We start from the raw sequence: 72089 nt of genomic DNA, 5'->3' as shown, positions 1-72089 counted from the left end.
ATGTGTCACATTCTAAACAGAGAAAAATCTAAAAAATTTTAGGAGCCCATATAATATGTCCCACTAGATATGGTAGTAAGTTGGGATGGTAATAGGGGTGGCAACGGAGCAGGTAGGGGCGGGTTTTTGCTCTACCCGACCCCGCCCCACTCAACAAAAACCCGCATCGAACCCGTCCCACTTCTACCCGCGGGTAGTAAAATGTTAAACCCTAACCCGCCCCTACGGGTACCCACCCCGCCCCTACCCGCCCCAATAATTATTAAATCTAAAAAATAAAATAAAATTTTAAAAATTATATAACCATTATTTACATTCATAACATAAATTAAAGTAAAAATTTAAATATAATACAATCTTATTAATCATTTTACTAATTATTTTATATATATTACATATATTATATATTAAAAATATATATTTATATATCTATTATATATACCGGGACGGGTAGGGGCGGGTTTAACCTAAACCCGACCCCACCCCGCCCCGCACAAGAACCCGCCCCGCTAAAACCTGCCCCCGTGCGGGTGCGGGTAATTACCCGCTCCGAACGAGTAGGGGCGGGGTGGGTACCCGCGGGTTCGGGTAGTGTTGCCACCCCTAGATGGCAATGTGTTCCCATGGAGGCGGAAACATGTCCCCCGCCCCCACCCCTGCCCCTGACTCTATAATCTATCTCTGTCCCCACAAGGGGTAACAGGGACCCCATATCCATCGAGGATAGGGTCTCCGTGGATATCCACGGATTTGAATAGAAACCTCAATCCAATTTTAATCTTGAATAGAAATAATACAATTATGTAGAATAATTAAATAATTTTAACTACATCATAATTAAACTAGATTGATTTTCATCCATTTGAAATCATCTTCCAACAAAATACAATTCATACTATAATAAAATCAAACATATTCATACATTTTATTCATAAAACTACACAAAAGATATATAAATCAAACATTAACAAGATGTATAAATTAGTACTGTGTGTGTGTGTGTGTGTGTCATAGATGATATTGATGATTATTGGGCAAAAAATCAAAACTTTTTGGATGATTATATAATTAAAAGAATGCAAACAACTTGTTGGGCAATGATGTGGCAGATTTGAGGAAGATGGACACAGAGGCATGGCTGGTGATGACAGATCTAAGGAAACTGGTGATAGTAGAGGCATAGATGGAGCAACTTCGTCTTCGTGAAGTAGAGGCAGCGATGCGAATGTAGACGGCGACATGAGTGCAAGCGGCGCCAATGCTATGAGAAGCAGAGCAACACCGTCAACTAAGTGAGAAGAAGAACATGAAAGATGACGAGGGAGGAAGAAAGATGGAGAGGGCGACACCGGAGACTTAGTGAGAGGAAGAACGTGAGTGGCGGCGAGGGAGGAAGGGAGAGGAAGAAAGATGGAGAGGGCGAGGGGGTAGGAGGTGGCAGTCGGCGTTCGGCGGTCGGTAGTGATGAATCCGTGAGAGGAGAGGGTTTGAGAGTGATAGGATCGAAGAGAAGAGAGGACAGAAGAGATGAGTGTGATAGTGAGTGACTGCTAACTAGGGTAAGTGTTTGGTCTCAAATCTTATATATTTAATAGGGGGTATTTTAGTCTTTTTACGTATACAAGGATTAAACGGGTCCCCACAGGGCCGGTACCTCTATTCTTGTCCCGTATAATAAACGGGTCCCCGTCCCCCGTCCCTGCGGGTACAAAAAACCCTCCATATCCGTCCCCCGGCGGGTAAATTCCCGTGGATACCTGCACCGCGGAAGATTTTTGCCATCCCTAGTGGTAAGGTTTACTACCATTTCACAGGCGCTTTTTGGATATTATTTTTTTGCTATCTAGCACTGATTTTAGTCCTATTTACATTTTTTTATAATAGAGTATTGATAAAGCATAACTGTGAATACATTGATAAAAAAATCAAAAAGACCTTCTGTAACACCCTATCACACAGAACTTTACACCTAGAACGTAAAATAGAGGTGGCGAGACGCTACGACCTCTAAAATAAAATATATATGTATAATAATTGGAAGGATATAAAATACGAGGAGTCTTAAAAAAAGGGTAAAGCAAAAATCGCAAAATTAAAAGTGCAATGCTTCGGGATATCGTAACTTGTGTGTGAAGAAAACTAAAACACACATACATATGTATATAAAAAAAAGAGTAGAAGGTCAATGGTACAACTTAAGCAAGCTTCTAACTCAGCCTATGAAGCTAAGGCTAGCTGGACAATATTTATGTACATACATATAGATATCCATAACCCAAAATACATAAAAGTAACCCTAGTTCTCCATAAAACTCTATGAGGTGCAAAAGTAAAACATACATACATAAGGAGAGTTTATGCATATAATTATAACAAAAATAAAACAGAATATAAAATCCCAAAAGCTCACTTTGCTATAGAGAACTCCAGATGCCTAGAGAGGTGCATCTCGACCTGCATCTGAAAAACAACAATATCATATGGGATGAGAACCGGGGGTTCTCAGCATGGTAAAGGTGCCGCATACATAAGATGTAAGGTTCCGGAAAAGCCAGAGGCAATCTTAGAATGCCGACATACAATTATAAATCTTAAAGGTGGTTCTCTAAGGTTCTTAAACTTAACCAAATTCTAACTAAAACCCTAAACTATTCCTCCTTCCTTTACCATCCTCCAAAACACTAGAAGATCCACACAGACAAATGAATAAACAAAGCAAACACAAGTAGAATCCAGATATATCAAACAGAACATATAGCAGTTAAGCATGAAATAACAAGAAGGCAATCCCAAGAAAGCAAACCAAAGCAAACAGACAAATGCATATGATGCATGCCTTTCCTACTGGTCGTGAGCTCACGTGTCGGTTACTTTACCAGAACCCGACACAACCGGTATCTAACCCTGATGTCATCTCTCTGACATGCCTTCACACTCTTGGGATATAGTGCCTGTCACACCCTCGGGATATAGTTCCCATCACACTCATGGGATATAGTGCCCGTTGCATTTCTTGGGACAAATTGTTCCCACACTCTTGGAATATAGCACCTGCCACGCTCTCGGGATATAGCACCTGCCACGCTCTCGGGATATAGTGCCCATCACACTCATAGGATATAGTGCCCGACACACTTTACAATAGAGAGAACTCATACATTCTCATCAAGAACAAAATCTCAATCATCATATTCATTCACAATCATTTGTATTCATTCATTCAATATCATCATGACCAAATATTCATCAATTACACAACACTTTCACATTTTTCAACCATGATTCATCATATTTTCAAGCTTTCTTCCTTCCAAACTACCATCCCTTCCTAACTTATCCTCATCACTAAGCATACAACTAAGGTTTAGGGGCTAAAAGAGTAAAAATAGAGGTCTAGAGGTTCAAAATTACATTTTAAAACACAAAAACCACTTTGCTGATTTCAGGGGTCACGCGTACGCGTGGGAGTGCAGTTTTGTTCATTACGCGTACGCATTGCCTCATCCACGTACGCATGTACACTGGACAGAAATTCTCATCCGCGTATGCATACATTGTAGATTAGTAAAAAATAGCTAAGTCTGTAGAATTACAGGTTTATATACCAAACTTTCGACGCGCATAACTTTCTCGTTTTAAAACATTTTTCATCCATTCTTTGAACGGCGTAAACTTCACGGACCCAATTTTCATATGAAATAAGTTTGAAACAATTTGGGGGTCCGAAATCTAAGTTATGCCTCGTCAAAGTTTTGCCAAAAATGAAATTTATACAAAAATTCTCAAACCTCTATTTTCACTAAATCACCACTCAAAGCCAACTTCTTACACTTATAAACAGCACCAAAACATACCATATCACATCAACACAGCTCCACATCCTACCACAACTAATTATATCTCAATTTCTAAACAATATCATACAAATCCATCAAGCTTAACTTCAATAATCAACAACCTCGTATTCAAGTATTTCATAATCAACACCACCTCATATTCAAACATCAATATATTATCATCATTCATTCAAATCATCATCTCATCAACTATCCACCACTTTCATATCATTAATCAACACAACAACATTTCACATTCAACCAACACCACATAACTCATAATCAATCTTATAATCAATCCTCAACATTCACATACATATATCAATTCTCAAATTCCTTGCACACATATACATATTGGTTCCCTAATCACCTCAACAACCAAACATTCAATCCAAACATATCCTATGGTCATCTAGCCTAAGTTTTCACGATACATTACATATTATATATGAGAAACCAAAATCATACCTTCGCCGATTTTCCATTAATCTCGAAATACCTCGAGCACTCACCACACCACAAGCTCCACCACTCCAGCCCCTCACCAATGAACCCAGCCTCCAAGGTTCAATCTCTAGCTTCCAATTCCTCAAATTGTCTCCAATCCACAACCAATTTCAATCTAACATTATAATATTCACTATAATCAACATAGAGTTCACTAATTCAACATTTCACAAAGAAATTAAGGGTGCTTACCTGACCCATAGCTCCAATGAGCTAAACCTGACAATACCTGTGAGTTAATTCAAACCTAAACACCTAATTCAAGCAAAATTCAACATGATTACACATTGAATTTGAAATTTAGGAAGGAGAGAACTGGAACACAGAAGTGGTTTTCTTACCTAATCAATAACCGGGCTTTGTAGAGCTCATTGCTGCAGTCGTGTGGCCGCAAACGGTGCGGCGCTCAGAGCTCAAAGCAAAAAATTAAGGTGGATTGAAAATCAACCAAGGGTTTGCTCCTTCTTCCTCCACCCTTCAATGTTTCCCAGCGTATTTAGCTTATGGAAAGGGAAGAAGAGACGAGTTCTTTTGGTTTTAATGAAGCTTGGGTTGGGCCTTAGGCCTAATATGGTCCCGATTTGTCCGATTTGGCCCAATCTTGGGCCAATTTTTTTAAAATTAGTGTCAAAATTATCGTTTTAATTAGCTCTATCACATTAAACTGTAAAATTCTATTTTCTAGAATAAATATTAATTTATGAGTTAATTACTTATTAATTAATCGAGTTTTACACCTTCAACATCAATCAATTTCCAGAGTACCTAGCTTTTTTGGATAAGAGAAAGCTAGCATCCCATTTGTTTGTAAGTTTTATTTTTTAAAACTTCTGAAAGAATTTCAGTGTCATGTTAAATAAAATATTGTTTTATGTGCCCCAATTGTAGCTATTTCTCCCAGTTTGTTATGGTCTTATGGAGGCCACTGGTGACTATGGATTGCTGATGTTCGAAAGAAAATATTTTATTTGCTTGACCCAATTCATAAATCATGTCCTGCTAAAGATAGATTAAACCTTAATAAGTTGTAAATTTTTTACTTTATCAATTCTCTAGTCAAGTCTCTAGTCTTATACTTTCTTATATTTTGTTTTCTATGCTTTTTAGAGCTTGATCATTGGTGCACGAAATTGTTATCACCAGGCATGGCTCCAAGAACTTGGTGCACAATACCATGATTCACACGTCTCTTCACAACTTCGCACAGCTGACCAGCAAGTGCACTGGGTCGTCCAAGTAATACCTTACGTGAGTAAGGGGTCGATCCCACGGAGATTGTCGGCTTGAAGCAAGCTTTAGTCATCTTGTAAATCTCAGTCAGGCAGATTCAGATGGTTATAGAGTTTTGATAATTAAAAGATAAATAAACACAAAATAAAGATAGAGATACTTATGTAATTCATTGGTGGGAATTTCAGATAAGCGTATGGAGATGCGTTATTCCTTCTGAATCTCTGCTTTCCTAGTGTCTTCATTCAATCATTCATACTCCTTTCCATGGCAAGCTGTATGTTGGGGATCATCGTTGTCAATGGCTACCTCCCGTCCTCTTAGTGAAAATGGTCCTCTACGGTTTCTGTACGGCTAATCAACTGTCAGATTTCTAGTCTCGGATGAAAAATACCAGGCACAGCTACTGCATGGCTAATCAGCTGTTGGTTCTCGATCGTGTCGGAATAAGATCCAATGATCCTTTTGCGTCTATCACTACGCCCCACCGTCGCGAGTTTGAAGCTCGTCACAGTCATCCCTTCCCAGATCCTACTCGGAATACCACAGACAAGGTTTAGACTTTCTGGATCTCAGGAATGCTGCCAATTGATTCTAGCCTATACCACGAAGGTTCTAATCTCAGATTCAGATGCCCTATTTTCAGAGGGGATTCGATGTGAATCGTTGATTAGAAACCCAAGAGATACACACTCTAGCTTTCGCAGGTAGAACGAAAGTAGTTGTCAGACACACATTTATAAATTGAGAATGGTGATGAGTGTCACGGATCATCACATTCATCATGTTGAAGTGCGAGTGAACATCTTAGAATAAAAATAAGCTTGAATTGAATAGAAGAATAATAGTACTTTGCATTAATACTCGAGGAACAGTAGAGCTCCACACCTTAATCTATGGTGTATAGAAACTCCACCGTTGAAAATACATAAGTGATGAAGGACTAGGCATGGCCGAATGGCCAGCCCCTATAAAAGTCTAAGATAGCATAAAAATGATCAAAGATGATCTAAGGATAATCCAAAGATGTCTAATACAATAGTAAAAGGTCCTATTTATACTAGACTAGTTACTAGGGTTTACAGAAATAAGTAAATGATGTAGAAATTCACTTCCGGGCCCACTTGGTATGTGCTTGGGCTGAGCATTGAAGCTTTCATATGTAGAGACTTTTCTTGGAGTTAAACGCCAGCTTTTATGCCAGTTTGGGCATTTAACTCCAGTTTGTATCCTGTTTCTGGCATTTAACGCCAAAATAGGGCAGGAAGTTGGCGTTTAAACGCCAGTTTGCATCGTCAAAACTCGAGCAAAGTATGGACTATTATATATTTCTGGAAAGCCCTGGATGTCTACTTTCCAACGCAATTGAGAGCGCGCCATTTGGAATTTTTTAGCTCCAAAAAATGCATTTCAAGTGCAGGGAGGTCAGAATCCAACAACATCAGCAGTCCTTTTTCAGCATCTGAATCAGATTTTTGCCCAGGTCCCTCAATTTCAGCCAGAAAATGTCTGAAATCACAGAAAAATACACAAACTCATAGTAAAGCCAGAAATGTGAATTTTGCTTAAAAACTAATAAAAATATTCTAAAAAGTAGTTAGATCATACTAAAAACTATCTAAAAATAATGCCAAAAAGCATATAAATTATTTGCTCATCAATCATAACACAAATGAGGGTGTTTGCTAGAGCATCACCTTTGATGGACAATGAAGAGGGCATTTAAGCATAATAAATCTCAATTGCTAGCCAGCGAACAGAGTATGCATGTTTAATCTCTAAATCGTGTTATTTAATATATTTCACCTTCTTTTATCTCTTATGGTACTATTCAACATATTTTACTAAGTTATTTAATCTTTGCTTATTAGTTACGACTGTAGATTATATGTCATGAAATGGCTGGAGGTCATTGATCCTGCAAAAAAAATATACATGGAAAAATTGGATAAATAATTTTCTTTATAGGATGAGGTTGAAAAAATTAAACAGGAATATGCTTCACTAGTTCTCTTTGATGAAACAAATAAATTAAAACATAAAGCCATTGAAAAATCTAAAGTCATAAGACTCTCCAGGTCATTTGCTGCAATTACAAGTTCTTTCTGTAAATTTTTATCAGGGAATATACAAAGTAAATAAGATGAATATTGTACCTCTCTTTTTGAATTTTATGAATACTATTTTCTTGTAAATATGTTGAAAAATACTTATCTTTTTAAATTTTATGGATACTGTTTATTTGTAAATATGTTGAAAAATAGCAAGTCCATGGATATTAGAAAATTCTACACTTTTTAGATGTACTTTGATGAAAAATGATAGATAGTAAATTGTTTAATATGATGTAACACCGAATTAGTTAATATTAACACATAAAACTCTTTACCACAACACCATTGCAGAAAGTATTTATTAAAAATTGCTGATATCAAAACCCCAAAACTATTTACTACAAGACAATTATAGAAAACTAAAATTCAGTATTCAACAAACACAATGACACCTAAAATTCAGTATTCATTAACACAACACAACTCAAAAAGCTAACATCAATTTTATTATATTAAACGAAAAATACCAAATATCATTCAAATTAAAAACGAAAGTTCTATCTTATTGCTTTGAATCTCTGAATTGATAATTCATAATTTGTCCATGATAAAGACTTGATTTTGGCTACGTCATTGATCCACCATCTAAAAGGTTCAACTGCAAAATTTAAAGTATATATTAGCACAAGTAGTTACATGCAAAAAGCTCAATTTTATCTAATCAAAGCACATCAATTTTACTTCACTAACAGTTTTTTCTTTTTGTTTATGCATTTGCAATTTATTTTTTAGTATTTGATCCCAATTTATTTTTGGGATATCTTGTTCTCACATGTGGCGGGCTTTGAAGGTCGTTAATATGATCTAAGGAAGCATCTTCATGTGAGAAAAAAGTATTTTCCTTTACTTTTGGCTTTATGTTCTTGCATCTCAATCATCATATTATCATAAGTGCATTGCAAAATTGTAGTCAATTCCATCGATTCTGATGCAAATTCACATATATTGTGTGATTGAAACATCAAATCATCAAATCTCCTACTTCTTGACTCTAATAAAGGCTCATCATGACTGCTCTTGATATGTGTGTGCATCCTCTTTACATTCTTAGTCCAACGTTCCAATATATATCTTGATGCCAATTTATTTACTCGCTCAAAACTTAATGTACTCAAACAATGATGGCACTAAATGCCTTTTGACTCGAATAATAAGTATTGGCATTTTACTTTACATGATATTGCATCGTATGTGTTGCGGTCCAGCCCAGCCCAGCTGGCCTGTTGGTCGACCCAACCTGTGCGGTCGGATTGGCGGGCATAACCCGTCTAGTTTACAACCCGGACACAGGCACCCCTGCTGCCAACTACATGACAGCTGTGGGAGAGGAAGCTTTCTGGAAGGAGACCTTCCCTGTGGGACCCGCCCTATTGACAGGGTATATATGGGGAGGGTCCTACCCTTCCCCCAAGGTACGTCACTATCACCTCACTCTCAAACCACCTGGATATTTTCTAACTTGGGCGTCGGAATGTCATTGCAGGTGGCACCCCCTCCGCACCTCACCAGACCCAGGCCGATTCCTACGCTCTCATCCAGAACACGTCTTTGACCCGTCCGAAACCCGAGCAACCGAACATTGGCGCCGTCTGTGGGGAATTGGCCTGAATGGATTTTCTGTTGGGTCCTGTGGAGGCAGGTGATGGAGTCAAACCACGCAGGGAAGAAATGGCACCCCGGAGCAGTAGGGTAGCCTCTGTGGCTTCCTCCCGCTAGCATACGATGTCCTCTCTCCAACAACCCGAGTAGGCCTCGTGCTCCCAGGAGAGGCGCCCATTTGGAGGAACAGATAGCGACAATGCTAGAATAATACAGGAACTGTGCCACAGGGTGCAAAACCTAGAGCGGAACCTGGAGCGGGAGGTGGCTGCCGTTAGGATTTTTTGCTAGTAAATAATTTTATAAAAATATAGTCGCGTTGTAAGTATAGATTCTAAACCAACAGAAAATTCCTTCGTACAAACATTTGGTTGTCACAAGTAACAAACCCCTAAATAAATTGATAACCGAAGTATTCAAACCTCGGGTCGTCTTCTCAAGGAATTGCAGGGAGGTATGTTCTTATTATTGGTTATGAGTCTTGTAAATTGGGGGTTTTGAAAGTAAGGAAGAAGTATGTTAATTGACAGGTAAAATAAATAAATAACTGTAAAATAAACTCTTGGCAAGATATGAGAAATTGGAAGTCATATCCTAGTTATCCTTATCGATGGTGATGAGAATTGAGTTTTAATCCCACTTAGTTAACCTTTACTAAAGCAAAGGAAAGTCAAGTGGACTAATTAGTTTGATCATCAAGTCCTAGTCAATCCCTGTGGGAGGACTAGCTTTAGAGCAATCTAGATCAATTAGAATCTGCCAATTTCAACCACGGCTGAGTTTGACAACTCAAGAGTCACCAATTAATCAACCAGAACAAGAATATAGAAAACTAAATTAAAATCATAAATATCTGAAATACCTCAAATTATATTGAATAAAGATGTCAATTCTAACATGGACAATATTCATAAGCCAATTGGGCAACATAAATCAAACACAAATAAAGGCTTCAGAGTAAACAAAAATAAAAGAGAAACATAAGTTATTGAACCTGGTACGAAGAAACAATCCTAATGACTAAAAGGAATCCTAATCCTAAAACCTAAGAGAGAGGAGAGAACCTCTTTCTCTAAAAACTACATCTAAAACTATGAAAAGTGAATTATGAATGAATGATCTGATTCTGCTCCACTTCCAGCCTCTAATCTGTGTTTTCTGGGCCGAGAACTGGGTCAAAAACCGCCCAGAAGTCACTCTCAGCGCTTTCTGGTCCGTACAGGTCACGGCAAAGTGACGCGGAGGCGTCGTCCACACGTTTGCGTGGATTGAAGTTTGCAGATGCAATGCGTACGCGTCATCCACGCGTTCGCGTCACTTAACTTCGGGGCAGCTATGGCAAATTATATATTGTTGCGAAGCCCCGAATGTTAGCTTTCCAACGCAACTAGAACCGCGTCATTTGGATCTCTATAGCTCAAGTTATGACCATTTGAGTGCGAAGAGGTCAGGCTGGACAACTTAGCAATTTCTTCAACTTCTTGTATTCCTTCCACTTTTGCATGCTTCCTTTCCATCCTCTAAGCCATTCTTGCCCTGTAATTCCTGAAATCACTTAACACACATATCAAGACATTGAATGATAATAAGATAGGATTCAAATAAAAGAAAATAAAAGCCAAAGAAGCATGTTTTCAATCATAGCACAAAATCAGGAAGGAGAATGTAAAATCATGCAAATCATATGAATAAGTGGGCAAAGGCTTGATAAAAACCACTCAATTGAGCACAAGATAAACCATAAAATAGTGGTTTATCAACCTCTCCACACTTAAACATTAGCATGTCCTCATGCTAAGCTTAAGAGAAGCTATAAAGGAGTGAAGACAGAATGGTAGGATGAATGAAATGCAACCTATCTATGTGAATGCAACTAAATGCAAAATATTTCTACCTACTTGGTCAAGGTAAATAAATCTTCCAAGAACAGACATGAACTGGATTTCACTAATTCAAATCATAAAAATAAAGTACAATTAACTTGCAAGAAGAAGATAGCTCATGAAAGTAGGGAACATAGAATTAAGCACTGAACCCTTAATGGTAGTGTAAATCATTCTAACTCTCAAGTGTCTAGTGTCAATTCTCTCAATTCTCTACTAATCTTGCTTTCTATAGCTTGGTTTTCATCTAACAATCAACAAAAATTTAATGCACCAATACACAAATCAAGAGGTCTTTTAAGGGTTGTAATGGGGTTAGGGTCAAGGTAGGATTGTATTTGGCCAAGTGGACTAAAATCTAAATCCTTAATTAACATAAACTTTTCACCTAACTTAGGACAATCCATGTAATCATAATATAAAATCAATAACTACCCATTAACTGCGTTTACTACATATTTATGCATTCCAAGTTTTGAGTACAGTACATATGCATTGCTATTGCCATTTACTTTGGGGCATTTTGTCCCCTTTTTATTTTTCTGCTCTTTCTTTATTTTTCTTTTTTTTTCTTAATATATATTTTTTTCAATGCATATGATTAAGGTTTTGAATGCATAAGCATGTTCTTAACATTTTTCATATTTTCACACTTAGTCTAACATACCCAATTCCCAAACCAAACATTTCCAAACCCACTTTTCCCCACACTTAATTCATGAGCATTCTCACTAGTCTAAACTAATCAAGGATTCAAATTAAGGACATTATTGTTTTTCGCTTAGAGTTAGTGATGAGCTAAAGTAAAGAACAAGGGGTAAAATAGGCTCAACATAGGTTTGCAAAGGATAATAAAAGGTAAGACCATATGGGTATGTAAGCTCAGTGAAACAAGGCCTCAATCATATAAGTGCATGCATACATCAAATAATGGAAATATAGAATTAAGCAAGACAAAGATCATAATTTTAGAGAGAAAAACACACACCAAAAATAAAATATTGGTTGATAGAATGCAATCAATCAAATAGGCTCAAAATCTCACTGGTTTTGTGCGTTCTTAGCTCTAAACCATGTTCCAAAATAATATTTCTTCATGCAAGTTTTTCAAAAAGTTTTATTCAAATTAGTGAAATACTATAAAAAGTTTCTTGAAAAAGAAAATATTACTTCAACCAAGTGGTAAAATATGCACAAAATCAAATAAACATGCGAATGCAACAATGAACAAATAAAGAAAATAAGACATTGGTGTTGAGAAGAGAATAACTAACCCATGGAGATCGGTATCGACCTCCCCACACTTAAAGATTGCACCGTCCTCGGTGCATGCTAAGATGTACAAGTGGACAGGCAGCTCCAACTGATGTCTTTCTCTATAGATTGTGCAGAGTGACTTGTTTGTCTCCCCATATAGAAGTTCTTCCTTTTCTCTCTCTTTGTGGTGGCCATTGGTGCGCGAAATTGTGAACAATACTTTTCACAACTCTCATAATCCCCGGTCATGAACTCCAAAAACTTGGTAGCTCAATCCCATGGCATTACACAACTTCGCACAACTAACCAGCAAGTGCACTGGGTCGTCCAAGTAATACCTTACGTGAGTAAGGGTCGATCCCACGGAGATTGTTAGTATGAAGCAAGCTATGGTCACCTTGTAAATCTCAGTCAGGCAGACTCAAATGTATAATGGTGATGAACGAAAATAACATAAAAGATAAAGATAGAGATACTTATGTAATTCATTGGTAGGAACTTCAGATAAGCGCATGAAGATGCCTTCCCTTCCGTCTCTCTGCTTTCCTACTGTCTTCATCCAATCCTTCTTATTCCTTTCCATGGCAAGCTTATGCAAGGGTTTCACCGTTGTCAGTGGCTACCTCCCATCCTCTCATTGGAAATGTTCAACGCACCCTGTCACGGCACGGCTATCCATCTGTCGGTTCTCAATCAGGCCGGAATAGAATCCAGTGATTCTTTTGCGTCTGTCACTAACGCCCCGCCTTCAGGAGTTTGAAGCACGTCACAGTCACTCAATCATTGAATCCTACTCAGAATACCACAGACAAGGTTAGACCTTCCGGATTCTCTTGAATGCCGCCATCAGTTCTCGCCTATACCACGAAGACTCTGATCTCACGGAATGGCTGGCTCGTTTGTCAGGCGAGCACTCGGTTGTCAGGCGATCAACCATGCATCGTGTTATCAGGAATCCAAGAGATATTCACTAGAGCCTTGGTTGCTTGTAGAACAAGAGTGGTTGTCAGTCACCTTGTTCATGAGTGAGAATGATGATGAGTGTCACGGATCATCACATTCATCAAGTTGAAGAACAAGTGATATCTTGGACAAAGAACAAGCGGAATTGAATAGAAGAACAATAGTAATTGCATTAATACTCGAGGTACAGCAGAGCTCCACACCTTAATCTATGGTGTGTAGAAACTCCACCGTTGAAAATACATAAGAACAAGGTCTAGGCATGGCCGAATGGCCAGCCTCCCAAAGTGAGTTCAATCATAAAACATGATCAAAAGCTCTCCAATACAATAGTAAAAGGTCCTACTTATAGAAAACTAGTAGCCTAGGGTGTACAGAGATGAGTAAATGACATAAAAATCCACTTCCGGGCCCACTTGGTGTGTGCTTGGGCTGAGCAATGAAGCAATTTCGTGTAGAGACCCTTCTTGGAGTTAAACGCCAGCTTTTATGCCAGTTTGGGCGTTTAACTCCCATTTAGGTGCCAGTTCCGGCGTTTAACGCTGGGATTTCTTGAGGTGACTTTGAACGCCGGTTCGGGCCATCAAATCTTGGGCAAAGTATGGACTATCATATATTGCTGGAAAGCCCAGGATGTCTACTTTCCAACGCCGTTGAGAGCGCGCCAATTGGGCTTCTGTAGCTCCAGAAAATCCACTTCGAGTGCAGGGAGGTCAGAATCCAACAGCATCTGCAGTCCTTTTGAGTCTCTGGATCAGATTTTTGCTCAGATCCCTCAATTTCAGCCAGAAAATACCTAAAATCACAGAAAAACACACAAACTCATAGTAAAGTCCAGAAAAGTGATTTTTAACTAAAAACTAATAAAAATATGCTAAAAACTAACTAGATCATACCAAAAACATACTAAAAACAATGCCAAAAAGTGTATAAATTATCCGCTCATCAGCCATCCTGAAAGAAGAGAAAAAGGAAGGAAAGTAACCCAAAAATAAAGATAAGAACATAAATGAAATATGGGTGTTAATGCCAAATAATAAAGGTCTCAATTACATGGTAGCTACAACATGTAAGGGAGAAAATAATGGAAGCAAATGGCATATCAAGAGTGCGAAAATTGCAACAATGGGGAAGAGAGTGGGTAAAGAGAGATAATATAAATTCATGTCAATGCAAAAGTAATACAGGTATAAAAGATAGGCATTGATTTAATTAATATTACCTAACAAGAATAAAATAAGTCACTAAACACTAACATAATACCAGAAAAGATACAACAGTTGAATAAGAAAATTTAACACCAATGGAAAAGAAAAAGAAAGTAAGAAAGGAGGAAGAAAGAAGAAAAGATAGAAAAAAGTAGGATTAGAAAAGAAAAGATAAGATAATTGGCGCTGGTCTGGATAAGCTGTGCGTCGCATATGACGCGGACGCGTGGTGCACGCGATTGCGTGGGGTGTGTTAAATTCAAGTGACGCGGACGCGTGGGGCACGCGGACGCGTGACTCGATTTGTGCTTGTGGCGTGAGTGCAGCCTCGCGTTCGCACAACTCTCTATTTAAATGCATTTTGCCAAAAATCTGGGTGACGCGGTCGCGTGGGGGACGCGATTGCGTGGATGGCCTAAATTTGAAGTTTACCAATTGTTGAAGTTTACCAGCAGATCGCCGAAAAAAGCATCCTGTCGAAGCCCCAAGAACTCAAGGATAGAACAGGAGGGAACAAAAACCTCTATTGCGACTACCATAAGGGCTATGGCCACAAGACCCAAGATTGCTTTGACCTAAAAGATGCTCTGGAGTAGGCGATCCGGGAAGGCAAGCTGGCTGAGTTCTCCCACCTCAGAAGGGAACCTAGGAGACGAGAGCGTGATCGACGGGCGACGACAAGAGCCGCGCCGTGAGGTAGAGACAATAGCCCGAGGAGGATGGTGAGCGTGGTCTCACTATAGTGAACGTCGTGGTCGGGAGAGATGCGGCTCCTAGATCCAAGTCAGCCAGCAGAAAAGATGCCAAGGTCTTAGCCGTGTCCTCATCCAGTCGCATGCCCCTCTCCAAGAGGACCAATGGTTTGATGACCTGCCGGAGAACCCTCCTATGGTAATCACGGCTAGAGTTGGAACTGGCCTAGTTAAGCGAATCCTTGTGGATACGGGGGAGGATTCGAACATAATGTTCCGCAATGTGTTCGATGCTTTGGGCCTCTGAGACACTGACCTAAAGACCCACCAGCACGGCGTGGTCGGCTTAGGAGACAACTTCATCAAACCTGATGGGTTAGTCTCCTTACCGGTATCCATAGGAAGAGGACGGGGGAAGAGGTCGGTAATCGCGGAGTTCGTCGTCTTAAGAGACTCCACGGCCTACAACCTCATCCTGGGAAGAAAAACTATCAATAAGTTTGGAGCAGTGCTCTCTACAAAGCTACTGATGATGAAGTTTGTTGTTGATGATGGATCAGTTGGATCCATAAGGGGAGATCTGAAAATAGTGTTTGCTTGCGACAATGCCAGTCTCTCCTTAAGAAAGAAGTCCAATGAAGCATCTGGGGTCTTTCTAGCCGACCTAGACGCGCGAGTCGACGACAAGCCCAGGCCAGAACCCAAAGGAGACCTCGAGAAGTTTAGGGTTGGCGACTTGGAAGAAAAGTTCACCTTTGTAAATGATGAGCGGATAATTTGTATGCTTTTTGGCATTGTTTTTAGTATGTTTTTAGTATCTTTTAGTTAGTTTTTAGCATATTTTTGTTAGTTTTTAATTAAAATTCACTTTTCTGGACTTTACTATGAGTTTGTGTGTTTTTCTGTGATTTTAGGTATTTTCTGGCTGAAATTGAGGGATCTGAGCAAAAATCTGATCCAGAGACTCAAAAGGACTGCAGATGCTGTTGGATTCTGACCTCCCTGCACTCGAAGTGGATTTTCTGGAGCTACAGAAGCCCAATTGGCGCGCTCTCAACGGCATTGGAAAGTAGACATCCTGGGCTTTCCAGCAATATATAATAGTCCATACTTTGCCCAAGATTTGATGGCCCAAACCGGCGCTCAAAGTCACCTACAGAAATTCCAGCGTTAAACGCCGGAACTGGCATAAAATTTGGAGTTAAACGCCCAAACTGGCATGAAAGCTGGCGTTTAACTCCAGAAAAGGTCTCTACACGAAATTCCTTCATTGCTCAGCCCAAGCACACACCAAGTGGGCCCGGAAGTGGATTTTTCTGTCATTTACTCATTTCTGTAAACCTTAGGACACTAGTTTTACTATTAATAGGATCTTTTGACATTGTATCCGTACCTTATGACCTCATAACATTTCTTACACGTTTCTTTCCACAGTATGAGCCTCTAAACCCCATGGTTGGGGGTGAGGAGCTCTGCTGTGTCTTGATGGATTAATGCAATTACTACTGTTTCTTATTCAATCATGCTTGCTTCCATTCTAAGATATCACTTGCTCTTAACCCGGATGAATGTGATGATCCGTGACACTCATCATATTCTCAACTATGAACGTGTGACTGACAACCACCTCCGTTCTATCTTAGATTAAGTAGATATCTCTTGGGTTCTTTAATCGGAATCTTCGTGGTATAAGCTAGAACTGATGGCGGCATTCAAGAGAATCCGGAAGGTCTAAACCTTGTCTGTGGTATTCTGAGTAGGATTCAATGACTGGATGACTGTGACGTGCTTCAAACTCCTGAAGGCGGGGCGTTAGTGACAGACGCAAAAGAATCACTGGATTCTATTCCGGCCTGATTGAGAACCGACAGATGATTAGCCTATGCTGTGACAGAGCATCAGGGACGTATTTTCACTGAGAGGATGGGAGGTAGCCACTGACAATGGTGAAACCCTACATACAGCTTGCCATGGAAGGAGTCTTGCGTGTTTGATGAAGAAGACAGTAGGAAAGCAGAGATTCGAAAGATGGAGCATCTCCAAAGCCTCAGCCTATTCTCCATTACTGCAAAACAAGTACCTTTTTCATATTCTCTTGCTTTTTACAATCAATCCTGATAATTTCTGATATCCTGACTAAGATTTACAAGATAACCATAGCTTGCTTCAAGCCGACAATCTCCGTGGGATCGACCCTTGCTCACGCAAGGTATTACTTGGACGACCCAGTGCACTTGCTGGTTAGTTGTGCGGGATTGCAAAAGTGTTATTGCAATTTCCTGCACCAAGTTTTTGGCGCCGTTGCCGGGGATTGTTCGAGTTTGGACAACTGACGGTTTATTTTGTTGCTTAGATTAGGACTATTTTATTTTTGTTGGTTTAGAGTCTTTTAGTTGAGTCTAGTTCATATTTTAAGTTTGGTGTCAATTGCATGCTTTTGTTTTTCTTTTAGTTTTTCGAAATTGCATGTCCTTAGTTTCTTTTTGATCTATAAAAGTTCTAAGTTTGGTGTCCTCTTTGTGTTTTTCCTTTAAAATTTTCGAAAAAATTAGTGTTTGATTTTCTAAAATTTTAAGTTTGGTGTCTTTTTGCTGTTTTTCTCTTTCCTCTTTTTAAAAATCAAATCTTTTTCATAAAAGTTTTTCAATCATATCTTTTTAATTGCTGTTTTCAAAATCTTTTTTTTACTAATTGATTCAGTTCTCAATTTGCCTTGATCTCATTTTCCTTTTGATTTTCGAATTCTCTATTTTATTTTCCTTTTGTTTTATTTTATTTTATTTTTTCGGTTATTTCAAAAAAAAAAAAATAAATAAATAAAAATAAACAAAATTCATCTCTTTGAAATCATCATCATTTCCCTTTTGTCCATTATGGACTCAAGTGGAATTAATCAGTCCAAGAGGACTCTGGGGTCTTATGCTAACCCCATTACAGCTGCATATGGGAGTAGCATCTGTATACCTCCCATCAAAGCAAGCAGCTTTGAGCTAAATCCTCAACTCATTATCATAGTGCAGCAAAATTGCCAGTATTCCGGTCTTCCACAGGAAGAACCTACTGAGTTTCTGGCACAGTTCTTACAAATTGCTGACACAGTACATGATAAAGAGGTAGATCAGGATGTCTACAGACTATTACTGTTTCCATTTGCTGTAAAAGATCAAGCAAAAAGGTGGTTGAATAACCAACCTACAGCAAGCATAAAGACATGGAAACAATTATCAGACAAATTCCTGAATCATTTTTACCCTCCAAAGAGGATGACACAGCTAAGGCTGGACATCCAAGGCTTTAAACAAGAGGATAATGAATCCCTTTACAATGCCTGGGAGAGGTATAGAGGTATGCTAAGAAAATATCCCTCTGAAATGTTTTCAGAGTGGGTACAGTTAGACATTTTCTACTATGGGCTTACAGAAAAAGCTCAGATGTCTTTAGACCACTCAGCTGGTGGATCTATACACATGAGGAAGACAATTGAAGAAGCTCAAGAGCTTATAGACACTGTTGCTAGAAACCAATATTTGTACTCTAGCAATGAGTTCTCTTCAGAAGAGGAAGTCATGACAGTAGTCACTGACTCTAATCCTCAAGAACAGATAATGGAGCTTAATCAACAACTACTCCTGATGACTGAACAGTTAGCAGAATTTAAAGAGATGCTCCATGAAACTAAAGTTGCTAATAAGAGCATAGAACTACAGTTGAATCAAGCAAAATAGCAAATATCTAAACAGATAACAGAGGAGTGTCAAGCAGTTCAATTGAGGAGTGGGAAGACCTTGAATAACACTGCCCAAAAGAGCAAAAAACCAAACAAGGAACAATTGACAGAGGATAACCAAACCACTGTTCAAAATCCCTCTGAGGACAGTAAGAGCCCAGAGAGGAATATTGGCGTTCAAACGCCAGAAAGGGAAGGAAAACTGGCGTTAAACGCCCATTCCTTGCCCAATTCTGGCGTTCAAACGCCAGAAAAGGGGGAAAAGTTGGCGTTAAACGCCCATTTTCCACCCATTCCTGGCGTCCAAACGCCAAGGGAGGATCAGACACCTGAGAGTGCTGACAGTAATCCCTCTAAAAAGGCCTCTTCAACCACTTCTGTAAGGAATAAACCTGCAGCATCTAAGGTTGAAGAATATCAAGCCAAGATGCCTTATCCTCAGAAACTCCGCAAGGCGGAACAGGATAAGCAATTTGCCCGCTTTGCAGACTATTTAAGGACTCTTGAAATAAAGATTCCTTTTGCAGAGGCACTTGAGCAAATACCTTCTTATGCTAAGTTCATGAAGGAAATCTTAAGTCATAAGAAGGATTGGAGAGAAACTGAAAAAGTGTTTCTCACTGAAGAATGCAGTGCAGTCATTCTAAAAAGCTTACCAGAAAAGCTTCAAGATCCTGGAAGCTTTCTGATACCATGCACATTAGAAGGCACTTGCACCAAGACAGCTTTATGTGATCTTGGAGCAAGCATCAATCTAATACCTGCATCCACTATCAGAAAGCTTGGGTTGATTGGAGAAGTCAAACCAACCAGGATATGCCTCCAACTTGCTGATGGCTCCATTAAACACCCATCAGGCATAATAGAGGACATGATTGTCAAGGTTGGGCCATTTGCCTTTCCAACTGACTTTGTGGTGCTGGAAATGGAGGAGCACAAGAGTGCAACTCTCATCCTAGGAAGACCTTTCCTAGCAACTAGACGAACTCTCATTGATGTACAAAAAGGGGAAGTAACCCTGAGAGTCAATGAGGATGAGTTTAAGTTGAATGCTGTAAAAGCCATGCAGCATCCAGACACACCAGATGACTGCATGGGCACTGACATTATTGATTCTCTGGTAGAAGAGATCAATATGGCTGAAAGCCTAGAATCAGAGCTTGAGGACATCTTCAAGGATGCTCAACCTGATCAAGAAGAATTAGAGGAAGTAAGGGAATTTTTGAAAATTCCTCAGGAGGAGAATAAACCTCCCAAACCTGAACTCAAACCTCTACCATCATCCCTGAAATACGCATTTCTGGGAGAGGATGGCACTTTTCCAGTGATTATAAGCTCAGCTTTAAATCCACAGGAAGAGGAAGCACTGATTAAAGTGCTAAGGACGCACAAGACAGCTCTTGGGTGGTCCATAAGTGATTTCAAGGGTATTAGCCCAGCTAGATGCATGCACAAGATCCTGTTGGAGGATAATGCCAAACCAGTGGTTCAACCACAGAGGAGGCTAAATCCAGCCATGAAGGAGGTGGTGCAGAAAGAGGTCACTAAATTACTGGAGGCTGGGATTATTTATCCTATTTCTGATAGCCCCTGGGTGAGCCCTGTCCAAGTTGTTCCCAAAAAGGGAGGCATGACAGTGGTTCATAATGAAAAAAATGAACTGGTTCCTACAAGGACAGTCACAGGGTGGCGCATGTGTATTGATTACAGAAGACTCAATACAGCCACCAGAAAGGATCATTTTCCTTTACCATTCATAGACCAAATGCTAGAAAGATTAGCTGGTCATGATTATTACTGCTTTTTGGATGGCTATTCAGGCTACAACCAGATTGCAGTAGATCCCCAGGACCAAGAGAAAACAGCATTCACCTGCCCTTCTGGCGTGTTTGCCTATAGGAGGATGCCTTTTGGTCTGTGCAATGCACCTGCAACCTTTTAGAGGTGTATGCTCTCTATCTTCTCAAATATGGTAGAGAAATTTCTGGAAGTCTTCATGGATGACTTTTCAGTATATGGAGACTCATTCAGCTCCTGTCTTAACCACCTATCACTTGTCCTGAAAAGATGCCAAGAGACTAACCTGGTTTTAAACTGGGAAAAATGTCACTTTATGGTGACTGAAGGAATTGTCCTTGGGCATAAAATTTCAAGCAGGGGAATAGAGGTGGACAAGGCAAAGGTAGAGGTAATTGAAAAATTACCACCACCTGCCAATGTAAAGGCAATCAGAAGCTTTCTTGGGCATGCAGGATTCTACAGAAGGTTCATAAAGGATTTTTCAAAAATTGCTAAACCTCTAAGTAATCTGCTAGCTGCTGACACTCCATTCATCTTTGACAATGAGTGTCTGCAGGCATTTGAGACCCTGAAAGCTAAGCTGATCACAGCACCAGTCATCTCTGCACCAGATTGGACATTGCCATTTGAATTAATGTGTGATGCCAGTGATCATGCCATTGGTGCAGTGTTGGGACAGAGGCATAACAAGCTTTTGCACGTCATTTATTATGCCAGCCGTGTTCTAAATGACGCACAGAAGAACTACACAACCACAGAGAAAGAGTTACTTGCAGTGGTTTATGCCATTGACAAGTTTAGATCCTACCTAGTGGGATCAAAGGTGATTGTGTACACTGACCATGCTACTCTTAAATACTTACTCACAAAGCAGGATTCAAAACCCAGGCTTATCAGATGGGTGTTGCTTCTGCAAGAGTTTGATATAGAAATAAGAGACAGAAAAGGGACAGAGAATCAAGTAGCTGATCATCTGTCCAGAATAGAACCAGTAGCTGGGGCGTCCCTCCCTTCTACTGAGATCTCTGAGACTTTCCCAGATGAGCAACTCTTTGCCATCCAGGAAGCTCCATGGTTTGCAGACATTGCAAATTATAAAGCTGTAAGGTTCATACCCAAGGAGTACAGCAGTGTGCAAAGAAAGAAATTAATTTCAGATGCCAAGTACTACCTTTGGGATGAACCATATCTCTTTAAGAGATGTGCTGACGGAGCGATCCGCAGGTGTGTACCCAGAGAAGAAGCACAAAGGATCCTATGGCACTGCCATGGATCACAGTATGGGGGACATTTTGGAAGTGAGCGGACAGCCACTAAAGTTCTCCAGTGCGGCTTCTACTGGCCTACTCTCTACAAAGATTCCCGAGAGTTTGTGCGTAACTGTGACAGTTGCCAAAGAGCTGGTAACCTGCCTCATGGATATGCCATGCCTCAACAAGGGATATTAGAGATAGAATTGTTTGATGTATGGGGAATTGATTTCATGGGACCATTCCCACCATCATACTCAAACACTTATATTCTGGTGGCAGTGGATTATGTATCTAAGTGGGTAGAAGCAATTGCTACACCCACTAATGATACCAAAACCGTACTGAAATTCCTCCAGAAAAACATTTTCAGCAGGTTTGGCGTCCCCAGAGTGCTAATCAGTGATGGGGGCACTCATTTCTGCAATAAACAGCTATACTCTGCTATGGTTAGATATGGAATCAGCCATAAAGTGGCAACTCCGTATCATCCACAGACAAATGGGCAAGCTGAAGTCTCTAACAGAGAGCTAAAAAGAATCCTAGAACGGACGGTGATAGCCCGAAGAAAGGATTGGGCAAAGAGCTTGGATGATGCTCTGTGGGCATACAGAACAGCATTCAAGACTCCTATAGGAACCTCTCCATACCAATTGGTGTATGGGAAGGCCTGTCATTTGCCTGTGGAACTGGAACACAAAGCCTACTGGGCGACCAGATTCCTAAACATGGATGCACAGTTAGCTGGTGAGAAAAGACTGCTCCAGCTAAATGAGCTAGAGGAGTTCAGACTCAATGCCTTTGAAAATGCCAAAATCTATAAGGAGAAGGCAAAGAAGTGGCATGACAAGAGATTGTCAACCAGAGTCTTTGAGCCAGGACAAAAAGTTCTGCTCTTCAACTCTAGGCTCAAACTGTTTCCAGGAAAACTCAAATCCCGGTGGAGGGGTCCGTATGTGATTACAGGAGTATCACCATATGGATATGTTGAGCTTCAGGATATTGATTCTGACAAGAAGTTCATTGTTAATGGACAGAGAATCAAGCACTATCTCGAAGGAAATTTTGAGCAGGAATGCTCAAGACTGAGACTTGAGTGATTCTTAGCAGAAGTCCAGCTAAAGACAGTAAAGAAGCGCTTGCTGGGAGGCAACCCAGTCATTAGGAAGGCATATGATTAGTTCTTACAGAGGCAAGTATCAAAAATGAAGGAATTCACAGAGTTACAGAAGGATTCAGCTCAAAAAGCAGAGAAAATGAGCTTACTGGCGAAAAAACGCCAGTAAGGGGCATTTTGGGCGTTAAACGCCAGAATGGGTACCATTCTGGGCGTTTAACGCCAGGAATGGTGCCATTTTGGGCGTTAAACGCCAGAATGGGCACCATTCTGGGCGTTTAACGCCAGGTGTGCAGCATCCTGGGCGTTTTGGAAAAACGCCCAGTGACAAAGGATTTCTGGCGTTTAACGCCAGCCAGGGCACCTGGCTGGGCGTTAAACGCCCAAAAGGGGTAGCAAATGGGCGTTAAACGCCAGAATGGGTGCCATTCTGGGCGTTTAACGCCAGAAAGGTGGGGGGACCACATTTTTGTTTTCAACTCAATTTTTTTCAAACTTTCCTCTTTTTAACCATACTCTTCTACATAAATGCACTTCAACCTTTCATCATTCACTTTCAAATCTTCACAAATCAAAACCATTCCTCAAATCTATTTCAAATTAATCCCAAATCTTCTTCAAAAACTCACCCTTTTCTCAATTTCTTTTCATATCTTCTCAAATCCCCTTTCAAATTTTTATTTTTTTTTCGAAATCTCTTCTCCCCTCCCTTATAAAGTCACGTTTGGAACCCCCTTTGCCCACACCATTCGAATTTCCTCTTTCTCTCTCTTTCTTCTTTCTTTTCTTTTGCTTGAGGACAAGCAAACCTCTAAGTTTGGTGTGCTTTTCCGTGATCACTAAGCCAAGATTCATCAATATCATGGCTCCTAAGGGAAAACAAACCAATTTAAGAGGCAAGAAAGAGAATAATCCAAAGAATCTTTGGAACCAAGAGAAGTTCTTAACTAAAGAACATGAAGACCATTATCACAAAATAATGGGTCTGAGGTCAGTGATCCCGGAAGTGAAATTTGATCTGAAAGAAGATGAATATCTGGGGATCCAAGAGCAAATTCGAAACAGAGGATGGGAAGTTCTAACCAATCCTGAGACAAAGGTTGGGAGGAACATGGTTCAGGAATTCTACTCAAATCTGTGGCTAACAGATAAGCAGAGAATGACTGGAACTGCTTACCATACCTACAGAACTATGGTCAGAGGGAAAGTTATGTACTTTCATCTGGACAAAATAAGAGAAATCTTCAAGTTGCCTCAACTGCAAGATGATCCTGACTCCTTCAATAGGAGGATGGTGAGAGTAGATAAAGGGTTGGATCAAGTTCTAGAGGACATATGCCTCCCTGGAACTAAATGGATAACCAATTCAAAGGGTGTCCCAAACCAACTCAAGAGGGGAGACCTCAAACCAATTGCAAGAGGTTGGCTAGACTTCATTGGGCGTTCCATATTGCCCACTAGCAACCGTTCTGAGGTCACCATCAAGAGAGCAGTGATGATTCATTGCATTATGCTTGGAAAAGAAGTGGAGGTGCATCATGTGATTGCTTGTGAGATCTACACAATTGCAAATAAGAATTCCACTGAAGCCAAATTGGCCTATCCAAGCTTGATTTCCTTGCTCTGTAAAGAGGCTGGGGTGAAGATGGGAGTAGATGAGTTCATACCCATTGAACACCCAATCACCAAGAAGTCAATGGAAGGACAAGTGCAAGACAACTCCATCAAGAGGAGGGCGCAGGAATTCCTCCCTGAATTCCCAAGAATTGACTACTGGTCCAGCCTAGAAGCATCTATCACCAAGTTGCAAGAGACTATGGAGCAACTGAAGGAAGAACAGCAGAATCAGAACTGCATGCTCTGCAAATTGCTGAAGGAACAAGAGAAGCAGGGGCGTGAAATTCAAGAGATGAAACGCCAAAAGTTCTCCTCTCAAGCTGAGGGAGCATCCACTTCTCAAAATCAAGGTTGTTGAGTCCTAACTCTGTGAAAACCTCTATCATTAGGAGCCTATTTTTTTCGTTTTTCTTGTCTTATTTTCTATTTTTATTTTTAGTCTCATCTTATATCTATATTTGAGTCTTGTTCTTAGTTCATAATTAATAAAATTTATGCCTTAAAGTTATGAATGTCCTATGAATCCATCACCTCTCTTAAAAGAAAAATGCTTTAATCACAAAAGAACAAGAAGTACAGGATTTCGAAATTTATCTCTGAAACTAGTTGAATTAGTTTGATGTGGTGACAATACTTTTTGTTTTCTGAATGAATGCTTGAACAGTGCATATGTCTTTTGAATTTGCTGTTTTTAAGAATGTTAAATTTGTTGGCTCTTGAAAGAATGAGGAGAAAAGAGAACTGTTATTGAGGATCTGAAAAATCATCAATTTGATTCTTGAAGCAAGAAAAAGCAGTGAATACAAAAAAAAAATTTCGAAAAAAAAGAGAAAAAAAGAGAAGAAAAGAAAAAGAAAGAAATAAAGTGGTGATCCAAAGCAATAAGAGTGTGCTTAAGAACCCTGGACACCTCTAATTGGGGACTTTAGCAAAGCTGAGTCACAATCTAAAAAGGTTCACCCAATTATGTGTCTGTGGCATGTATGTATCCGGTGGTAATACTGGAAGACAGAGTGCTTTGGGCCACAGCCAAGACTCATACACTAGCTATGTTCAAGAATCATTATACTTAACTAGGAGAATCAATAACATTATCTGAGTTCTGAGTTCTCATAGATGCCAATCATTCTGAACTTCAAAGGATAGAGTGAGATGCCAAAACTGTTCGGAGGCAAAAAGCTACTAGTCCCGCTCATCTAATTGGAGCTATGTTTCTTTGATATTTTGGAGTCTATAGTATATTCTCTTCTTTTTATCCTATTTTGATTTCCAGTTGCTTGGGGACAAGCAACAATTTAAGTTTGGTGTTGTGATGAGCGGATAATTTGTATGCTTTTTGGCATTGTTTTTAGTATGTTTTTAGTATCTTTTAGTTAGTTTTTAGCATATTTTTGTTAGTTTTTAATTAAAATTCACTTTTCTGGACTTTACTATGAGTTTGTGTGTTTTTCTGTGATTTCAGGTATTTTCTGACTGAAATTGAGGGTCCTGAGCAAAAATCTGATCCAGAGACTGAAAAGGACTGCAGATGCTGTTGGATTCTGACCTCCCTGCACTCGAAGTGGATTTTCTGGAGCTACAGAAGCCCAATTGGCGCGCTCTCAACGGCATTGGAAAGTAGACATCCTGGGCTTTCCAGCAATATATAATAGTCCATACTTTGCCCAAGATTTGATGGCCCAAACCGGCGCTCAAAGTCACCTACAGAAATTCCAGCGTTAAACGCCGGAACTGGCATAAAATTTGGAGTTAAACGCCCAAACTGGCATGAAAGCTGGCGTTTAACTCCAGAAAAGGTCTCTACACGAAATTCCTTCATTGCTCAGCCCAAGCACACACCAAGTGGGCCCGGAAGTGGATTTTTCTGTCATTTACTCATTTCTGTAAACCTTAGGACACTAGTTTTACTATTAATAGGATCTTTTGACATTGTATCCGTACCTTATGACCTCATAACATTTCTTACACGTTTCTTTCCACAGTATGAGCCTCTAAACCCCATGGTTGGGGGTGAGGAGCTCTGCTGTGTCTTGATGGATTAATGCAATTACTACTGTTTCTTATTCAATCATGCTTGCTTCCATTCTAAGATATCACTTGCTCTTAACCCGGATGAATGTGATGATCCGTGACACTCATCATATTCTCAACTATGAACGTGTGACTGACAACCACCTCCGTTCTATCTTAGATTAAGTAGATATCTCTTGGGTTCTTTAATCGGAATCTTCGTGGTATAAGCTAGAACTGATGGCGGCATTCAAGAGAATCCGGAAGGTCTAAACCTTGTCTGTGGTATTCTGAGTAGGATTCAATGACTGGATGACTGTGACGTGCTTCAAACTCCTGAAGGCGGGGCGTTAGTGACAGACGCAAAAGAATCACTGGATTCTATTCCGGCCTGATTGAGAACCGACAGATGATTAGCCTATGCTGTGACAGAGCATCAGGGACGTATTTTCACTGAGAGGATGGGAGGTAGCCACTGACAATGGTGAAACCCTACATACAGCTTGCCATGGAAGGAGTCTTGCGTGTTTGATGAAGAAGACAGTAGGAAAGCAGAGATTCGAAAGATGGAGCATCTCCAAAGCCTCAGCCTATTCTCCATTACTGCAAAACAAGTACCTTTTTCATATTCTCTTGCTTTTTACAATCAATCCTGATAATTTCTGATATCCTGACTAAGATTTACAAGATAACCATAGCTTGCTTCAAGCCGACAATCTCCGTGGGATCGACCCTTGCTCACGCAAGGTATTACTTGGACGACCCAGTGCACTTGCTGGTTAGTTGTGCGGGATTGCAAAAGTGTTATTGCAATTTCCTGCACCAGTAAACAGGAACCTCCCCCATGACTTAAAAGAACCATTAGTGGAGATGCTCCGAGTGAACGGAGACTTATTCGCTTGGACACCCACCGACATGCCGGGTATTGACCCCCAAATCATGTCATACCACTTAGCTGTGAAGGCAGAGGCTAAACCAGTGGCACAAAGGAGGAGAAAAATATCCCAGGAAAGAGTTGACGAGGTGGCTAAACAAACGTCCGGCCTGCTTGAAGCAGGTTTCATCCGGAAACTAGACTACTCGACTTGGCTGTGGAACGTAGTCTTGGTTAAGAAGCCCAATGAGAAATAGAAAATGTGCGTGGACTATTCCGATCTCAATAAGGCATGCCCCAAGGATTCTTTCCCCCTCCCTAATATCGATGCTCTTATTAACGCGGCGGTGGGTTACTGGTATCTGAGTTTTATGGACGCATACTCGGACTATAACCAGATACCGATGCACCGGCCAGATGAAGAGAAGACGGCGTTTATAACGCTTGGGGGAACATACTGTTACAAGGTGATACCATTCGGATTGAAGAACGCAGGAACTACATACCAAAGGTTAATGAATAAGATATTCAATGATCTTATCGTCAAGACGGTGGAAGTCTACGTATATGACATTCTGGTAAAAACCACCAAGGTCGAGAACCTCATCAGTGATCTAGAGGCTGTGTTCACATCCCTTCGGTGGCACAGCATGAGGCTTAACCCTCTGAAGTGCGCCTTTGCCATGGAGGCCGGGAAGTTCTTGGGTTTCATGATAACACAAAGAGGAATGGAGGCCAATCCAGCAAAATGTGAAGCAATCCTTCGAATGAAGAGCCCGATATGCGTAAAAGATGTGCAGAGACTGGAAGAAAGGCTCACTGCGTTATCCCGTTTCCTCGGCGCATCGGCTGCCAAGGCTCTACCATTCTTCAACTTGATGAAAAAAGAGATAGCGTTCGAATGGACTCCGGCTTGCGAAGAAGCCTTCAATCACTTCAAAAGCATCATCTCGGCACCCCCTGTCCTCGGTAAGCCTAGAAATGGAGAAGCTCTATTCTTGTACTTGGCAGTAACGGATGAGGCTTTGGCAACTGTCCTGGTACGGGAGGAAGGAAAGACTCAGCAACCGGTGTATTTCGTGAGCAAGGCGCTACAGGGGGCAGAACTGAGATACAACAAGTTGGAAAAACTAATGTACGCACTCTTGACCTCCTCTCGTAGATTGCGACAATATTTCCAAGGGCACCAGATAATCGTCAGAACGGACCAGTCAATCCATCAAGTACTCCAGAAACCTGATCTGGCGGGCAGGATGATGACCTGGGCAATCGAAATGTCCCAGTTTGACCTGCAGTATGAGACTAGACATGCGATCAAGGCCCAAGCCATGGCTGACTTTCTGGTTGAGTAATGGGAAGTTCTCTCGAGATACAGACCACACGGTGGAAGCTCCACGTAGACGGAGCCTCTAACCAAATGTTTGGGGGAGCAGGGATCATCCTGGAAAGCCTAACCGGAGTCATATATGAGCAATCAGTCAAGTTTGAGTTCCCGGTGTCCAATAACCAAGCGGAATATGAGGCCCTTTTTGGCGGCCTAGTCCTGGCAAGAGAGGTCGGCGTCACTAGAGTAGAAGTGTATAGCGACTCTTAGGTTGTCACATCACAGATTAATGGAACATACCAGGCTAGAGATTCACTATTACAGAAGTATTTGGAGAAGGCCAAGAAGTTAAGCCAGGAGTTTGACGAGGTCACAGTACAGCATGTTCCGAGATAGAGGAACACCCGGGCTGACCTCTTATCAAAGCTGGCAAGCACGAAACCAAGAACGGAGAACCGATCTCTGATACAAGGTTTAGTGAAGGAACCAACGGTGATCCTGTACATAATGCAGGCAACCGATTCTCCCTCCTGGGTGGACCCAATCATAGATTACCTGAAGAGAGGTAAACTCCCTGATGACGACAAGACGGCAAAGGCGCTAAGAAGAGAAGCGGCCAAGTATACAATAATACAAGGTCAGTTGTTTAAGAAAGGGCATAACCAACCCCTATTAAAGTGCCTGTGTCCCGACCAAACGGACTACGTGTTAAGTGAAGTCCATGAGGAGTGTTGCGGCTATCACATTGGAAGGAAGGCCTTAGCACGGAAACTCGTCAGGGTCGGTTACTACTGGCCCTCGATGATGGCGGATTCCAAAGAGTTCGTGAAGAGATGCAGAAGATGCTAAGAGAACGCCAACTTTCACAGAGCGCCAGCAGCCGAACTGAGCCTGCTAATGGCCTTTTAGCCATTTTCACAATGGGGAGTCGACCTGTTGGGGCCTTTCCCGGTGGGACCTGGATAGGTCAAGTACTTAATTGTCACCGTCGATTACTACACCAAGTGGGTGGAGGCCAAACCGTTAGCCAGTATATCCGCGGCTAATTGTCGAAAGTTCATGTGGAGACAAGTAATAACCAGATTCGGGATCCCAGAGATTATCATCTCGGACAACATCACACAGTTCACTGACTAAGAATTTCTAGCCGGCTTGGGCATAAAGCAAAAGTTCTCGTCCGTTGAACACCCCCAAACTAATGGCCAAGTCAAGGTTGCGAATAAGGTCATCTTACAATGCCTCAAAAAGCGACTCGACCAGAAGAAGGGAGCATGGGCAGACGAGTTAGCCTCGGTCCTCTGGTCCTATCACACAACTCAGCAATCGTCTACTGGGGAGACCCCCTTCTGACTCACCTATGGAGTAGATGTGATAATACCCATGGAGATCGGTGAGCCGAGCCCATGACTACTTTTGAGAGGAATCGAAGAGGCCGTAGAGAAAGACTTGGTGGATGAAGCTAGGGAGATGGCCCACTTGTCGAAGACGGTGTTGAAACAAAGAATGGCCCTGCGTTAGAACGCCAAAGTACTCAAGAGAGAATTTAAACAGAGCGACCTGGTCCTACGATGCAACGACGTTGGACCCCCGACACCAGGGGAAGAAAAACTGACGGTGAACTGGGAAGGCCTATACAAGGTGAAAGAGGTGCTCGGCAATGGGGCCTACAAACTGGAACTGCTGGATGGCAAGGAAGTTCCGAGAACTTGGAATGCGAGTAACTTAAGGAAATTCTATTCCTAGCAGCCGAGGCACACTAGGCGAGCAAGCGTTCTACCGGTTCAACCGGTTTCGTAAGACCTGTATTGCTTTATATTGGATTCTTTGCCCTTTGTTTGTCATTACTTCATGATGATATTATTTGTCATTAGTTGTTTTTGATTAGTTGTTTATCGATAATTCGTCATCTCTTGATTTCGTATTCAATATTCAAACTAATCAAAGTATTTTGCCAAGTAATTATCGCTAGAACGACACGGCATCCCGGGAAGCTCTAAGCAACAGACAACACGGTAAACGACTACTAATAGGATAAGAGCCACGACCTGGCTCCACTAATTACCAACAAAACGGTAAACAAATATAAGTGAATAGCTAATTACCAACAAAATGGTAAGAAAATAACAAACGAGTTGGTTGCCGACAAAACGGGAAGCAGTTAATTCATATACCGGCGAAACGACAATCGAGTTTACTAAAGCTAATTGTTCAAAGATCTACATACTACAAAAAGCCAAAATACAAAAGATCGCATCACTTTTTTTGGCATATCTACAATCTTGCCATCCCTGATGGTCTTGAAAATGCTAACTGTCGAGGTGTCAAAGTCGGGAGCCAGCAGCTTTACTTAAGCTTTGAGGGCCTCCTCAGTCATCAAGATGGCATTCTTGTCCTGCTTCACGGTCTCTTTATACCTCTTTTTAAACTCAGCAGTTTCAGCCTGGGCTGTCTTGACCGATGAGAGGGCCTCATCGCGTTCTTTTTTTAAGCTCAGCCACCCGACCTTGAGCAGCGTTAAGCTAACCTTCCAATGTAAGCTCCTGCTCGGTAAGGCGCGCCACAGCCGTATCGAAGGTCTTGACCTTCTCTCCGGCGGTCTTAAGCTTCTCCTCGGCATCAACAAGCTGCGTTCGAAGCGACTTGACCTCATCTTTGTACTTGGCATTAGCCTTGATGGAGGATTCAAGCTTGTTCTCCAACGACCGCGCCCCCACCAAGGCGAATTCCGCCTTTCTTGCTATAGCGGCTCCTCGGAGCAGAGTCCGGTCTGAGAGGAAAGATCCCCACCGTAGAAAAAGTCCTCCATGTCGAGAAGTAGTTGGGTATCAATGAAGTTTCCGGCATCAAAGTTCTTCTCCATTATCGTGAGAACTCCCTCAGGACTAGAAGATGGCTTCCTTTTTCTTGGGTTGTCAAGGACAACCACCTCTGGCCCTTCAACCTCCAACTCTACCTCTGGTCGGGGACCCGAACCGGCGCTGGTCCCTGCCGCTTCCCCCTGAGTAAGTTGGGATTGTGTCTCAACCTCGGCGGCATCCTTGGGAGTCACTTCGTTGGCAGGGGTGGCAGATTCGTCATCGCTGCCATCAGCAAGGAAGGTATTGAACAAAGCGTCAAGTCCAACCTGCTCGCAAGCCATTGATACCGCGACAACAAAAGAGAGCTCATTTGTCGGGAAAACACAGTTAAGCAGCAACACAAATAATAAACGCGAGAAAATGACTAAACGACTACTCACGTATGTAACTCCTAGCCATATCCTCATCACCCATGAGGAAATGTGGGTTAACGTGATTTTTGCCAAAAATCGCCAACAAGATATCGGTGACCTTTTTGTTCTCAGGAGATAATCCTTTATAATTCACCTTTGTAAATGCGTTCGCCCCTGCCCCAAAGCTCCAATAAGTCGGGATGCGGCGTTCCCCCTCCAAGGTCAGCCAGAAAGGATGCCGACCTTCCATAGGATGGACCTTCAAGTACTTGTTCTTGAAACCATGATAAGAATCCTCGAACAAGCCGAAGACCCTTCGACCTTGGGCTACTCGGAAGGACATGAAGCCTTTCTTGGCCCTTCCCTCCATCTCGAAACAGCGGATAGAAGCCCAGCTGTTCGGATGTAACTGAGACGGCGCCACATCACATTGGCTCAACAGCACCGTTTGGAAGGGGGAAAAGGGTAGGTGAACGCCCAAGTTAGTGAACACCGCTTTGTACACCCAAAGCCAATCAGCGACCCGGGGAGTGTTCAGGTTAATATGGAATATCCGCTCGTGGTCGGCAGAAACAAAAACTTCATAGTTCTCCTCCTCGTCGCCTCCTCCGCACAAATATCCGGCTTGTCGGAACTCCGTGAGTTCCTCCAATGTCATCTGGTTGCGGGTAGCTTTCACGTCCGAAGTCACCCAGGCGTACCAATCATAGGATGCTCTCGCAACGAGAACCCGCGCGACGGGACGTTGGGCCATACCTATAGTGGAGGGCACCACTCAGTCAGTCTAAGAGACCGGAAGACCAAGACTAGCTCTAGAAACTACAGTTTCGTATTCAATGGCTATAATCAAGCAGGGGATAAATCTACAGCCAAAATGAGGCCAAAAAAGCAAAATCCTAGAATGGTAACCCCCTAGTGTATCTACCTAACGCTAAAATGCCAGCAAACATGCAATTCAGTCACATGGGCAATGCGCATACAAAACTAGAAAAATAAGCGACGCAGTAGCAAAATAAACTACCCAGATTAAGAAAGGGAAGAAGAAGCTTACCAGGATAATGATGATGGTCGAAAGAGGCTGAAAAATCAGGGAAGATTTGGACAAAGCAGAGGCTCGCAGTAAAGAACTTGGGAAGAGAAAGGAGAAAGCAAAGAAAACGTGATAGCAGTGAAAGGAAAATGAAAGGAAACTAAAGAAAACTGAAAGAGAAACCAACTCTGAGAAGCGCGAAAGGCAGGGATAAAATAGTCATTTCTCGTAGGGTTTGAATCACCCATTAAGAGTATTAAATACTCGACGCAAAGAACGAGGCGAGAAAAGATGCTCCTCTGCAACGAAGAAGCCTGCACGCGTGCAAGAGGCACGTCCTGACCACGAACGATCGACAGGACGACTACACGCGAAGGAGAAAATAGAACGCGCCAACAACGGTGCTCACGTCCATAGCTGGCGTGTTGGGGGCACTGTTACGGCGTAGCCTAGCTGGCTTGTTGGCCGACCCGGCCCATGGACGACCCGACCTGTGCGGTTGGATTGGCGGGCATAACCCGTTCAGTTTACAACCCGGACACAGGCACCCCTACTGCCAGCTACATGACAGCTGTGGGAGAGGAAGCTTCCTGGAAAAAGACCTTCCCTGTGGGGCCCGCCTTACTGACAGGGTATATATGGGGAGGGTCATACCCCTCCCCCAAGGTATATCACTATCACCTTGATGCGTGAGCATCTTTCCTATCTTTTCCTAGTGAATTTGCATCTAATTTATCGAGTTTAATAAAGAATTAATTATCTTTTAGCCAATATGGATACTACTTTGAGTCTTGTGCAATTTTGTTTATTTTAGGTAGCATTTGATAGAATTTGATAGAGTTTTTGCAGCACAAGAATCAAATGAGATGGCAGCGAGGAGCGACGCGTATGTGTGACTGACGCATACGCGTGACTTGGAGCTTTCCATGGCAATGCGTGTTCATGACTGACGCGTACGCGTGATTTGAAGCTTTGCTCAGCGACGCGTGCGCGTGACCAATGCGTCCGCGTGACTTTCGAAAATGACCATCAACGCGTACACGTGACTGACGCGTACGCGTGACATGCGCCACGTGCAGAAAACGCAGAAAAATGCTGGGGGCAATTTCTGGGCTGTTTTGACTCAGTTCTCAGCCCAGAAAACACATATTAGAAGCTACAGAATGGACAAAACGAGTGGTCTCCACCCATCAACTGAAGACTAGTTAGTTAATTCTGATTTAAATTCAAATTTGATTTTTAAAATAGGAAAAGATATTATCTTAATTTTAGATATTAGATTTTAAATTAATTAGGATTAGTTATAAAAAGGGGAGACTTCTCTTCTATTAAGGAGATTCCATTAGGGGGATTCCATTAGGAAATTCTATACAATTTTACATTTCGCATTCCATGAGCAACTAATCCTCCATTGTTAATGTTAGGAGCTCTTTCTATTTGTATAGATTGGTTTTATTACTTTTTTTATTTTAATTTATGCATGGATTTATAATTTAAGAATTATTTTTGCTCTTTATTTTATGAATTTGGGTGGAACGGAAGTATGACCCTCTTTTTATTTGAGTTCTTGTAAAACTTGGAAAAACTCTTTACTTGAACAACAGCTTGAAAACATATTCTCCTAAATTTTATTTATCTGGATTTAACGGGATACGTGACATATAATGCTTTTATTTTTGGGTAATTAGAGTTTTTGTGGCATATGGAATTTGATCATGCAGCTTCTAATTGGAATTAATTGACCAAGGAATTGGCAGTTAATAAATTTTAGAGGAGACTAGAAAGGTCTAAGGAATAGGGTCTAGTCACATATAGTTTGCCATAAATTAAATCCTACATAATTAAAATAGTTAGTAAGAAAAGTAAATCCAGAAAAATAGATAACTCTGAAACCTTAACTATCTTCTCCATATTTTATTCCCAACTTAATTATTTGTCTATCCTTTTGATATTCTGAGTTCGAACTTAAACCTTTTGAACATCCAAACACTCTTTTCTGTTGGCCTAAGTAAGCCAATCAATCAATCATTGTTGCTTGATCCATCAATCCTCGTGGGATCGACCCTTACTCACGTAAGGTATTACTTGGTACGACCCGGTGCACTTGCCAGTTAGTCTCTCAAACCACCTGGATACCTTCTGACTTGGGCGTCGGAGTGTCATTGCAAGTGGCACCCCTCCATACCTCACGAAGAGCTCGGGAGATCGTCAGCCCGCGCATCACATACACCAGACCCAGGCCGATTCCTACGCTCTCATCTAGAACACGTCTTCGACCCGTCCGGAACCCGAGCAACCGAACAGTATGTAACCACAAGCTTGTTAAATTTGGAATTTGAAACCTGTTCTAAAATTCATATACTATGAAATCTAGAGCGAATTCTGTTGATCTTGTGATACAATTCACCTTTCTTTTAAATTGTGCTTAAACTTCTCTGAACTTCGCATGAGTATATACCTGCTGAAATTGAGTTTCTATTAGTTACTTTGTTGCACAGGGTATGATAGTATGAAAATCTGCAGCATCAGATTCTCTCTCTTTTTGCTTTTTGCTTCCTAGGCAATTATTATATTGTTTCACAAATTGAATCAATGAGCTATTGCACATAATAAACTTGTTAAAAAAGTATGCATGCTCTCACTCCTTTGTGTGAGCTTCTATTGGTGACTTTGTTGCACAAAGTATGATAGTATAAAAATTTGGAGTATCATATTCTCTCTCTTTTTGCTCATTGCTTCCTAGGCAATTATTATATTGTTTCACAAATTGGATCAATAAACTATTTCACATAATAAACTTGTTAAAAAAAGTATGCATACTCTCACTCCTTTGTGTGCTTTTCATCTCAACGTAAAAATGGTGATTTAGATATATTGGTATCCATAAATATCGATCTTCAAAAAATTCTGAAAAATAAAATCAAAACAAAAAATAAGACAGAACAACACCAAAAATATCTAATAAATGTCGATCTTCAAAAAATTCTGAAAAATAAAATCAAAACAAAAAATAAGACAGAACAACACCAAAAATATCTAATAAAGCCATTGTTACTTGACAGCCACTTATTATCTATAATACCATACTTTGTAAAAAATCATTCCAATTTCTTTCAAATGCATCTTTGATAAAAGAGTTTCAAACAATATGATTCATATCTTGAATTTCTTCATGTCTTTTATAACCATTTAATTTTTGTAGAATCTTCTTCGTAATATGCCAAATACACCGCCTATAAATTGTGGTTGGCATGTAAATCTCAATAGCCCTTGGTATTGATGCACATTGATCGATAAGAATGTCTTTTGGAGCCCTTCCTCCCATGCAATGAAGCCAACATTTAAATAACCATTTAAATGATTGAATATCCTCATTTTTCATCAAAGCACATCCAAAAAGTGTAGAATGCATAGTGATTCACACCAACAAAAGAATCAAAAACCAAATTATACCTAGACTCAACAACACAATAACAAAAATCAGAAATAAATTTCTAAAAACACAACAACTATTTCTAATTGACACTGAAAATGTTTCACACCAGCATAGCAAAATACCTATTTGTATTATAAGTTGTATCAAATGAACAACATTTTTAAAATACTCAAAAGCAGCCCAACTTTGTGCATCAGCCCAAAAAGCATTTTTAATTAATTCACCAGCTTCAAGTTCAAGCTCATAAAAAAAGTTTTGATTCTTCTCTTTCATTCTAAATAAGTACGTCCCAAATTCTTTGACATCATCTTATTCAGTTACATTACAAACTTTTCTTGTAATGTAATTTCTAACATCTTTTCAATAAATCTTAGTTTATGATGACCTCCTGCTGCTGCAACAAAGGATTGATATGCCTTATTTGGCTTTTTATTGTTATTCTCAATTGTGCGACGATCAAACATACTTATTTACCTATATTGTTTAAGCATCTCTACTTGATTTGGACAACGTGCATATGTATGATTAAAACATCTTTAGAAATAATCCAAACACTAGTTTCCTTTAATATATGTATATAAATTCTTGTATGGCAATTTAATAGCTAATGAATTTATCTTCTCAGTAGGAAATATGTTGGATTTCTATTTTCCTTCTTTATTGCATGTAATTAATTTATTTTTTATTTCATTTACCTTTCTATTTGTGTTTCTTATTTTGGTAGCAAAACCTACAACTTTAGCATATTCTTTGTAAAATTTTTCAACTTCTTCAAGTGTGTTAAAAGTCATTTCAACCTTTGACACAAACTGCTCATCAATATCAAACTGAAATAACACAAAAAACTTGTCAATACAACACGATTACAACAGTAGCAAGATTATTCATATTTGAAATCAAAGAATTTCATCAACTCATTGCTAAATAGAAATTATATAAAACTAAACACACAATCACTAATTTCATTTAGCACAAAAATTTATTGTAGAAAACACCAAATTAGTAACACTGGACAAAAACAAGCATATTAGTATAATGCCATTCTTCATCTCTGGAGAACACCAAAACTCTAAGTAAACGTAACATAAACATATTTTCACAATCAAATTCAAAAAAATTCAAAACTCATAGATTTCAATCAAATTTAAATCCTTAATCATCAACACTAATTTATTCTCTCAATGAAACCTCGTCAACTACATTCAAATGAAAAAAATAATTCAACTCGTCTTGGTTCAATGTATTCGAACTTGCATCATCCAAATCGCCGTGGTTCAACGCACTTGAACTTAAATCATACATTATTTGCTCTCGATATTTGATTTTAGAAAATGAGAACGCAGAGAAGAAGAGCAAAAAATTTGAGAATGCAGAAAAAAATAGCAAAAAATCTGAGAATACTGAGAAGAAAAGCAAAAATCTAGAACACGAAAAAAACGTTAAAATTTCAGTTAGTTAGGATTCCTTTATTGGCGCGTGGATGAAAGATAGGTTAAAATAACTTTGTTGAACTTGGTTATTTAAAACCCTTAGTTGTAGAGCTTTTTTGCTAATATAATTAAGTTTATTTATGTATATATAATTAACTTCTAGTTCATTAATTATCAATCCTACTAAATAATTAATTAGGATACTAATCAATTAAAGCCAACTATTAGTTTAGTTACAAAAAAAAGTCCAAAAAACAATATATAATTATTCATTCTAAAAAGTCAATTTTACTACCACAGTAAAAAACAAAAATAATCTGAAATCCTAATCACTTCGCTTTCCTCTTCCACATCTTCCCTCCCCCCTCCAAAAGCTTCTTTTCACAACGTTTTCCTCCATTGTACATATGCTTCCTTCACCGTGTGTACTTTTTTCCACCGTGCCTTTGTTTTCCTTTGTCATGCATTCGCTTCCCTTCACCACGTGGTTGCCCCTCTTTTGTGTGCCTCTTTCTGATATGATCAGTCTCTCTGTCGTACTCATCTTCCTTCACACATAACCATTGAAGATAGAACCTTGAACATGCTACAAAGGAATACGATGCCATTATATTACTTCATTGCCATTGTGAAGTCCAAGGTCTACGACTTACTATGAATCTCTTTTCTTAGATTTTTTAATTGAGGATTTGGAGGGAAGGAGATTCAAAATTTGTGGAGGTTTTAGATGTTATTTTGTTTATGATTTTAGATGTTTTTATTTCAAAGTTGTTGGATGTTGATGATTGTTATATTTTGATTTTTTGAATGTTTCTTGATTTTAAAAAAAGAAATATCCAAAATTAAATGATCCAAAAAAAAAAGCGTGGAGGAAAAGGTGCGAAGAGAGAGGTGTGGAAGGAAAGAAGAAGAAGATACACTGAGAAAAAGGAGAAGAAAAGTGAAAAAAGATTAAGAGGACATGTAACTTTTAAACATAAAATTATATTTTAAAATTTTAAAATTTGAATTTTTTTTAAATTAATCGCTTGGCTGTATATAGAATTGATTTTTTTTAATTTTTTTATTAATTATTATACATGTTATGACGGACTAGTCAATGACTTTTTAAAAAAAAAAGCCTACCTTTAGCATCTTATTATCTTGCTAAATTCTAAGGATGAATATCAAAATACGAGTTACGTTGCAGCTAAACGAAATAATTTAATTTATAATATGATATATGCAACTATACTCAAGTTTAGGTACACAAAGAAATAGACCAAATAAACCTCTGACTAAGATGTTGCGTGCATAAATATTTTGACAAGGTACATAAACCCTTGAACCTTCCAAATCTTCTAAGCATATTTGCAATAATCATTTGTTGTCATAAGATTTACCAAATATCTGATCTAGAAACTGGTAGATCTGATAAGATATGACTAATAAAGAAAAGGGAAAAAATATGCCAACTTGATGGATTATTTCCCACAAACTGAAGAGCTATGCATATGGAAAATAGGGTTGTAAAGAGAGCATTACTTACTGCAAATAAAGCCTCCCAAAGGGGAGAACAATTTAGGTATTCGACCCGACTTGGAGAACACTCGCATTATTAAAGTTATTATGTGAGAATTTTTTTTATTTGAAAAAAAATAAAGAGAGATGAATAAAAGATATCTAATCATTACAAAAAAGTCATTGGATATCATCAGATTTATTGATAGATTTATCAAAAAAATTCGTTGATAACCTGTTAATTAATGTCGGATTAAGTAGCAAAATAAATCTGACGGTATAAATCTCGTTGGTAATTATTTATCGATGGATATTTTCATCCGCTACTAATTACTAACGAATTTAATGGCAGATATAAACTTTTAATTGGTAAAATTCTGAAGTTTGTTACCGTCGAATTTTTTTCTCAATAAATCCAACAATAAATTTTAATTTTAATTTTTTTAAAAAATTATTTAAAAATTTAATATATAATTTTAAATATTTAAATTTAATAATTTTTAAACTAACAAAATTCAAAATTTTAATGACAGCATACATAAACTAACAAAATTCAATATATATAAAATAAAATTCAAAGCTCTAAACTAACAAAATTTAATATATAACCAATTTCTGGCATCATACATAAATCATGTCTATATATATATATATACACACACTATTAATGTTAAAACATACCTCCACTTTCTTAAACACTGAAAATTTTTCTTGAGCCACCAATAGAATTCCACTTTTATCCTAAAATATCAAATAAAAAAGTTGCAATGAGAATGAAACAAACCATTAAATATAGTAATCATGATATTACAATAGACAGTAAAATATAATATACAATATAATCTATTAAATATAACTATTTTTAATTAAGCTTAGGGATAAGTACAATTTTGATCCCTAAAATTTAGTGCCAGAATCAAAATCGTCCTTTTTGTAATTTTGGATTTAGAATCGTTTTTAACATTTTTTTCGTATTAAAATTGTCCTTTTTATTTTTTTTGGGCAAAAATACCCTCACCACTACCAACACAATTACCTCCTCCACCACCACCACAACCAACACTAACACCACCGCCACAACCTCCACCAACAGCACCACCAGCACCACGACCACCACCAACACCACCACCAAAGCCGCCGCCATCCCCCTTCCCCCTTTCCTCTTCCCCTTCCCCCCACCCCCACCCCGACGTCCCCTCCCCCTCCCCGCCACCCCCACCCCGCGCGTCTTCCCTTCCCCCCACCCCCACCCCCACCCCGACGTCCCCCTCCCCCCTTTCCCCTCCCCCTCCCCGTCTTCCCTTAATATAGTAATCAACAAATCAACACAGCCAAATCAACAAATTAATTCAACAGAGAAGCACAAAGCCAAATCAGAAATTCAAAGCACAAAGAAACAGATGCAGAAGGTCAAGCAGGACCACCGGCAAACTCATCATCAGAACCCATAACCACAAGAAGTTGAAGCGGCGAGGCGGCGAGGTGGCGAGGAGCAGAGGCGACGGTGGCGCTGGCTTCCCTCAGCGGCTAGGCAACAAGAAGCAGCAACGCGAGTCCTTCTCCCTCTTCGCGTCTCTCTCTGTCCGATCTCTCTCCTCTGGCGTGGGTGGCTGGCGCAACAGTGAGGGTTGGGCAAAGAGATGAGGGCTGGGCGGTGAGACGGTGAGGGTTGGGCGCAGCTGGCGATGAGGGGCTGGGCGCGGTGGTGAGGCGCTGGCTTCCCCTTTCCCTCCCCTCCCCCTTACCCTTCCCCCCCCCCCCCTCCTCGACACGTTTCCCCTCCCCCCACAACACGCTTTTCTAATTTTTTTAAAAATTTTATATCTTTTTATTAAAATAGAAGGTAGTTTAGGAATAATATAAAAAATTTATTGAAAATGACGATTTTAATACGAAAATTAAATGAGGGACGGTTTCGATTCTGGCGTTAAACTTTAGGAACCAAAACCATACTTACCCCTTAAGCTTATTTCCCTTCCAATTTTTTGAGATCATTAAAGTCCAATGTAAATTGTTTCAAAGTTGAAAATTCTGCGTTATTAATCAAATACACAATAAGCCACTACAACAATATAGATTATTTTTTAGGGTTATAATGTGTAAAAGAAAATTAAAATTTGTCAAAAAAATAAATTTTGACACTATTTTAACTATGAAAATATGTTAATAAAAGTTTTGTCAAAAATAGTATTTTTAACATATAAGTGATTGTGAAAAAAATTTAAATCTTATTTTGATAAATATTGGCTGTCAAAAATAATTTGTTATAAAATTTTGAAAACATATTTTCTGTGATACTTATTAATTGTCAAAAATACTATTTATTTTGACTTATTGACTATAAAATATTCTCAACAAAAAATTTTAACAAAGAATGAGATGAAATCTTGAAACTAAAGAATAAATTGAGATTTTGAAAATAAAGAATGAGTAGTATAATCCTAAACTGAGAGTAGTGTGATGTTAAAATTAACAGAGTCCAAAGAAGAAAAAAAATAGTGGAGTAAATTGAAAATAAATGAGTGTCAAAATTGAGGAGTAATTTTCTACGGTCAAATTATTCATCAAGAAAACATAAAAAATTTGACATTTGTGATATTTGTCAAAAATATATATTAATTTTGACATTTAATTATAATATTAAAAAATAAAATGTTAAAATAACTCTATTTTCTTGTAGTGAACATTAGACAGCAAAAACTGAAACTTCAAAAGTAAAATAAGTGATAGATCAAATAATTAACTTTTTCAATGACAAAAATATACTTTATTCAAATAATATGCCACCATCAACAAAGCACATGAATTATATTTATTTTTCTTAATCTTTTAGTTAACATACACAATTTGAATTATACCAACCACCAAAGTTACTATACTATTCATTTATTATAACTTTATCTTGGTTTAATAAAGATATTACTCATAGTAACTTAACTAATAGTCATTATTGAATGAGCACGCAAATCATCATATATAGACCTATCTGTAATGTCAACACACTTAATCCAACTGTATGTAGGAACACTCAAATAAGTAAAATAACTCAAATTTCACTCAATTTCTCCTACAATACACAAAATGTAAATTTTAGTCTCTCAAAATATTTCTATTAAAAAAAAGATAAGGTATTTTTTTTCAAGTAATTTAAAATAAAAATAAACTTCACAAAAATAAAAAAAATTAGAAAAAAATATACAAACAAGCACAGAAATTAAAATAATAAACTGAACTATATTTATTTACACGAAACTAACTTTTCTTGATCTCCACAAATAATCAAAAAAACTAAATCTTTATTTGTTTTCACTGTGTATTCCTGCAATACACACACAAATTAAATTAAATTAGAAAAAAACAAACAGAGATATAAACTCAAAAGATTAACAATTTCAAAAAAATTTTAAACAACTAAACAAACCCTAAACTCCAAATGTATGTTAAAAAAAATCAAAAGAAATTAATCAGAGAAAGGAAAAACCGATTGGAGGAGGCTGCGATGGTGATAAACAAGCATGGAGCAGGAGGCGCTGATGCTATTGAACGAGCGCGATGCAGGACGTGACAATGTTGAGGCGACGACAGTGGCTGCTTGACAGTGATCAATGATGAGAGTGAGTGAGGGTGGCGGTGGCGGTGGGGGCTGACAGCGAGAGACAAAAAAAAAGGAGAGAGAAGTGAGGTTGCAATGTTGCACAAATGAATGGGAAGGGTTCGCAAATTCGAATTTAGGATTAATTTTACTGGTGGATTTACCATAAAAAAAATCTACCAATAATGCATAGCCTGTGACCAAAACGGCACAATTTATTTAATTGCCTTACCAGTGACTTTATTTATAGTTGCGCCAATTTTCCTTTATTTTTCCCTCCAATTATTTTCAGTGACTTAACCGTCAGAAAATCGAATCTGACGATAACTTTTTAGCCCGGCGAATTTTTTGCCAAATCCGTCGCTAACCTCCGACACTAAATTCGACAATATTCAGCAATTTTTTGTAGTAAATTATTCAACTATATTACTCGTACACTAAAATTTAGCCACAAGTATAAAATATATGTTAAAATATAAATATATATTAAAAATAAATTAAATCACATATGTATTTATACATAAATACATTTGTATCTTATTTTAATAACTAATTTTAGTGTATAAATAACATTTTTTTAATCATTAGATAATAAACAAGCATAGTTCGAATAAAAATTTGTATCTCAAAATGAAAATGAAACAAATAATTAAGAGTAGATATTGACTGAACCGATTAATGGAAATTATATTTATAATGTGATTCTTTTAAAACATATTTCCATTATAACGAAACATAATACAGAAATCTAGATTAAATTTTATGTTTATATCCTTATTGTTTTGGGAAAAAAAGAGAAGGAATCTAAGTGATAGATTCTTTATTAGTATAGATATGGCAGGAGTTAAATTATTGTAACCTTATCTTGTGTTTTCAATTACTGCACAAGAGGTGTAGGAACAGGATACAGTTTTTTCTATTTTCTAACTCATGAACTCTAGAATTTGAGTACTCTTTATTGGTGCGGTCTACATACATTCTAGGACACACAATGTATCTTCATTTCTTCACATATAATATAATATAATATAATGTTACAATTCTTATTACTAGAGAGCCAACAAACTAATAACTGAGAGATGGAAGGAATAATTGAATATTTAACATATTGATCAACCAGTCAGCTTGCATCATCAAATCTCCAGTCAACTAATTAAAAAAGATGAACTTATTAGCACATTTGGTGGAACATGGAGTAGGAAGAGATGGATCGATCTCTTTGAATTGGACCAGCTCCATATGGGTACCCACCATGAGATTTTGTGCCATTTTACATTCAGACACGTGGGGCCCTCCCTTAATGCCTTACTCCATCCATTAGAATTTCCAATCTTATTAGAATAATCATACATTTGCTATGCTAATCTTAATTTTTTAACACAATGGACGATATGGTGAGAGAAGAGAGAGTAAAAGAATAGTAGACTACTTCATACATATTGTATTAGTAATATGTATATGTATATAAACATATTCATTAAACAAGTTTGATTAATTATGTACTTAAACTACTATATATATATATATATATATATATAGGCTTCACTGATATGGCATTATTATTCAGATCCGCTTCAACAGTACCTTTCCAAGTATATGCCAAAACAGTTAAGCAATATGTGTCATTCTCATGGAATACTATGGATTCACCCATTTCAATTTGTTGGAACATCTTAGATTTAATTTGTTTTGTACGTACTTGGCTGTCTGTGATGTATATGAAAATGATGTTTTAAATTTTAACAAATGCATAAGATTTATTAGAAAAAAACAGGAAATTTTGTTAGAATCTATATATATGTATGTATACGTTACACTAGGATTTTATTCTTTTCCCCCCTTTTTTTTTCCTATTGAAACCTCATATTATAAGAAGCAAGAAGTATAAAGAATTAATTTTTAATTAGTCAATATTAATTAAATTTTTATTATAAAATTATTTGATAACTTTCTTTGAAAATTTAAAATAAAAAAATAATTTTTAAAAGTTGACAGATATTAATTAAAAGAATAATTGACTTCCTAGTTAAACTTGATAAGAAACAATATTATTCAAGTATTAAAAATTTAAAATTAATTTCATAAAAAAATTAAATATAATTCTTTCTAACACTAATTTTTTATACCTAAAATTATTAATTAAAAATTACAAAATTGATCACTCCAAATCACCAATTATGGATCCAAATATTAGTACTGTCCCATGACATCCTGTATACCATCCAAGAAGCACAACCAACTTGACATTCTATGGGCTTAATTAGCCTCTTATATATAATATATAGTTATTATTAGCTCATAGAATCTGTGTGCTATATATACATACATACATTATGTAAAGGAACTGGAAACCTTGTGCCAGGTATTTGGGAGATTATTGACCAGAAAATCTGTTACATTTCATCCAATTGCTCTTTGATTTTATTTATCTAGTCTGGAATTCTGCATAGGAAAAGGAACTATCCAACACCCTAATGAAATTAAATTAATGGTATTAAAGTTAAAAGGCAAGAAGAATTTTGTGGAACATAATACACACACACAGTGACCTACCTATATCATGGTAATTGATGCAAAATTTGGTCAAGTCCGTGGCTCAATGGGTTGATGGGACGGTGCTCAATTAGTCTCTCTTTTGACCTAGCTAGATTTCTAGAATCAGCATTAGAATTACTGTTAATTTTGTCTCCAAAAATGAATACAAGGGTCACGTAGTATAGTTTGTTGGATGCAATTCTAGCTACAACGAACCCTCCAATCGGAATCAAGACATACTTCAATGTATGAATGGATGGATATGGCTGCCTTGAGATTTAAGCTAAGGCATCATCATTCATGACATACATGGCGATTTATGCTGGCTTGAGGAATTGATTCACAGAATAAATTAATTAGATGTTTAAATGCAACCATAAACACCCAAAAAACATATTTAATATAACGAAATTCAAATAAAATCGTATATGTAAATATTGTCATCGATTAATAATTTATACAACATATATATATAATACTGAGTATTATATAGATTAATAATTCGTATATAGGTAAAGATAAATAATATATAGTACTATAGGCGACGACAATTATTTATGTCAATAGTAATTTGTATCAATATTCATATACTGGATGGGTAAATATAGAGCTTGTTTAGAAACTATTTAGACGTGAGAAAAGAATTTTATTTTTTTAAAAATAGAATTTGTTTTTATTTAAGATTCAATTCCATAATTTAAAATAATTTTATTATATTAATAAAATAAAATTTAATTCTTTAATTTAGAATAACTCTTATATGAGTTAATTTTTTTTTTATAATTTTGTCAAGAACAAAATTATTTTATTAAACATTCACTTATTATTAAAATATATAAATAAAGAGAGATATTTTTGACATTTAATATATTAAATTTGTTTGGTGTAAGAATTAATTCAAAATCAGACTCCTTTTGATCTTATTTGTAAATGAAAAAAAATTAAAATTTTCAAAAGAATTTAAGTAATTTATTTTTGTTTGTTTCAAAAAAAATTAATTTTTAAATGAATTCTAATTTATAAATTTCCAAACAAACTCATAGTGTTTCCAAAATTCATTTCCTATTCAAATACCACAATTTTCATAAAATTGTAGTATGTAGTATTAAGGTTGTGCATAGACCGAATCACACTAGGTTTAATTAGATTTAGATTATTCGACATAATATTTTATCAGGTATATTTTAAAAACGTAAATTAGGTCCTAAATTAATAAAAAAATAAAACGGGTTAAATCAGTTGATTTTATACATAATCATCAGTGTATACAATTTAAAAATTTTTATATAACTAATTAACAAAATCTTACTTTTAAATATTAAATTTAATAAATAATATATACCATTTACGCTAAAATAAATTATTTTAAAATAAAAATAACATTATATAACATAAAAATATTAATTGAAGTATAAAACATAATACCTTATTACTAATTTTACGATAAAATATATATTAGCATGCATTTTTTAAATGCACATTAATTTTTTCTTTAAAATATAAAAAAGCTACATGTTCAAATATTGTTCAGTAATTTTGACTATGCATAATTTTTGTAAGTTTCTTTTTCTTTACCCGGTGTTTTTTTTTTTCAAGAAAAAAAAATTTGCAACCACCATAACTCGAATTTTGTGTACACAATCCGCTGAAGCACAGAATTTAGTTAGGACCTATGATGAGATTATTATTATTATCTATCTATCTATAGAAAGATTATTGATTGGTATTTGCTATATTAGCATGTGTGGCATGCATCAAGATGAGAGAGACTGAGAATTTAGCATAGATATTGCAAGATTTTGAATGAAGTTGGTTAAGGCATTCATTAGTAGACACACACAAGTTTAAGGACTTTTTGAAGCATTAAATGATCCTTTGGAAGATTTACTTTCAGATTCTATGAACCTCATTACTACTCTCTCTTTAGCTTCAACTCTCTCATCAAATCTAGGGAATACCCACAATATCTCCTAAAAAAACTGCCACAATTCTGCCTCGTGCTTCTTCAGTTTCGTGTTATATGCACTCTTTATTTGCTGCAATCACAATCAGGATAATAGGAAACTAAAACAAATAAATAAATAAATAAGACGTGGGAGAGAGGAAGCATCAAGTAAGATTCATATCATCATATGTTTGCAAATTAATCTCTTCAATAACACACATCATATATGTTGATGCCGTTGACAAAGCAAATAAAGTGGTCTAAATATATAGACAGATATAACTCCAATTATTCTATTCTATCTCCAACTACTTGTACAGCTTTTTGAACAACCAACTTCACGAAATACTATAAGGGGAAGCCAAAATAAATACATTATTTTATTAATAATATTAGTATCACCACTATTATTATTATTGTTATTATTATCTTCTTCAACAGGCTCTGTTATGAAGTGACCTCTCCCTATATAAAAGGATCTTGTAACATGCTGATATGTATGCAAATCCAACACTATCTTCTCAACTCTCAAGCCTCTTTTTCTTCTTAGTTCTTGCTGTTACTCACTCTGAACCTGTCCACTCCTTTTTTAGTTTTCTTATCTTCTCTTCTCTTCTCTCTAGCTATACTTTTCATTCATTCTTTTCTTCTCTAAGGAAGAAAAATGTGGCCTCTGTATCTTGTAGCATTGATCATTATTTTGCCAACATTTTTGGCTTATAGATGGAAGAGTCCCACATGCAATGGAAGGCTTCCACCAGGTTCAATGGGGTTGCCACTTGTTGGTGAGACCCTTCAGTTCTTCTCTCCTAACACTTCTGATGACATTTCTCCCTTTATCAAGCACAGGATCAAAAGGTATATATAACTATTTCAGTTGTTGACCAATGGAACCTTACAAGTTAGTTACAAACATTGATTGGTTTTGAATCTCTTTTTTTCAGGTATGGATCAATATTCAAGACTAACTTGGTGGGAAGACCAGTGGTGGTATCAACAGACCCTGATCTGAATTACTTCATATTCCAGCAAGAGGGACAAGTGTTCCAGAGTTGGTACCCTGATACATTCACAGAGATCTTTGGGAGACAGAATGTAGGATCATTACATGGATTCATGTACAAGTACCTCAAGAACATGGTGCTGAGTCTTTTTGGTCCTGAAAGCCTTAAGAAGATGCTCTCTGAGGTTGAACATGCAGCATGCACTTCCTTACAAAACTGGTCATGTCAGGACACTGTTGAACTCAAAGAAGCAACAGCCACTGTATGAAATTCATTCACTCATTCATTAATACACAATCCAAATATATCATAATCTTCTTATTCTTCTTCTAAACATGGTTTGATTTGTGTCTGTATCTCCATGCAGATGATATTTGATTTAACTGCCAAAAAACTCATCAGTTATGACTCCAAGAATTCATCAGAGAATCTAAGGGAGAACTTTGTTGCATTTATACAAGGACTTATCTCCTTCCCTCTTGACCTCCCAGGAACAGCATATCATAAATGTCTTCAGGTAATTTCTTCAATCAAAAGCAATAGTTATTAGTATATAAATCATAATAAGCTTTTTTGAGTTCTTTCTTTGAAAGTTGTGGCATTATTTGGCACAACTGTGCATCACAACCTAGAATGTCTGAATGAAGCAGCATGTGTTGTTTGTTTGATTTGTTCATAGGGTAGGAAAAGGGCAATGAAGATGCTGAAGAAGATGCTTGAGGAAAGAAGAGCAAAGCCAAGGAAAGAGCAGAGTGATTTCTTTGACTATGTAGTTGAAGAACTCAAGAAAGAGGGAACAATCCTCACAGAAGCCATAGCCTTGGACCTCATGTTTGTCCTCCTCTTTGCAAGCTTTGAAACCACTTCTCTCGCAATCACTTACGCCATCAAAGTCCTTTCTCACAATCCCTTGGTCCTCAAGCAACTACAAGTATGTTGTTAATTAAAAACTACTCATCATCCTTTGAACTATTTTTGTGGCTTTTGACATTCTCAGTTTCTTCACCTTGACCCTTCAAATTTTTCTGCCTTTTAGGAAGAACATGAATCCATACTCAAAAGGCGCGAAGATCCTAACTCCGGAGTCGCATGGAAAGAATACAAATCAATGACATATACATTTCAGGTAATACAGAATATTACAAGGTTTCTTGTATACTACTCTTATATACTATATTTTTTTCTTCATTATTTCCATGTGTATATAATCTCATTTTTTCAAGTCCATGATGATTTGCAGTTCATTAATGAAACTGTGAGACTTGCAAATATAGTTCCAGGAATCTTCAGAAAGGCACTAAGGGAAATTAATTTCAAAGGTATGTGATTAAGTGTATTAATTGTCTCCTTAGAATCCCTCAAAAGAAAACTCAATTGGGATAATAATTAAACTATTAAAGACAATTTTATTTGATAGTTATGAAATCAACCAATTATTGGACTAATAGGGACACTGAATGTATTTAACAATTTTATTTGATTGGGGGGGGGGGGGGGGGGGGGGGGGATGGACTAGCAATTAAAATAATAGGAACTAATTATTAGTTAAGAAATGATTGGTCCAGTTCACACATCACACATACACATACATGGCTTTTTATATAAGTAATGTATCTGACATGAACACCACCTCATGCAATGCAGGATATACCATACCAGCAGGTTGGGCAGTAATGGTGTGTCCCCCAGCTGTTCACTTAAATCCAGCCAAATATCAAGATCCTCTCTCCTTCAACCCTTCCAGATGGGAGGTATGTGATCTGTCTTCTATATATTTTGTCCCAGTTATGCTATTTTCATATAATATGGTACAACTTGGATGTTACAAAATATCAGTTACCACATCAGTCACTCATATAGAATACATATTAAAATTAAAAATACACAACGAAAAATTTTTGGTAATTGGTTTTTGTTCAACCTATATGTCCAGTTATTCTAGTCTTAAAATATTAATGGTTTACAGGGAATAGAATTGAATGGTGCAACCAGACAATTCATGGCTTTCGGCGGCGGCATGAGATTTTGTGTTGGAACAGACTTCACTAAGGTTCAGATGGCTGTCTTTATTCATTGCTTGGTGACCAAGTACAGGTAACATCATCATGAAAATGTCGCTACCATGCATATTTCTTTTGAGATTAAATTTAAATTCAGATGAAGAGTATCTTCTTAATAGTAATATGAATAATATTTCAGGTGGAACCCTATCAAAGGAGGGAATATTACTAGAACGCCTGGATTACAATTTCCAGATGGATTTCATGTTCAGATGATTAAAAGAGATCAAAGTAATCAAGAATGAGAATGTACCATCACAAATTAGAAATCAAATCTCTCACACATTATATATAGTAGGAAATTACATTGAACACCTTCTCAATCTTTGGTATTTTCAAAGCACACAAGGCAAGAAGACATGTTTTGGAAGCCAAAGAACTATGTGGGGTTCATAGTTTTGTTTTGTTAGGTCACTTAGACATTGTAACTTTACTTAGATTTTCCTCTGCATATGCTATAAAAGGAACAAAAATCATGTTGTATTATTCCTCATGACATGAGTTACCTTAATTATAGAGAGTGAGGGAAATGGATAAGTTTTACTTTGTGACAAGTGATGTAAATGTAGACTATAAAATATAAATCCAGCTTATAAAAGAAAGAAAAATCATCTTTCAAATGATAGCATTAAATTACGTTCAAGGTCCATCTTTCAATAACTTTCTTCTTTAATTTCTGTTCCCCATTCTATTAGAAAATATAATAGGAGACTTATGATGTCTAACTAGGAAGGGTGTTAAAAAGTTGCACTAAGCATTGCAGTGTCTAATACTGAAAACAATAACAACTTTCTTTACATAGACTCTAGTTCATCTACAACTCTTGTTTGTGTTTGTCACGATTCAGCTTCATCTCCTTGACTAATCCGATTGAAGTGTCTCGATTTCTCTTACGCTTATGATGAGCACGATTGTCAACATTATGCAACATGATATCTTTATTCTTCTTGTGTCCATGCTTGTGATTTTCTTTCTGAACATGATGCAAATGATCAAAACTACCAGACTCTCCTTCAGAATGCTTATGCCTTTGCTTATGCTTGGGCTCATAACTAGTCCTTTGCCTGTGTTGGGAACCATGCTTAGGGTGCTTAGCTTCTTGTCTATGGTGGTGTCTTTTGTCATATTTGTAGTTCTGTTTATCCATGATTTGATCGTCGACAAAGGTGTCGTCGCACCAGTAATAAATAGGGTCAAATAGGCCTTCCTCATGCAAAAGCCATAATACCACAATCCCTGCAATCCAATGAACATTATTATTTACCCTTCATGAATGTGAGTACTGAAATCAATAGCTTCATTTATAGTAATAATCACATTAAATGGAAAACATACCTGCTGGAAATATTGCTAGAAATAAACCAAACATCAATATCCAACTCAAGCATACATATTGTATGTGGCACTTGAAGTCAAAGAAACCAGAGCATTTTTGCCTGTTGAATAAAAATCTCTACTTAAAAATTTATAGCAAAAATCCATATTTCAACATATAGATTCTATTGAATTATGTAAAATATGTACATCTCGGAAGAAAAATAATAATACCTGCAAGATTTTCCAGTAACAAAGTCTACAAAGCTTGTCCATAGTTTGGTCCACATGTGCTCAATAGAATCAAAGAAACCAATGTCAGTCTCTGGTGGTTGAAAAGGCATTCCCTGCAGTAATTTCCTAAAATTTCATGTTTTGTTCCATTTCAACTATTGAGAATATCAGAGCATATTATGTTGATTTGAGTTTGTTTCATCTCAAGGGAAAATAAAGACGAAAAATTTCTAGAACCAGAAAAAAACATACTTGGGTTCCATTATCAAGAACAGTTGCCATAGTAGTAAACTGACATTCAGCTCTATCAACTTCGCTATAATCAGAATCTTTTAGTATAGCTTCATCCAAAAAAAAAAAGAGTTAAGGTCTTCACCATATTATACATAAAAAAAAAAAATGTGAATTACTTAAGTATAACCTGTTGTTACCTGCACATAAATATTTTGAGGCTTGATCCGTGTTCGGGTATATTTTAAATGATCTGTTTGTAATCTCATTTGGCTTCATTATTAAAAATTGTTCCTATAATTGATTTTGAAAAAAAAAAAAAAAGAAGCAGCAGCATATATTAGAGTATCAATCATTTGTTGAAAATGAACACATCATATATGTTTTAAATAATACCTCCATTAAGGTGACATCCTTGGAGCAATTAAACTGCAAGATAGAGCAATATGTTAAAGCTAAATGTTGAACCCCTTGAAAAATTACTGCTATGCAAGCATATTTTATTCTAGTTTTGTAGACTTTATAAAACTTAAGCATCTGAGTTTAGGAGCATTAGCATCAATTCAATCAAGCAGAATTCCACTAACACATCCAAGTCATAATAAAGAAAAATGATCAAATGATCATTCCATGTTCCAAGTAAAGAGAGCAAAGGATAACAAAATTAGATGCCAGGAAGCTTAACATAGACCTTAAGAAGGTGAGAAACTATAATGGAAATGTAGAACAACAAAGTACCGTCAAACTATATGATGCTTCCACATCACCAGTATTCTTAGTAGTGATTGTAGCAACTCCAAATTGAGTTAAAGCTTCAAATGTAGGGATACTAACACTGAGAATCTTTCCAGGGCTCCTAGAAAAAAGTGAAATATATCAAACAAATTTTAAAAAGTTGTATGTAAAATTGGGTTAAAGTGCTTAAAAAATAAGTTAAAGCATAATCATCATGGCTATAACTAACTATGAAGCAACCACCACTCTTTTGATAATTATTCTATGTACCTACTAAATAATCTTACCTTTGATAAACGTACTCTACATCATTGGCACTTAATTCTATCACAAGGTTTGTATTAAGAACCTCTGTAATACCTATGGAGAAAGAATAACCCCCTGCATTCTGCAAAGAAGAAAATAAGTTAGAAATAATATATACTGGAGTATATTAACTTATCAATTTATAAATATAAATTAAATAAAAAAATATACAACTATTGCAACATAACTGGATGCTGATTTATCCTTTCAAATTGTCCTTCCAAACCATAGAGTGGCGTCTGGTTCCTACTTAGGCGGTTCAAATCAGCCTGACAATAATAATACTAAAATCTCAGATTTTCAATAACTATTAAGAAAATTGTACTTTAAAGTATAATGTTGAAGTTACTGACCTCCCAATAATTCCAGAGTTGATTGTGCAAACAACTCCAATAGGGTGAAGAGCAAAAGTTTGGTTGTTGATTGAAAGCTTCATAACTAACACCAATTTTGTTACATTCAAAACCATCTAAAGTAAATCTAACTCTTTCAAGTAGCATCCACATTGATATATTTCTTCCCAATTCCTGTGGCTGACCAGGGCCACCCTGGGAAAAGAAAATTCTAAAATTTCAATTTTATTTTTCCTATAATATGTCAAATAATAATTGTTAACAAGCTTATACTAGTCAACATGAAAAGCATACCCGTCTTGGTACAACAAGATAGAAATTCTCAAAAGATGGTATACTTGTATACCCAACAAAATCTCCAATAAGATTAACCCTCAAAAATTTATCTTGAGATGTCACTGTTTTGTTTTCAGGACCCACAATCACTTCCTGCCAGCCAAATATGGATAAGAAAAATTCTATTAGACACACATAAAAACAGATTAAATAATCAATTAACAAAAATCCAGTATGATGATGTACATACCGAAACTTTGTTCCCACTCTTGACCTGTATTCGAATACTAAATTCCAAGGTTTGCCGTCCAATACCAAATACATGAAACCTGATATGATTTGAAAACAAATACATACAATACAAGTAGGTTACTTCCATTTAAGATCATCCTATTCCTGTTAGTGAGAATCAGCATAATGGATTTGAATCTGAATTTGAATCGATATAAGATAGGAAGAATGAAAGCTTACCACTCACCTGGAAAGCGCACACAATGAGCCGTGTTAGCCTTTCCTTTTGTCAATTTATCAACTGATGGCCAGTTAAACAATTCATTATAACACTAATTCTAGTTCTAATCCTTTCTATATAACTTACTAATAGCAAATTAATAATTTAAGCACTTACAGAAGTTTCCACATGATGAAGGCATCCGTCGTTGTGGTCCACATGGACAACATATTGGCTAAAGCATAAATATCTCAAACTGTTTAGCGATTATCTGCCATCATCGTATAAAGACATCTTTACGTAAATAATAAAAGATAAAATACATAAATAGCAGCACCTGAGTTTTTTCAATTATATGACCTTCTTCATCCCGCAATCTGAAACAACACATCCTACACACTCTCATCAATGAATTCAATCCACCAATATGCATTTCTAATAACAGAATTATTACAAGGCTTGCCTTTCGCATATCTTAACAACATTTGAACTAGCATCTGGCTCACACTTTCGTGTCCTAACATAGTACTCTTCAGGTTTATAAGGAACATCCTACAAATTAATTAAAGAGCCATGCATCCAAACTCAAATTAATTCAAGTTATATGCGTCCATTGCAAGAGAGAGAAGTTGTGATAGTGGTATGTACCCGTATGTATGATAACTGATACAATGCAAAAGCAGCAGATTTATTTACAGTTATGATAGGTGGAATCCGCAGCGTTTGCATCTTGGTGGTTGAGTTTTCCTCCACCTCCACTAACTCTGCAACAATTGATGCCTCTCCTCCACTCTGCACCACCATTGCATTATATAGATATATATGTACTCAACATTTGAAACAAGAATAAAATAAAATAAATATTTGTTCAGAGAGCCATTGTTATTACTGAGCCACTGGGAACAGCCATGTTGACCACGATTTTTTTGGTGCAATTAAGGTCGTTATCAGAGTTGGAGTTTTTCTCGCATTTCTCCAGTTTTGACTTTGAAATGATTTGGACTGCAGCGGCCATGTGAAGGCTGAGAAAGAAAGAAACAAAGAAAAAGATGATGATTATGGTGCGCAGTAGTATCATTATTCTTTAGTGTATTCTTGAGCAACCATGGATGCTTCCAATAATATTAACCAAGTTCTGCAAAACGATAGCATTTTATATTATTATTATTAAGAAAAAGAGAAGATAACTGTTTGAATGTAATGTAACGGCCAAAAAAATACCTAACATAAAAAAATGATTCAGCGTTTGATTAGTTTGCGAAAATATATATTTTTTTTATTTTTTGTTTTTATTCTTAGAAAATAATTTTTTATTTTTTATATTTGTAAAAAGAAGATTTATTTTTAAGTATGAAAAATAAAAAGATTTTTGATTGGTTCATTTTTAAAATATATTTCTAATATTTTTAAAATCATAAAATTATATTTTTTTTTAAATGTATAATTTTAATTATTTAATTTTTTATTAAATTAACAATTAATTTTTATATGGCATCAATATAAAATAAATTACTATCTTATTATGCTATTTTGGAAAAATTTGGTATCACTCATGTAGAAAGAGAATTGGTTTTATACTTTTTATGGCATTATATAACAATAAAAAATATCAATTGAAACAAAAAAATCACAACCAAAATTAATTTTACACTAAAGGATCTATTAATTAATATTAAAATTTATTGATGTAAACATACTTTTTTAACAAATAATTTATTAATAAAATAATAAATAAATATTAAAGTTAAAAAAATGTTAAAACAAAAGCCAACTTTCTTGTTAATATTTTTAAGTTTTTATGTATTCTTTTAATTTTTATTATTGAATACTTTTATAATTGATTGTTCACTTAAAAAATTATTTTCATAACGAATATTTTTTTAAATAAGATGGTTTGCCTGAGAAAGAATAAAGGTTAAAAATAAAGAAATTCAACCAATACATATTAAGAGAGTATGTATCAGTACTATATACAATTAAAAAAATTCAATAAATATATATTTAATTTTAATTAGAACTTCATTTTTTTAAGTACTTCGTCTATATAGGCTAAATATACAAAAATCAAATCTAAAATAAAAAATTAAAAGGACCAAATAAAATTTAAAAAAATCAAAAAAATCACCTTTCCAAGAGAAATATGTATAAATTAAAAGTAGATGAAAGATACACACGTGACAAATATATATATATATATAGAAAGGAGTGAGTCTAGGAGAGAACAAAAGCTATATAGAAAAATACAAAGAATCAAGTGTCTAACTAACCAAAAATTAAACAATTTAATTAATTATAATCATTTTAATTTATTTTATTACATCATAATTTAAATAATTTACATTAATGGCTGATTTTGTAAAATTAAGATTGGTGTAAATACTGTAATAACACAAGCCATTAGGTGCCGTTTGTAAGGGTGGTGCAAGTATTGTTCACTTTTTAAAATGTTTTTGTTAAAAATATTTTTAAAATATTCAATCAATTATATTTTATTATTTTCATACCTTATACCCAAATTAATCATCCCTTTAACTTTTGTTTTCCTTTCCACCCTTCTTAATTACTTTTCCTAAAACTTGGAAAATTTCCAAATGTGCTCAACACTTCAAACTCACCCTCAACATTTCAAACGGGTAAAGTACATTTGTAGGTGGTTAACAAAGAGAGTTGGTCTTTTATTCTCGTGTACTCTAGAATATTTTCATGTACTTAGAATAACCTACTTTCTTTCTTTTTTTAATTTTAGAATCATAAATTTGTTATTTAATTTTAAAAAATATATATATTTGGACTAAACCATGATTTTTGGCCTGTTTGCCATGAATTTGTGAACTGAAAAAACCTTTAAATAGCCATGGTTTTAACATCATTACCACACTCAAAGTGTGACTAAATAAAAATAATCTAAACAAAAAATGTAATTCTACCACACTTTATTCGCAGTTAATATTGGCAGGCCAGGTTTTTTGTCACATTTTTTCTATGGTTAATGTTGGTGGGTTATTTAAATTTAACTACGCTATTTTTCATGGCTAATCATGAAAGATAAATTTAAAAAATAAAATATAATAAAATGTTACTTAGCACAAAATTATATCATACAAAATTAAAAAGATTATTATCATCCATATAAGTAATATTCTTAGTAATAAAAAATATGAAATTTAAGTAATAGTGTTGAAAAGCAAAGATCCTCAACTAAATGAATTTAAAGTATTACAAAATCAAGTATCAAAATACATTATTATTAGCTCTTTAACATCTTCATTGGAGTACCTACAATAACATTCAAATAAGGTTATGTTATCTCATGAAAAAATAATGACCATGTTATTATTTAAAAATAATAGTTTAATGTAGTTAAAAAAGATAGGAATGCATACCGAATAAGACAGTTTTCATTTTCACAACATAAAACATCTTATTGAACTCGTCATCAATCAATATATATATTGCTAGACTTTATATCCCGGTAAATAACTTTCGATTCAATTGCTTTATGTAAGTAAGCAAGCTTTGCCAATAATAAAGGTAAAATAGAGAGTGATATCAGTGATATTTTCTCATATTAAAACTTAACCATAGTATTATTTAACAAAAAAAAATACTATTAGTGATATTGGGTAACATATCAAATTACAATCAAATACATTCAGAGGCAAAGAACTTATGATAAAAATAGAAATGGGTTAGCAATTACCAAGACCAATATTTTAAAGTAGAAAGCTGACCTAACCAGATAACTATCGAGTACAACTTTCATGCGGATCTACTAGGTAAGTGTCCCTTGTCCCATGGAAACATGCATACATTACTCTAAATTACCATTATTCACATATTCATCCACTAGCAGTCTGAATATTGAAACAAACACTAAAGTAAAAATGCTATTGATAATACAAAGAAAGAGATACTATGTATTTATGAGTTGTGAGAGCACAGATAATAACTTAAAATGATTTATTGCTTTGCTAAAAAGAAGTACCTGTTAACCCCCTCTATGCAATATGCACAAGATGTTTATGTCTAACATGACCTATAGCCTCCACTTTAATTGTGAATTCTTTCTCTCGTTGTCTTCTATTAAATAATTTCATATTTCAATCACACAACAACAACCAAGCTTTACTAACAAGATTGAAAGAATCATCGTCGACAAACAATGTCTACAGGGTGTACATGAGCCGGGCCACACCGGGTTTGGCTTAACCCAAACTCGGCCCGAAATATAGACCGGGCCTAATTTTTAGACCCTAATCCGATCATAGACCCGATAAAACCTACGCACCTTCGGGCCGGGTGAAAACCGGGTAAAAATCAGGTCTTTAGCAGGTAAAAATCACCTAATCTCCAACCATCATTTCACAATTCACATAGTAAAATTCACTTAAAAAATATAACAAGAAGTCAAGAACCAACCTTTCTCTAAAATTAAAGCATAACCATAATCAATACTAATATTGTCTAATAACACCAAATATTTAAATCAATACAAATAACACAATATTATGAATTAGTCTAAAGTCTGATGTATTTTAAACATAAAACATTAGCTTATAATCTTATAATGACTAATAACACAAAATATTAAGATTTACAATATTTAAATTCCACATAAGAATAGCCATCATCCATTACTAATAACACAAAATATTAATTGTGTATGATGACCGGGCCACCGAATCGAGTTCGGGTGACATGAGCTATGGCCCGGACCCGACCCAAAATAATGACCGGATCTATTTTTTAGACCCTTACCCGACCCTAGACCCGATGAAATCACACTAAATTAGCCCCTAAAGTGTTTGGGGCCGGGCCAGGCCAGGCCATGTACACCCCTATGTCAACTACTGCCTAGTGCTATAATGAAAGAAAGATTGAAAGAAGCAAATCAAATAAAGTATCCTTACAAATTTTTAAAAAGTTTCTTTACGGCCAACTCACTTCTTACCATTGCTGGAGCTTCCTTCTTCCCCATACATTGAACTAAATCCTCTCTCATGGAGATAGTTTAAACTACACTGACTAATATTATCATGATCACAAAATAACACTCATGTAAAAAGAAAAATCCACAAAGATTAGGCTCTTAAAAGAGTTGAGTATATAGAAAATTACTTGTTTGAGGAATGGATGCTACCATAGTGATCTGAATGGTAGAACTTCTTCTTCTGAAGTGGTTCAGAATATACAAAGCTAAATGCAAAAAGACAGACTCAGAAGTAAGAAACACAAGACATGCCAAGGAATGTAAACAATAACTCTTGTTTGCTACCTTGCTATGGCTATGGGCATTACCAAAATAATGTTGATTTCAGGAATTTAAGCATATAAAAGAGAACTAAGGTTAATTAGAAATATAATTAACCACATTAGTACATACTACTAAGTAGATAATTATATTTATGCATTTAAAGTATATTTTGTATCAGTAGTTCATTCTTTATACCACCAAAAAGATAGTAAAGTAAAATATTATTTGACCTCAGAGCAATTATTAGGCCCAACAACTTCTCTCAGAAAATTAGATAAATATTGACAAGATTTGATTGAACAACCTAATATGTCTATGTTTCTATTAACAAAACTCTTCCAAACAAACCATCAAACAATTGATGTGCATCCAATAGAAAAAAAAAAGTTAGTGAACACTAATAACGCAGATCTCCAGAAAAAGATCAACAACAAAGTTTCATAGCAATGTGCACTACAACTAATAACGTCTGAATGTTGAAGCCTATAATTCACCAAGTTCAAGCACTAATTTGAAATTTCTCAAAAATAAAGACACGAGCCCACAACTATAAAATTAACCGGCAAGAAACAACATGTCAAACAATATGGCGACTGATAAAAAAAAGGCACGAAATTAGCAAACCATACCCAAGGAACCATAAGAAGCCAGAGAATCAAATCTGATAAAGGATAGATGAAGCAGTGCCGCTAGAAAATACGAGACATGTCGGGAAAGCGCTTTCACAAACAACCACAAATGAAGCATCTCAGCTTGCGATTCCCAAATTAAACAAAAATAAAAAAATAAGCAACAGCCAATTCAAATTCAAAACAAAATCAAAAGCAAATCAAGGGAGCAGAGGTGAGCAGTGATCCATACTCAAGGGAGGAGATGATGCGAGGCAGGGAGCGATAAGACGACGATGCGAGGCAGGGGAGCACGCAGCGGAGACAGAGTTAGGGAAACAACATGCCGCTGGAAGGGCGAGCAGTGAGAGAGAGGTGAGAGGAGATGAGGAGAAAGGGTTCTGGTTCTGAGTTTTGGCTGGGTTAGAATTTGATTTATCCTTTTTGGGTTAGTAGTTATTTTTTATGCTGATTCAAGGGCCACGCCGCCACGGTAAAAGTTGTCTGTGGTAAATTGTTAAATTTTAGCGACGGTGACAAATGTTAAATGTTAGACGCACTCACTTCTTTTACCACGGTTTCGTGTTCATGTTAAAGTTTTGTGTTTAAGCTCCGCTTTTGACTTTTTGTGATAGTGTCACCATCACTCCGTATTTTTTTTCTTTTGTCTTTCTTTATAGTTTTACTCTTCCGGCAACAAATTTAGCGATTTAACTTCTGTGAGCATTCATGTCATTATTATAGAGAAATGGTTCTAGTGTTGGAATAAATTAATTTTTATAACTCAGATCATCCATATTGAATTACCAAAATATTATAATGCGGAAGTGTACCTGAATTCATAAGAGTCAGAAATTGATGGAAGAATTTGGATCTTGTAGTTCTTTCGATCTTACTCAACCAAAGCCTTCTGTATTCTTAGGCGGCTGAACTGTAACTCTTTTGATGCGGAAAGAGCAACAAAGGCGGCTTTTGGTATATTGGGGACCGAAACCCTGAAGGTCTATTTATATTTGAGCATGGCACCCATTAAACCCTTAAGCCCAAATAAAATAGTATCTAAAACTCAAAAGATAATATATCTAAAATCTAAAAAATAATTATCTAAAGAACAAAAGATAATATCTAATTTTTTTCTCATTTAATTCCAAATCAAAAGTAATAATAACTTATTCAATTAGCATTTATAACAATAAATGAGATCATCATTATATAAGTCATTTAATTTGAAATAGCATCATTTGTGATTATAATTGATATATGTATTGCCCACAAATAAGTTAAGAAATTAAATAATTTCCTAACAATCTCCCACTTGGGCTATACATATATTCTTTCTTGACATAATCATATCTTATAAACTTTATGCGCGCATCTGAATGCTATTTCTCTCATTACTTTAACAATCTGGTCCGTCTCATACATTAGATATGGAACTACCGCAGCTTTTATCACATTAAATGCCGTGACTAAACCACGCCAATCACCATCCTAATATATTTAACGACATAGATCAAATTTGGATGAGTAATATGGAAATTACATGCCAAGTGATCTCATACATGTCTATTTCCAGCTGGTCCAACTTTATTGAGATCAAACACAATACAAATATTGCAAAATGAACATTTCATATAACATGAAATAAACCATCAACTTAATTCTGCAGAAAAATAACTCAATATCTGTCATAGAATATATAGCATAAAATAAACTCCCACTAAACCAAGGCATCACAAATATTGACACCCATCCGAGCAGTGTGCCCATGAAAGACTTTAGGGGTCAATCCCTTAGTTATTGAGTCTGCTAGCATATACTCTGTTCTTATATGTCCTATGAAAATCTTGTTTTTCTTAAACTTTCTCCTTGACAACTAAGAACTTGATGTTTGTATGCTTCGATTTTGTCAAGCTCTTATTGTTGTTGGAGTATAATACTGCTGACTTATCGTCACAAAATATCTTTAATGGCCTTTCAATGTCATCTACTATATGAAGCTCAATGACAAGGTTTCGCAATCATATGCCATGAAATCGGAATCAGAGTACCTAATGATCTCCAAAATTTTCCGATCTCCGATAAGCAAGCATGTAATCCTTTGTTCTCTTTAGATAACGCATTACGCGTTTAATAGCTATCCAATGATCCATGCCTGGATTGCTCAAGTATTTACCCAACACTCCCACTATAAATGATATATCGGGACTTGTGCAGACTTGAGCATACATTAAGCTCCCTAGTGCTGATGCATAAGGTTTATCATGCATTGCTGTCCTCTCAATATCATTTTTAGGGCATTGCTTGAGACTGAACTTGTCTCCTTTAGTTACGGGTGTGTCCATTAGTCTACATCTTTTCATGCCATGTCTACTTAAAATCTTTTCGATATAGTTCTTTTGTAATCATCCAAGAATACCTTGAGAGTGATCTCTTAGTATCTCGATTCCTAATACAAAAGAGACATCACCAAAATCTTTCATTTCGAATTTGTTCGATAGAAATTTCTTAGTTTCATGTAACAAGCCTATATCGTTACCGGCAAGTAGAACGTCATCAACATGTAAGACCAAAAGGATGTATTTACTCCTACTGAACTTGTGGTATACACATTTATATATAATATTTACCTCAAAACCATATGAGGTAATAACTTGATGAAACTCGTGATACCATTAACGGGAAGCTTGTTTGAAATCATAGATGGATTTTATCTTTTCTCTATTGGATCTCCTTAATGACACTTCTTGAGGTTGTTGAGCTTGCTGTATGGATTGGGATTGAGGAGGATTCTCATTATTTTTCTGTGCTGTAGCAGTATCTTGAGCAACAACGATATTCTTATTGTTTTCTTGTACTATAACTGGATCTACAGTAGGATTCTCATTGTGCTCTTATACTATAACTGTGTCTTGAACAATAATAGGTACAAAGACCTGATCATTGTCAGTTACAGAATCCTCATCAAAAGCAACATTCCTAATATTTCCTTCCCCCCAAACTCAACATCCTTAAGAAATCTCGCATTTTCCGTTTCAAAAATAGACCTTGATGCAAGATTGTAAAACTTGTACCCCCGTGAGCACTCAGCGTAACCAACAAAGTAGCAACTAATTGTCCTTGAGTCCAATTTTCTTTTATGCGGCCTATAAGGTCGCGCCTCAGCTGGACATCCCCAAATATGCATATGCTTTATACTGGGCCTTTTCCCAGTCCAAATTTCATATGGGTTTTGTTAACTGCTTTGCTTGGCACCCTATTAAGGATGTACACTGCGGTCTTTAATGCTTCTCCCCAGAGTGATTCAGGCAAGGAAGAATGACTAATCATACTTCTCACCATGTCCTTGAGAGTTCGGTTCCTTTGCTCTGCAACACCATTCATGCTAGGTTTGCCTGGCATGGTGTATTGCGGAACAATACTACATTCCTCTAGGAAAAGAGCAAAAGGCCCGGGACGTTACTCACCTGAGCCGTCATATCTTCCGTAGTATTCACCACCACGATCAGATTTGACAGCTTTAATTTTCTTTTCAAGTTGAAGTTCAACTTCAGCTTTGAAAGACTTGAAAACATCCAAGGCTTGGGACTTTTCATGAATTAAATATAGGTACCCGTAATAAGAGTAATCATCTATGAACGTAATAAAGTACCGTTATCCATTCCAAGAGACAGTAGGGAATGGGCCACATATATCGGTATGTATTAGTTCTAAGACATCTTTAGCTCTCTCAGCACCTAATTTCCTTTTGTTTGTCCTTTTTCCCTTTATGCACTCAATGCAGACTTCAAAGTCTGCCAAATTTAGGGGTCCAAGAATTTTATCTGACACGAGCCTCTGAATTCTCTGTTTAGAGATGTGGCCTAGGCGTTTGTGCCATAATGATGCCGAATTCTCATTCAGTTTTTGTTTTGTACCCGTTTGCAGTATTTCATTATTATAGGAATTTAAGTTAAGCCTATATAGATTATCCACCAAATGACCAAAGCAAATATTATTCGAATTATATAAGAGACTGACTTTATTGTCTCCGAATGAACAAAAATAACCTGATTTGTCCAAACGAGAAACAGAAACCAAATTTCGTCTAAATGACGGTACATAAGATGTCTCTAATAAATCCAAGTAAAATCCACTCGTGGAACATAATCTAAAGGTTCCTATAGCTTCGACTACAACTATATTGCCGTTTGCCACGTAGATGTATCTTTCAGCATCACTTGGCGGTCGGCTCCACAGTTAACCCTGCATAGTGACACTTACATGAGTAGTAGTAGCAGAATCTACCCACCAAGTATCAACAGGTGCATAACTTAAACTAGCCTCAGAACAAACAAAAGTAAGAATTATACCCTTCTTTACACGTCAAGTGGCATATTTGGTACAATCCTTCTTCATGTGTCCCGCCTTCTTACAAAAGAAACAGGTTGAAACTTGATCCTGTTTCTTAGCCTTTTTCTGCTGAGAAGGTATATCCGCAGTAGTATCACGCTTTCTTTTATTCTGAAAAGATGAAGCCATGTGAGCACTTTCAGTCTTATCTTGCTGTAGCCTCTCTTCTTCTTGCACACAGAGAGATATAAGCTCATTTAAGGACCAAGTGTCCTTCAGAGTGTTATAACTCACTTTGAATTGCCCAAAGTGTGCAGGAAGGGAAATCAAAATGAAATGCACGAGTAAATCTTCAGACAACTCTAATTTTAGTGCTTTCAATTTTGAAGCAAGATGAGACATTTTCATAATGTACTCCCTAATGTTCCCTTTACCTTTATACCTCATGGAGACAAGTTTGCTCAAAAGACTACTTGCCTCCGCCTTTTCATTCTTAGTAAAGAATTTTTCAACACCCTTTAGAAATTGTTTGGCATCTTTATCCTCAGTAATTGAGCCCCGAAACGCCTCAGGAATTGAGCGTTTCATGATCATAATGCTCATTCGATTGAATCTCTCCCACTTCTCTATTTTAACCTCATTGAGATTTTCTGGAGTGGAAGTGGGTTTCTCCTCTCGAAGAGTTGTATCTAGATCCATACAACCGAGGACAATCTCCACGGTATCTTTCCAAACTTTAAAGTTTGAACCATTCAGCATAGGAATACTGCTAATTTGTGCAGAAACATTGGTCGCTAAAGCCATAGTTTCTGGATTAGAACAAAAAAAAAACATGCAGTAAACATTAGTTAAATAATGGGAAAAATCCACATTGAGATATCTAGAACAACATTAATTTTCAATTTTTGGATAGAAAAATTAACTGTAAGTGATACTCTCATCACAGTAATCAAATATTGTCAAAATTCCTGTCACACATTAAGCCTTTCTTTGGACCGACTTAATGCGCACATGGAAACTTAAACTTTGCAACCTATTTATTACCGCATATATTTTTTTATTAATTAGCCAAACAATAACCTTCCTTTGGGCCGATTATTGACCACATAATTAATAAAAAATAAACAAAAGTGTGCAATGCTTATTATTTGGCCAAACAATAAACTTCCTTTGGGCCGATTATTGTTCGCATAAATAATAAACATTACTTTATTCTTAATTAGTTACCCAAATATTTATTTACCATCAATACGTGTATTTAATTCGGCCAAATATAGACCTTCCTTTGGGCTGACCAATATTCGCATGAATTATATAACACCATATTCCTAATGGTTTGAATAAATCAATTTTCACAAAAAAAAGGCTACTTTGGCAGCATAATGTTCAATCAATTTATTCTAAAATCAAATCTTTATAATAAATGGGTATAATAATTCAAATTGTTACTAATTTCCTTATGTAACAATAAAAAATACTTAAATCTTAAAAAGAATTAAATCTTAATGATGTCTTTTGAGATCTTAAAAAAAAAAATATAATTATAATTTATGTGCCAAAAAATTCTTGATCCGTTAAAATTAGAATCCATCTTTATAAAAATAGTAGGTATAATAATCCTTATATCTCAAAAGATAATCCATTAATTTTATACCAAATAAATAACACATACAATTAGATCCGAAAAGATCAACGTTTAACAATACTTTATCAATATTTTAAAATAAATCAATTTAATGCTTATTAGAAAAAAAAAATCTGCCAAACTGAATAAAAAGCAGACCGTCTCATATAAAATATATACATGCGTCTATGTATAACCAATTAATGATATATATGAATGACGGACAGTATATATATATTCAAAAGCAACCGTTAGCAATCAAAACGGCGATATATACATACTATCACACACACACACATATATATATATATATATATTCTTATATACGCAACATCATAATGTAATAAGAAATACATATACATCGATCTATGTATTAATTCAGTAATTAAAAATAAAAACTAAATATTTTCGATGATTAAATTATGGATGACTCTGATATTACTTGTTGGAATAAATTAATTTCTATAACCCAAATCATCCATATTGAATCACCAAAATATTATAATGCGGAAGCGTACCTGAATTCATAAGAGTCAAAAATTGATGGAAGAATTTAGATCTTGTGGTTCTTTCGATCTTCCTCAACCAAAGCCTTCTGTATTCTTAGGCAGCTGAACTGTAACTCTTTTGATGGAAAAAGAGCAACAAATGCGGCTTTTAGTATATTGGGGACCGAAACTCTGAAGATCTATTTATATTTGAGCATGGCACCCATTAAACCCTTAAACCCAAATAAAATAGTATCTAAAACCCAAAAGATAATATATCTAAAATCTAAAAAGATAATTATCTAAAGAACAAAATATAATATCCGGTTTTATTCTCATTTAATTCCAAATCAAAAGTAATAATGACTTATTCAATTAGTATTTATAACAATAAATGAGATCATCATTATATAAGTCATTTAATTTAAAATAACATCATTTGTGATTATAATTGATATATGTATTACCCACACATAAGTTAAGAAATTAAACATCTAGATCCCATGCCCCCATTGGCAATCGAGAGATAGAATCATAGAATGATCGGGGACTAAACGAAGATCATGGACAAGACTTGTAGCATGGATGATGAAAGAAGCGCGGGATTCTTGAAATTGACTCTGGAAAACCACAAAAAAATTCGAATCGCTGAAATCTCTTTGACTCCTCGACAGCCATTGGTTTCAGATCATTACAGACAGAGAGCTTCACCACCACAAGGGACACTCAACATCTCATCAATCAGGTCATAGACTCATACTCCATATTCCTGTGAAGTTGAGGAGAGTCCGGTGTGTGATACTGTGAATTGTCTTTTATTGATTATCTATATATTTGTAGAATTTTTTAAAATTTTGATGATGTTATTTTATAAAAATAAATATCTAAATATTATAATAAAAAATTTAAAAAATAAATAAATAAATAAAGTGACTAAAAAAATTTAAAAAAATAATATTTAAAATATCTATAATATTCAAAAATTAGAATCATATAGAAATTGTGGTTCATTTTTTTTATGGAAAAAATTTTGGTGTAGTGCAATGAAATAGACATATGCAATAAATTTTTACTGTTATAGTGTTAGTCCAAAACGTAATTTTCGTTTTACCCATTTTATTGTATTTTAATTTTTTTATTCAAAAATTAAACAAACACCACTTGTGTTTTACTTTTTTGCCGTTTTTCAAAATTTTTGTTTCGTTTTGGCCCAAACACAGCCTGCGTTTATTGAGGGCACAATATTCACTTTTTTTTGAATCATCAAAACGCATAGTGCGTTTTACTTTATGTGTTAATTTTTTTTTTATTTTTCAGCCCACAAAACATAGGTTGCGTTTTTAAAGCATTAGAATTTTTTTCACAGGTCCATATTTGTGGACAACACACCATGCACCCATATTCATGATTATCACCATTATTTTGTTCATTACTAAATTAATTTCTGAGGAATTGTAATGGACCAACTTGTAAAACTTATAAATAGGCCATCATGAAAGTTATTATAAATAACTAACAAATATATCAGATTTTACTATCATTTGTACTCTCTCTTTAACCCATCAATAATATAACTATCAAATTTCTCAAACCATTAATCCAAATCACTTCTTTATTAAAACTATCATTAGTATTCTTACTACACAATTCTAGTCCATCATATACTAAATGATGAGCGGATATTTTATACGCTTTTTGTCATTATTTTCATATAGTTTTTAGTATGTTTTGTTTAAGTTTTATTATGTTTTTATAGGTTTTAGTACAAAATTCACATTTTTGGATTCTACTTTGAGTTTGTGTGTTTTATGGTGATTTCAGGTATTTTCTGACTGAAATTGAGGAGCTTGAGCAGAAGTCTGATTCAGAAGCAGAGAAAGGACTGCAAACGTTGTCAGGATCTGACCTCCGTGCACTTGAAGGCGATTTTCTGGAGCTACAGAAGTCCAAATGGCGCGCTCTCAACGGCTATAGAAATCTAATATTCAGGATTTTCCAGAAATATATAATAGTCCAAACTTTGTTTTGAAAATGAAGGCCCAAAACTGGCGTTCAATGCCAGCCACCAGCCCCATTACTGACGTCCAGCACCCACAGAGGAGCAACTGGAGTTCAACGCCCAAAAGGGGGTCCCTAGCCAGCATTCGACGCCCCTAAAGGACACTAGCACGTGGGAGACACTCAAGCTCAGCCCAAACACTCACCAAGTGGGCCCCAGAAGTGGATTTTCGCACTATCAACTTAGTTATCTTATTTTTGTAATCTTTAGTTATTATATTAGTATATATAGGAGAAGATCAACCATGTTTAGGATCTTCTTTCTCTCTAATTATTTTCGAACACTACTATGTACAATATGAGTCACTAACCTCCTAAAGTTAAGGTTAGAAGCTCTGCTGAGTTTCATAGATCAATAATATTACTGTTTTCATTCAATATGTCTGATTCTATTCTCTTATGCAACCTCGTTCTTCATCTTATGAATTGAGGGTTACCCGTGATAATCACCCTTATTCTACTTGGGTTCCGTGCGATTTCTGACCCGGATAGCGTTGAACTAAAGCTAGAGATTGCATTACAGATTCCTATAGAGCATCTGAGAAACTTTGGATATGTGACATATAATCCCGTTGACTATGGGTGCATGAAGTCTCTGTGGCGTTAAGGCTAGAGTCAGATAAGTGGCACTTTCTAATCCAGAAGATCTGCCTTGTCTGTGGCACCTTGAGTAGGATCATGAAGGGGAGTGGATTGCTTAGAGCTTCATCTTCTGCTACAGTGAGAAACCTAGAGGTGCCTTGATGAGAGGACATGAGTCATCTCAACATGGTGGATTGCTGTAGTCGAGGAGGTTAACTTGATGAGAGGACATGAGTTAATCACTTACGGCTGCCATTGAAGGAATCAAAAGGTTAGAAAAGTTAATCCGGAAAGACAAAGCATCTCCGAAGTCTCAACCATTCTATACCATTGAATTCCTATCTATCCAGTAACTTTTATTTATTTATTTTGTTTTATACTTTTTCCGTGACAACTCATAATTTTCTATCCGCCTAACTAAGATCTGCAAGGTGTCCACTGCTTGCTCAAAACAATAATCCTCGTGGGATCGACCCTGACTCACCTCAAGTATTACTTGGACGACCCGGTATACTTGTCGGTCTATCTATGCGAAATGTGTGGAACCAATTTCGTGCACCACTAAACCAACTTCAAATTATTTTATAAAATTAACAGTGGCATCAGAGCTACATTTGATCATCTATTGGGCATAAAATCTTTCTTTCTAACTTATCAACTATTCATATCCACCACATTATAGTTAACTCAAATAAATTTCTCCATAACCATGACTATCTCAACTATAAATATTCTTGTGCCCATATTGTTAGAAGACAGTTATGAGGATTGAAAATCTTAAATGAAAACCTTTTTACAAGTACAAGACTTGTAGGATGCTATCCACGAAGGATTTATCATGCCAGAGAATTAAGTAACACTTTTTACTGCAGAAAATAAGAAATTGAAAGAAGAGCAACAAAGAAATTATATTGCTCTATACTTCCTCCAACAAGTTGTAACGAAGACAATCTTCTCAAGGATAAGAGGAATATCATCAGCTAAGGAAGTGTGAAAAATTTTCAAGTAAGAGCTCAGAGGCGACACAAAGGTACGCATAATCCTCTTCCAATCTCTAAGCAAGGAAGCAATATGCAAATATGAAAATAAAATATTTTGAGAAAATAAAAAGTTACTATAAAAGATTAATGAGCTTAGTAACTGAAATGAAAGGTTATAGGTAGGGGTGGAAACAGGTCAGGCCAGGTCAGGCTTTACTCTTAACAGGCCAGGCCTGTAATAGAATATATTGGCCTTAGCCTGGCCTGTAGTCTGGTATAGGCTTTTTAATGAGTACTGAGCCTGGCCTGTTGTTAAATCTGGCCTGGCCTGAAGCCTGTCAATAGGCCTATTTTTTTAATAATAATTAAATTTAAGATATAATTTGATTTTTAAAATTAAAAAATATAAAATAATAAATTTATGAATAATATTGATACAAAATACACATATATAATTAAAGAGACAAATGTTTGAGTGGATAAAGGTATTATTATAAGATAGAAGACCCAAGTTCAAATCCTTCTAATAGCATTTTTATTAGTATAATAAAACTCTCTATATATATATATTTGCAGGCTCAGGCCGGCCTGACAGGCCCAACAGGCTATTTCAAAAGCCTAGGCATGGCCTTTTAAAGAATATAGGCTTTTTTAATAGCCTGAGCCTGGGCCTATTTTCTATCAGGCCAGGCTAGACCAGGCCAAACACAGGCCAGGCTGCAGGCCGCCTGGCCTATTTTCACACCTAGTTATAGGGAAGACTTGTCCGATAAAAAGATAATGGAAAAAATACTTATTAGTTTGCCTTCCAAATTTGATCGTAAAGTGTCAACAATTGAAAATAATAAGCTCATTACATGCTTTTGAATAAAGACTAGCAAGTCAAGATGATGAAGATTCAATAAAAAAATGCATTTAAGTATAAGCTCAATATAAAATCTCAAAATCTAAATAAAAGAGGAGGAAAAAGACAAGAAAATTCTAGAAGTTCAGACACTTCTAGAAAAATAGAAAATAAAATTGAAAATAAAAAATAATATTCTCCATGTGGCATATGCAAAAAGACCAACCACCTAAAAAAAGATTGTTGGTATCGTGAAAACCACAGTGCCGCAATTGTAAAAGATTTGGGCCTATGAAAAAAATTATAGGATGAAGATCAATCATCACGCAAATTTCTTTGAAGAAAAGGAGAGAGAAGAGTGCATTTTCTATGCATCATCACAAGAAGAGTACAAGAAGAAAGATGACATATGGTATCTCGATAGTAGTTGCAATAATCACATGACAGGTGATCAAAGCCTATTCAGTGGCATCAATAAATATGTTTGATCTGGCATCAGACTTGGAGATGGAATGATCGTGCAGGCAAATGGAAAAGGTACAATTACCGTCCACACCAAGATAGGAACTAAAAAGATTCATGATGTTCTGTTAGTTCCTAAACTAGCATAGAATCTACTTAGTATTGGCCAAATGATGGAGAAATGCTATGTATTAAACTTTGAAGAA

General features: G+C 36.4%; 2 protein-coding genes across 2 annotated transcripts; one reads left to right on the top strand and one right to left on the bottom strand.

Moving 5' to 3' along the window:
* Window positions 1–48208: 48208 nt before the first annotated feature.
* On the top strand, window positions 48209–51334 carry LOC130982981 (cytochrome P450 87A3-like). The gene is made up of 9 exons (XM_057907139.1): window positions 48209–48545; window positions 48632–48953; window positions 49059–49208; window positions 49371–49622; window positions 49728–49817; window positions 49932–50010; window positions 50336–50442; window positions 50658–50785; window positions 50891–51334. Exons 1-9 carry the CDS (start codon window positions 48352–48354, stop codon window positions 50994–50996), a joined length of 1428 nt encoding a protein of 475 aa, XP_057763122.1. The 5' UTR covers window positions 48209–48351; the 3' UTR covers window positions 50997–51334.
* A 104-nt stretch (window positions 51335–51438) lies between these two features.
* On the bottom strand, window positions 51439–55666 carry LOC130980456 (protein HAPLESS 2). The gene is made up of 18 exons (XM_057904136.1): window positions 55541–55666; window positions 55300–55443; window positions 55115–55203; window positions 54989–55028; window positions 54829–54886; window positions 54672–54732; window positions 54451–54529; window positions 54219–54353; window positions 53925–54119; window positions 53760–53840; window positions 53553–53653; window positions 53269–53386; window positions 52927–52959; window positions 52731–52824; window positions 52537–52640; window positions 52300–52412; window positions 52087–52187; window positions 51439–51987 (listed from the first exon to the last, which is right to left on the bottom strand). Exons 1-18 carry the CDS (start codon window positions 55664–55666, stop codon window positions 51566–51568), a joined length of 2094 nt encoding a protein of 697 aa, XP_057760119.1. The 3' UTR covers window positions 51439–51565.
* Window positions 55667–72089: the final 16423 nt, after the last annotated feature.

Source organism: Arachis stenosperma, chromosome 5 (assembly GCF_014773155.1).
Source record: "Arachis stenosperma cultivar V10309 chromosome 5, arast.V10309.gnm1.PFL2, whole genome shotgun sequence".
NCBI classification, from domain to species: domain Eukaryota; kingdom Viridiplantae; phylum Streptophyta; class Magnoliopsida; order Fabales; family Fabaceae; genus Arachis; species Arachis stenosperma.
Note: the sequence above shows the minus strand (reverse complement) of the source record. Positions and strands in the feature narration are given on the sequence as shown.

Coding starts and splice junctions, on each gene's coding strand:
- LOC130980456 (XM_057904136.1), bottom strand. CDS start 55,666: ATGGCCGCTGCAGTCCAAATCATTTCAAAGTCAAAACTGGAGAAATGC. Junction 54,354..54,450: donor AGAGTGGGAACAAAGTTTCG/GTATGTACATCA, acceptor TTTGGCTGGCAG/GAAGTGATTGTGGGTCCTGA. Junction 51,988..52,086: donor TCTAGCAATATTTCCAGCAG/GTATGTTTTCCA, acceptor ATTGGATTGCAG/GGATTGTGGTATTATGGCTT.
- LOC130982981 (XM_057907139.1), top strand. CDS start 48,352: ATGTGGCCTCTGTATCTTGTAGCATTGATCATTATTTTGCCAACATTT. Junction 50,011..50,335: donor AAGGGAAATTAATTTCAAAG/GTATGTGATTAA, acceptor CATGCAATGCAG/GATATACCATACCAGCAGGT. Junction 50,786..50,890: donor TGCTTGGTGACCAAGTACAG/GTAACATCATCA, acceptor ATAATATTTCAG/GTGGAACCCTATCAAAGGAG.